Source organism: Neltuma alba, unplaced genomic scaffold (genome assembly GCF_004799145.2).
Source record: "Neltuma alba isolate B1F8T4 unplaced genomic scaffold, ASM479914v2 tig00000507_pilon, whole genome shotgun sequence".
Lineage (NCBI taxonomy): Eukaryota > Viridiplantae > Streptophyta > Magnoliopsida > Fabales > Fabaceae > Neltuma > Neltuma alba.
Window position 1 is genome coordinate 1 of NW_021632077.1, and position 65,102 is coordinate 65,102.

Genomic DNA, 65,102 nt, shown 5'->3' on the forward strand with positions numbered 1-65,102 from the left:
TTTTTTGGTACTTAAATTTTCTCATTGGGACCTCATGACAACTCTCCCCTATGCTTAATGTTCAATAAATACATCTTATTTGGTGTAGAAACTTAATAATCAATTTACATTATTAAAAAATTATTTTGGTTGACTTAGTTATTTTAAAACATATCTTTAAATTTTTTTCATTTAAAGCTGCTCTTTAATATATTTGCAATTAATGAAAATAATTTAAAAAAGTTAAAATTTTGGAAATAAAGTAGATTGATACCTTAAATGCACGTAACTAAATAATAGTGTAGTATCAATTTTAGATGGAATGGTCATGACTAATGATTTGATAAAGTATTAATGACTATGACTGAAAAAATTATTAGGATTTAATTTTAAAAAGTCTATGGCAATTCAATTCCAAATCAAGTCAAACTAAAAAAAAAAAAAAGGGAATTTTTAATAGATCCAAATGCTTACCTAATGGAATTGTAAGGCTTGGCCCAGTTGGGCTGCAGCCTGAGCCTGGTTCAGTTTCGTTGCGGCCATTGCCCTTTTGTCCATGCGGACAGGAGCAGGTGTAGCCCCCAAGGGTGTTGCGACAACGATCCTCATGCAAGCAATTATTTAAGTTGATGTCCTGGCACTCATCCACATCTGAAATTCCGTACACTCATACAACAATTAATCATGTGAAAAAAAAAATCTTATAGCACTGGTTAATTTCTTCTCAAATCAATATTTCTGGTTAAAACGAACTTTTGAAATGTTTGTGCTTTTACAATATTGTTAACTATTTACTTTAAAAAAGCAAAAGCAAAGAAAACACCGTCACTATCGTTGTTCTAGAGCTTATTATGATTCTTTCAAGAAATAAAAAACCAGACCGACTATTAAACAAGTGGAGGTAGTGGTTAAAAGATCAGTTGGTCAGATCGGGATTACCTTGGAGTCCAACCGGTCATATTAAAATGATATAATTTAATTGAAAATAACAAAAGTATAACAACATTAATAATCACTAATAACAAAATATAAGAAAATATAACAATAGTTTGATTGTAATAATAACAAAGTATAACAATATTGAAAATTTTGATTTTTATGGTTCTTCACTAACTAAAATTCATAATCATTAATGCCAAAATTATCATTAAAATTCATTTAAATATATAGGGGCTAAGATATTATGAGTTGGATGAAAAAAAAATAAGACCAATAACAATACAATCATCCAAACCGGTTTATTACTGGTTCATGTTGGTTTTCACCAGTTCATTTCGGTTTGACCGATTCGTTACCAATTCAACTCCCCTCGATTTAATATCCAAACAAAACCAGACCCACTGGCCGGTTTACTGGTTTTCCGGTTGAACTGGTCGGATTAGACTGGCTTTGTGTTCTCTGGATTTTTTTAGGCCAAGGCTGTGAAAATGGGATTTGTGCCCACCACCCGTTAGATCACAAAAGATTTGATTCATTTTAAAGACAAGAAGAAAAATATTTGAGAAGCCAAAAGAATTTACCGAAATCCATAGGGTATTAGAGGCTTAAAACTCCGCAAGTACTTAAGGAAATAGTTTCATATAAATCGAAATAAAACCCCCTCGTATAATTGCCCCGTCTTGTGTTCCACAAAATTACTTCTAAATAAAATAAAAGAAAAGAGGTTTAAAATGAGAGATCTATTTCAGCCCCAAGAAAATCATTAAAAAAAAATCAAAAAGTGTGGGGTTGAAACCTCAAAATTATCGTAATTACCTTTGCAGCCATCGGCGGTGTAGGGGTTGCCTTCGAACCCTGTTTTACATTTGCAGTAGTAATAGCCCCTGACACTTTCTGATTGTTTGCATTCCGCATTATGACTTTTGCAGGCTCCACCGCATGATCTTTTCTTATCAACTGCCCAATCGAGAATTACCGTAGATCTGTTACCTTCTCTTCCCTTCTTGAGGTCGCCGTCGTCGACGAGGGGGAAGTTGAAAGTCCCGTTCTGCTCAACAAATGCAGAACTGCAACGAGTAAAGTTCTCGGGCCCATTTTGCTCGCTACTACGGTAAAATACAACAGTAATGGTATAATTTGCAACGGCTTGCTCCAAATCACTCTTGCAGTGGCCACAGCCGCCGGCGCCGGAGCAGAATTTATTATTATCCGCCACTGAACTCCGGTTATCGCATCTCGCGTCGCAGCCGTTAAGGTTTTTTTCTTTCCGGTCATACAGGAAAGCATAGGTATTACACCCCACTACCCTGAATTTGTTCTTTGTATTGGATATGCCAAACTTGAGAGGCACCCAAAAACCACGCCTCCACATATTATAGCCATCTTGGGGATTGTAGCAAACATTATAAGCAGGCATAGAGACAAGAATCTCACTACTGTTCCCAGAGATGCTGAGAACCTGCACGGTGTCGTTTTCCCCTCTTGCTAGTTGTGGAATATGCTGTCCAGAGGAAGAGTTGCAGATTATTTCAAAATCAGGGTCTTTGAAGCAGTCCTTCGTCATGCCGAAGGGATAAGGGATGTCCACGTTCCCGCACTTTCTTTTGCAATCTGCCGCCGCCGTCACCGCCGCGGCCAGTGCGAAGGCCGATGATAATAATGCCAGGTTCAAAAGCAATGCATTACCCATCGTTTAATCACTACTTAGTATACGATGGTGATGATTCTGCGCAGTCTGATATGATCAGGAAAGCTAATATACAGACAAGGTAGTTATAATATGAACATATCTATTCTGTGTTCGGACAATTTAGTACCTAGGATTTGACTTTTATTACTTATGTTTTTAGTTGTATGATTCCAAGCAGGTGAGTCATTTCATGATTATAAGCATATATAATTTCTTTTTATATAAGTCAAGACAAAATAAAAAATTACATGTCAGTCATTTTAAACTGATTTAAAATTAGTTATTTATTTTTTTAATAATTTAAGATTTTATTAACAATTTTATGTCCCAGATACACTAATTAACTAAAATAAATTATTTCACCTAGTGCCGACAAGGGACATATGGGGCTACAAACGCTACACATTATAAGAGAAGACTTGGACAAATCAAAGTCTTGGGGATTTATATTCATCATCCTACATTAGAAGATATTTGCATCGCCCTAATATCTCCCTCGGTGGGGCCTGAATAGCTTGGACTATTATCACCACATAATAATTGTGAAATTAATTTGGATATTTTATAGTTATTTTAGACTCTTCAAAGCCTCCATTATTCACCTATTTGTTTTTTAAAATTTAACGGGTATTTTTTTGTTATTTTCCCTAAATTTTTCCCCATCCAGTATTATCTCTACTTACTTCGACTATTAAGAAGACATTAACGAAGATTTGGTTGCCCATGGCATGGCATCTCATTAAGCATCAAGAGCTAGCTTGAAGATAAAGCATATCTGCAATTATAAAAGAAGACTTTCTTTTTTTGACCAGGTATAAAAGAAGACCTGGACAAGTCAAAGTCTTCGGGACTATATCTCTATCTTCGACTTCTTAGGAGACATTGACGAAGACTTGGTTGCATGGCATGACACGGCAAGTCATTTAAGTTTCACAGGCACGGCAGAAGTGAGGGACACGTTGACCAATAGGTGTCATACTCGTTCATTAATTCCACTCCAGAATTAGGCAATGAATGCTCCCCAAATTGAAGTTTTAATCATGTTTTTCTTCAAACAGGAGAATGGGATGGCCAATACTAACTTGCATTCCAATTAGCTACCACAAGATTTTCATAAGTGACTAGAATAAGAAACTACAAAATACTACCTCCGGTCCTTATATAGAAGATCTGGTTGGTTAATTTGAGAAAATTAATGAAGTTACTAAACTAATTATTCTAAAGTATTTATATTTATCATTTTTCTCTTATAACTAATTGGTCTCACTTATAAATTAATATATAATCTAATAACACACATAAGTATTTTACAAAATTTATGTAACACATGCTATATTAAGTAGTTTAGTAACTTTTTGAATCTTTCCAAATTAATTAGTTAGATCTTATATTAAGGATTGGAGGTAGTATGATTTAGATCATATTTTCCAGTTTTTGGTGACTGGTCAGATTTTACTTCCGCGCATCTGTTTTCCAATGGCGGCATTACAGTTGTTTTCTACAAAATTTAGACTCAAACTTTAATCCTTCATGCATCTACATAAAATTTCAATCTAAGCTTACCTCCCCTATCAATCAGTCAATCCAGTTTTTAGTATACTGGAAAAACTAGAGATGAACATAAGATTAGGAAATTAAGAATTGAATGTTCATTGTTAGTTAACTACACTCTTGCGATTCTATTTATAAGGTAGAGAGAATATTTTTTTTTTTGTCCTATTTATAAGTCACATTATTAAATTTTTCACATGAATGCACACTTGCCTCCTTCATCTATTATTCATGGGAACAAGCTATTAAGGTATACTTTTATAGAAACCAGGAAAATCTTAAATCCTATTACTTCTGTCTTAAAATTTAATAACTTTTTAATTTTAATATTTATGTAAAAAATTTAATGATGTAACTTATAAGTAATACTCCCTTCGTTCCTTATTATAAGAGACATTTGATGCTTATAGCATGTTCTCATATATAAGAGACACTTAAAAGTTGTCTCTATTTTTTTGTATTGATTTTCTATTTTACCCCTATTTATTTTGTTTCCAACTTATACTCTCTCTCCCTCCAACTTCTCTTTCTTTTAATAATTTAATTGTTCTCTCTCATACTCTTTCTCCTTATTAATGGGGGCATTGTTGAAAAAATATTATATTTTTTACACATTAATTGTCCTCAACTAATTTTAACTATTTTTTTTATCAATGTAATTTGGTTATTTGTTTCTTATAATGAGGAACGGAGGGAGTATTAAAAATTCTTTTTTCCCCAACTTATAAAAAGGATTAGAGTAAAAATTACTAAATTTTAAGATGGATTTAACAAAGTTTAAGCTTTTTATTGATTCCGATAAAATATTAGAATTACATACCTTATCTCTAAGGCGAGATATGAAAAGTGCATGTGGAAATTGCAATTGTATTATGCAAATATGATTTGGACGTGCAAATGTTAAGCCGGGGATGCAAGTTGGGAGTTCCTCCTCCCTCCATAAAAAGATGACTACGTAGTGCTCCTCCTTTATTTGCATTTTTCTAAACTAAAAGTTTCACAGATACTGTCACAGCGAGAGACTGTGACCAAGTCTCCTTGTTCATTCCACAAATATATAAAATAATTAGGCAATGTACAATGTTCAGATTTCTTTTCTCTTTTTCTTTAAATATGAAAAATCGGGTGACCATCCACGGCCAATTACTACGTGTCCGGCTTCTCTTCCTGTGCTTGTCCTGCGTGCTTCATTGAGATTTGATTTGAACGTTCAACCATCAAGCGAAAGTAACCTTTTAAATTTGATATGTATAAAAAAGTAAAGTTCTACTAACTAGTGTTTATTAGTTTCGGTATTTAATATAAGAACTAGTTGAAGATTTGATTAGTTCTAAATATAAGAACTCAATCTACTTTATCTTTAATATTTATTTATTTTGCCTCCAAGTAATTCCTATAATGATCACTTATGTTAAGGAGTTTTCATCAAAAAATGATTAAAATGCACATGACTAATAGGGATATTTTAAGGAAGACAAAATCTATTTATTACAAATAATTACCTTGACTAATGTTTTTAATTTTTGTAAATTGATCATCTAACTCTTATATTTATAAAGAGCAGGGGTAGTATAATCGATGGATCCTTCAAAGAGATTTATTCAATCTACGTATCAAAAATAACACCTTAAGGTGTTTTCTAATAATGAACCGTCTAAACTAAATTATAACAATTTAAATTTAGAATTTAGTGTAGCTAGTGAGGGTAATATTAGAAATCACTTAAGTTTTATGACAAATTTAATACTTTTAATTGTTTTTATTGGTGCGTTTGAATGTTAGTAACCTCTTATAATAAATACCAGAGGGAGTACTAAATAGTATTCCCTCTGTTGTTTTTTTAATAAAAGACAATTGTTTAAATTATGTTGCTTGAAATATTGGTTGAAATTAGTTAAAGATAGTAAATATGTAAAAAAAAAAAAACCCTTTTACGCAAAATACCCTCATTTATGTGGAAGAAAGAATATATGGGAATTAAATGCAACTATAGGAGTAATATGAGTCATTAAATGAGGATAAAATAGGAAATTGACAAATAAAATTTGAGACAACCTTCAAATGTCCCTTATAAAGAAAAACATGCTCTGCTCCACAATTGTCTCTAATAAAAAGAAACGGAGGAAGTATTTCTATTATTGTATAATAAAAAGGAACGGAGGAAGTATTTCTATTATTGTATAACAAAAAGGAATGGAGGAAGTATTTCTATTATTGTACATATGCTTACGTCTGGATTGAGCACCCAAATTGATTCTGCTTATATCTCTATTATCTTTCGATCAATTATTAAAAAAGGCCATTAAGTATACAGGGCAGGGCATGACAGGCCATTAAGCATCAAGAGCTTGAAGATGAAGATGAAGTTTCACAAGTACAACAAAAGTGAGAGACACATTGACTAGTAAGTCTCCTTCTCGCTCATTCCCCGGCAGAATTGGCCAATAAATGCTCTTAACCATAACCCCCCCCCCCCCAAAAAAAAAAAACAAGAGAATTGGATGACCAAGACAAATTAACTTGCATTCCAAATATCACAACTTTTGTCATAAGATTAGTAAATGAAAAATTTGAACTGGATATTCATAGTTAGTTACCTTTATGAAAAGTACATGCGCGCATGGAAATTGGAATTGTATTATTCAAATATGATTTGGACAAATGTATATGTTAAGCCGTAGAATGGAAGTTTGGGGGTTCATCTTCTCCCCACAAACGGGGGCATATAAATTAATGAGTATTGAGCACTCCCGCGTTATCTGTATTTTTTAAATCAAAACTAATTGGTTTAGATTTAATTTAATTTGTATGTTTTTAATAATTGTTGCTTTTTTTTTATATAATGAGGTTGCTACTTGTTACTTTAATAAAAGTAAGCTTTAAAAAGTAAAGCTACCAATTAAAAAAATTGAATATGACTGTCACACTCCAGTTTAATTAGACAGCTCATATCTCACCTTGTAAAATCAGAGTTATATGGATATCACTATTAGCTGCCACTCCTTATATTAAAAGCACGTAATAATGGTTATTGGTTAATGTATAATAACTTTGAATTCATGTAAATTAACAAAATTACTAGTAAAAGTTAATTAAATTAGTAAAGAGCCAGTTTATAACTCACAAAGTCATGAGTTTGAATTCTGCCGCCAATGTGACAAGAACTTTATTGATAGGCGATCTGTAAGTACATCTAAAAATACTCTCTTAGCCTAAAAGCTTACCCTAGCCTTAAACTTTTTGTTATAAAAAGAGTAAAAGTTATTTATTTATTTTTAAATATCAAAATTACTCTTAATAAAAGTCATTAGTTAGGAGAATTTAGTTAATTAGTTAGAAAGTTTAAGGATTGGTTGGCAGGGGAAATGGAGAGGAGGGGAGGGATTTTACTAACACTACTCCAATATCCATCATTAGGACAATGGCACAATAAGCATTCTCTTTCTTCTACCATTATCATATCATTGTCCTTCTCTTGAAGGTGCTTTTCCATTTCCATTAGACCTTATAACTCCGTTAATACTTCCTTCATTGTTAGCCTTTCCTCTCCATTGACCCTAATGCATCTCTTTGCCAACAAGGCTACTTCGTTCATTTGTTTTGCATTCTTCTTATGGCCTAGCACTTGCTTATCAAAAATCTCCCCCAAGCATTCTTCTCTAATTGAAGACACAATGCTTAGCCAAAATATTGAATTTAAAAATTTATTCCCAATGAATAGCTCTACAAGCACAATTTCAAAACTATAAACATTGCTCTTATAATTCAATTGACATGTTTGAAGGCATTCAACATCCAAATATCCTGTTGTTGCTTGAACTACAGTGGCAACTTGAGTTTCATATAGATGGACAAGTCTACAAGCTTTGAAATCTGACACCTTTGCTCTATCATTGTGGTCTAATTAATAGTATGTTAGTAGATTAAGTATATCCATGGATAATCAGAATAAAAGTTGCAGAATGTAAACATAAAATGGCCTCAACAGTTTCTGTAACTATTTTTAATTGAGTCTCCCATGTGATAGAACGTTCGTTGTTTGATGTATCCAAGTGATTAAGAGGGTTTTTAGATGGAAACCAAACTATAGTTTTAAAAGTAATTTTACGGTATATGAAATAAATATCTAGAGGAATTTGTTTCAATTTGTGAAAAAGTACTTTTCAGAAATATTTTTGGTGTGTTCCAAACACCCTCTAAAATTCTGTAGAGATTAAAATTCTTAATTTTATTTTCTCAAATCAAAACACTTCTCAAAAGAGGTTGGTTCATTTTTCTTAACGTTGGTTTTGGCCTGTGAAATGAATTGAATATAGCTTGGAAATAGTATTAGATAAACTTCTATCAAAAAATCTATTAGATAAACTTTCTTAAGCTTCTAAATTACAAGCTTTATGATTATTAATATGAGATTTCAATATATATATATATATATATATATCAGTAGATGCGAGTCTCATAAATTATAGAATCTGCAAAATAATTTGTATTGCCCCTTGTTTAAGCATAACACAACTTGTTATAAATTTCATAGAATTATGGGTTTTGTATTATATGGATTAGATTAAAAAAATTTTGGCCAAAAACGAAAGATTAGATTAAAAAATAATAATGCAATGTGACCCTATATTTTATCCAAAACTTATCCTTTTCTATCGTTAACAGGGTATCAAATGGGGTGCCCTTATCAGTTTAATTATTATATCATGCATGATTTTTAACGTATAATATAACAAGATAAGAAGTGAGTGCGCGAGACACAAAATTAATTGGTAAAGATAAGTTAAATTAGTAATGATGGTCATGAGAAAATTAATGGAATTAAACACCAACCTTAATAATCTTTCTTATTTTGAAACCACCATATTAAACCTTGAATTTTTTATTATTCTTTTCTTCTGGGATCAAATTTTGATTTTTTTTTTATTTTGAAACGAAGTATATTTATGTGATATTAACAAAACTAAAAATTTAAAATCAAAACCCAGCTTAAAAAAATCTCAATAGTTAATAGGCCATGAAATATATAAATTATCTCTTGATAATGAGCATCGAATTTGTATTGCCCTCTCATTAATAACTTGTTAGTTAAAATGGTAAGTAGTCTTGCCCCTATAAGGAGGGGAATATTCACAAATTCAAATCTCTAAATTAAAACTGTTAAGAGGACTTTAACCTTATCGCTCCTTGCCCGATAGAGATTAATGTCAAACCTAAAAAGACTTGAAGATACTTTGAGTTATACTAAAAAAAACAAGAAGTATTCCCCTCTCGGTCTCTTATTTGGTATAGTCTCTGTTTTTTTTTCCCGTGAGAGGAATTGGAACCTTACTAAACCTGTTTTTGTGAATACGTAACTTGCTTGGTAAATAAAATACGTTGCCAAAAGTAATTGGCTACCACCTGAAGTAGTTGTCAGTTGGTTAAAAAAACCAAACAAAAAATAAAGTAAGAGATAAAGAGCCCATTGAGAATATTATTCGAAAGATTTTTTTTTTTAACCGAGCAATCTTAAGCAATCTTAAGTAAGAGATAAAATCCTTAGCACTAATTCTCTAATGAAAATTTCCCACTTTTCCATAAAATAAGTAATTATATCAGAAAGATAAGGTTCATCTTGTAGAAGAGTAAGATATCGTCATACCATAAAATACATGGAAAAGCTCAAAAGATACCAAATTACAAAGACCCTATCAAATCCTTGGGAAACCCATTTGTTTAACACTCAAGAGGAGCAATATACAACATTCTACCTAACAGATTTGATGGTGATGAGAAGCCCTGAGAAACAAGTATTCCTCTCAAACCAAACAAACCACAGAATCCCATAAACCGCACATTGCCAGTGTTTAGTTTTCTCTTTAACACATCTACAAACAAAAGTGAGGAACTATTCCAGAATACAACTTTGATCACATTACATAAGCTTACAAAACAAACAGAATAGGATTTTTTGCCACAAATTCCAATATAAAATTTTCAATGCTCTATGCATGATTCTAGCAAAATAAGACAGCATATATAACAAACCAAAATCAAATAAAGAAAAAAGGATTAATTAGACACTCAGTAATGCCAGGCTTTTAAAGCTCCAAAATCAGATCAGAACTATGATAGGCGATGTACCTGAGCAGGATCAAGTGTCAACATCCTCTCCAGCAATTCTAAAGCATGGCGATCAAAACTATAATCCAAGCGTGATGGAGAAAAGCTATTAAGATAATTAACAAGGAGACAGAATGCAGCAACATAGGATTATTGATGCTGTTACGGTGATACTCACTGCCTGAAGACTTCCCTCAGCCGTCTTTTCATTGGTCTTGTGGGTTTGAACTGATTATACCATGGACACTTAGAAACCCCAGGCCAGTTCACTTCATCTGGTGCTCCACAAAGCTCAAAAATTTTGTTTAGTTGTTCTGGCTACAATTTTTACAAAGTGAACAAGTATTACAATTTCAGCTATAAAAGAGATGATTAGAATTAATATATACACCAAAGGCCATATATTATACTCCTCTGATCCTCAATGTAAGAGTTATTTAACTAATTTGAGGAGATTAAGAAGTTAAATAAATTACTTAATTCTAACAAATGTAACACGATCTCCCCAAATAAATTACTCATAAGTTAGATAAATTCGTTCGGGAAAAAATGATACATATGAGAGTAAATGAATTAAGGTCTAACATTTAGGAACAAAACCAACTATCTAACTAGCTCCTATATATTTTCGGCCAAAAAAAGAAAACTAGCTCCTATATTTAAAACTAGAGGAGTAAAACAAGAAAAGGAATGCATGCAAGGCACAAATAAATTCTCAAATAAAGGATATATGAAAGTTGGATCCAGTATTCTAGCCAATTCTTGCCATTTGCATGCCATCTAACATCCTAACGAACGATATAAGCTTCATATTTTCCAGTAAACCACATTTACTGCAACTATTACAGGGTTGAATAACTACTTAGATCAATATGAAAATAAGAACCTGAATCTGAAGCCACTTGATTGAAGTGAAGAGGTAATTACAGTTACCAAGAGAAGAAGTTTACAATATGCATATAAAAAATGGTAGCAAGTACTTAGACGGAGAGAAATTAAAAAGAAAAACAAATATTTTCCCACAATAATTTGTGCCTTCATGGACAACATAAAGGAAAAACCTGCCGTACATACAGTATCACCTAACTTGCTAGTGCACTTCGTTCTCATGCACACTAATCAACCAAACACTTGAAAATTATAAAACCACAATAATTAGAGAAATATTAATGACCTCATCTTTTCCAGGGAAGATAGGCTTGCCATGGAGAAGCTCAGCAAAAATACATCCAACAGACCACATATCAACAGCAGGTCCATACTTTGTTGTTCCCAGCAGCAGCTCTGGGGGTCTGAATATATCAAGATCAAGACCAAATCCGTTAAGAGTACACACCACTTTCATAAATCCCCCTTTCTTAACCCAGATTAAACTGTCATAGAAAAATTAAAACAAAACTCATGCACCTAAAAAGTCACACTATTTACCTATACCATAATGTGATCACACGATTTGTAAGATTTGCATTGTGGTCATTAGAAAATGATCGTGCAAGTCCGAAATCTGCAAGCTTCAGATTGCCTTCATTGTCTATAAGAAGATTGGATCCTGCATCAGAACAAAATACATGAAATATGCATATCATATACAATAAAAAATTAAAATAAATAAGCCTCTAGGGATGAAATCCAGCTTTACACAAACCTTTTATATCACGATGAAGTACTTGATTCACATGGCAATAATGAAGACCCGTCAAAAGCTGTCTCATGTAACACTTAGGCCAGGAGAAGCAAGTCAGAAAATGTTTAAATGGATTACTACCACTAACATTTGATTTAAACAATATTTGCAGCAATACCTTGATTTGGGGAACTGTAAATCTCATCCCAGGTCGATCAGCAAGACCAGTCAAATCATGGTCCATGTATTCGAATACCATATAAATACCACCTTTATATTTGTTTCCATCTGTAGTATCCAGCACAAAGAAAAATGCAGACATGGTAAGATGCCAGATAACAAAGAAACTAAAGGAATTTGATAGTGAAATGATAAAGCAAATTAGGCACTGGTGTGCTAATTGTTAATGAGGTAATTAGATAATATTGAAAATGGAAACCTGGCTTCCCTTGCTCATCTTTCTCAGGGCCTGGGGATAAAAAGACCAGTCATTTTAATAGCAAAAGCAAAGTTTCATAACAATCCACATTTATATATTTAAAACCTTTACCTGGTGATGTCACTATCTCCTTCAACTTAATAACATTTTCATGGTGTAATTTTTTCAGAATTTTGATTTCACGAATAGCAGTAATAGGAAACTGCAGCAAAAGCAACAATTCAGGGAAGAACCACGTAATACAAAGTTAGCAGCAGAGGACCAATAATACTTTCTCAATTATTGAGGGTCACTTGGAGGTTCTCATTTATGCTCAGATCAGCTAGATCGTAAATAAAATTATCTAAAGCCCCCATAGTAGAGTAAATAACATTCAGCAAGGCGATCAAAGAGATACCCCCTCTCTCTCATTGTCCATTCTTATTTTCTTCAAAGCAACAATTTCACCTGTTCTGATTTCTCTAGCCATGTAAACTTGGCTGCAAGCACAAAGGTATGGATCAGTTCCTTCTTGCAGCATCAGCAATGAAGGATACACCCAGAAACAAGATTTTTTTTGGAACAGAAATAGGCTAACAACTCTACCAGCAGGCTATAACTCAAGCATATGTCTTAAAAGGGAAACTTAAGACAAGACATGTTCGCAAAGAAAGTTAAAAGTTTCTAGCAATTCAATTCAAGTATGTCGTGTAATGGGGAACTGAGTCCCACAAAAAAAAAAAAAGGATGCTGATTAGAATTCAGAAAAAAAGAAAATGGCCAAAAAAAATCTTTATAAAAACTGATTTGATGGCTGCAGATAACGGTATACATACCTATTAACTGCTAATAACCTCACAAAAGTGCTATTCTTATATTTGTAAAATTAGAATTTAAATTTTTAACCGTCGGCTGCTTATATTAATGACAAATGAAACTCAAGACTTCATTAATATCAGGGAACATCTGTCACAATGAACCCAATTTGCAATTCTTACACCTAAGTTGGCGTCTTCCAATTCCATGAATCATTGCAAAACTAAAACAGAAACAACAATCAACAAATATAGTCACACTGCAAGAAGGAAACAAAGAGAAAGAAGTTAAGACTAACCCATAAGTTCCCTCGCCAATCTGCTCCAACTTTTCGAAGCAATCAACACTTCTGGATCCCCATGAAGGGTACTCGTTAAGGTTCAGCTGCCCAGGGGCCGCAATAGCCATTGCTCCTCAACCCCAAATCAGTGTTCGAATTCAAAATCAAGAAAACCTAGCAGACAAAAAAGAATCAACCAATGGCCAATTAGGGTCTTTCACTACCAACACAGTCGGAGAAAAACAAAAAACAACATACCAGCAGTGCGACAGCGTCGGAATCAAATAAAGTCGGAGCCTTTCGAGAAAGGAAACGTAGGAGACAGCGGAGTGGTATGGAAGGAATGGGATGAAAGCTTTGAGAGCAAGCTTTGCTCGATCGTCCGGGGTTTAGGTTTTACGTCTCTCCGGAAGATTGTTGATCCTCCTGGGACCGTCGTTCCCACACTAGCTTTTCTGTTTCTTTCGGCGTTTCCTACTCCGGTTATCATCTTGAAGGGGCTTGGTTTTTAAGTAAGGGAAAATAGTAAACAGAGACTTCCTAATAATACGTGAAATTATGATTATATCTGAAATACTTTATGAAATATAATAAATTTATTTTAAAAAATAATATTTTCAGTAGACTAAATTATAACTTGATTGAAAGTATATTAAATAATAAGTTGACTATAAAACCAGATTTTTATTTGTTATTTTTTAAATTAAGAATTCCAAATCATAATTTCACATATTAGAGGGTTTGGTTTATTAGAATCCCCCAGTATTATTTCTTAAACGAAATAAATAGAATCACCCCCTTTGTTTAGAGAAATTTTTAGGTACTCTCAGAGTGCCAAATCATATCAATTCTGTCCAATGAGAACCCTCCACCTCATATAATACCAACCCACGAGTGATCCGACTTATACCCATTAACCCTCTTTCTTCTGCCTTCAGGAGACCCCAGGCTTTGTTTGGTTGGAGGATTATGAAGGGAGGATAAGGAAGGAGATAAGTGTGTTTGGTTGGAAAAAATAGAAGGGAGGGGAAGGAAGAAATTTGTTTTCTAGTGCTCCCCTCTTCTCCCTATGCTCCCTTCTAAATTTAGGATTTTTTAGAGGAAAAAAAAATTATATCTAACATTGATCAAACTACCCATACTAGCTTTTCAATATTTCAAGTTTGTCTATCTTATTAAAATTTTTTTTTCACTTCTTTTTTTTAACCACTAATAATAATAATATTTGATAATGATAATATAATATTATAATTATATAATATATACATATCATATATATTAATATATAAATATCATTACATATGTGTATTATAATTATATATCATAGTGTGTGTATTATAATCTCAGATAACATGCATATATATTAATATATACATATCATATATATTAATAGATATATTTATAAAATTAATGATATAGAATGTTAAATTTTTTTATCATATTTTCTAATTATTTTTAGTTTTATCATGTTTTTATCACATGTAAGTGGGGGAATTGTTTTTATTTAAATTGATAAATTAAAAAATAATAATTTTGGTATAAATATTGTAATAAAAAAAATAAATTAGTCTAAATATAGAGATGACATATTTGTTAATTTATAATTATCTCCTCTCCCCTCCTCTTATGAATCAAATAAGAAATATTTGCTCCCTTTCCCTCTCCAACAACCAAACAAAATCATGACTTCTTTTCTCTTTCCCTCCCCTTCTTTTGATTAACCTACCCTCTCCTCCTTCCGTTGAACCAAACAAAGCCTCAAACTCTCTTTTTCCTTCGGCCCTAGCACCATATCCAGATTCGTAGCACAACATCAAGTGTGGAGGAGAAGGCACAACATGTTGGGCAAATTATTAGAATACTCTCGGACTGTGTTGTTCGCTTCTTCCTCAACCATGGTAACAAGAACATTATATAACTTTTGTTGGCAAAATGGTCTCCTTCATCTCTATTATCAAAATCCTCATCCCCCTATTCATTCTCTTCAGAGTCGGCATTGCTATTACCTACGAACTCACCGGCACCACGCGGCGCCATGGAGGGGGTAAAGTTCCGATTAGCCAACTTGATCCCTCTCGATGAAGCATTCTGGCTAAGTCAGAGCATTTCGTAAGAGCGCGGCGGCCGTGGATATATGCCCATTGTCGATCGATGGCCAAAAAATGGAAAAGAGATATGAGATAGATGAAGAGAGAAGAAAGAAGCGGAGAAAGAGGAAACTGGGGCAAAAGAGGAAAATTAATTTTTATTATTGTAATTGTAAAACAACAAATTGATGTGTATGAGTTGATGACGTGGGTTAAAATTATATGAGGTGGAGGGTTCTTAATCGACAGAGTTAATATGATTTGGTATTCTGGGAGTAGCTAAAAATTTCTCTTTTTTTTATATATTTACTTCTTTAAAATAAGAGGGCAACAAAGGGGGCTTTTCTTTTTCTTTTTTTCTTTTCCTTGACCTTAAAACCTGCAAAATGGCATAATTTATATTTAAACTAAGTGCTAAAAATAATGCGACAAGATCTAAGAAGGCTTGTTGGATGATATAACCAGCGGAAGCTATCATTTTTCTTCTATATTGAATGAGTTGGCAGATGATTTTTTTCCCCTCAATATAAGATTTCAGTTAATTATACATATTGAAGGAGTTTTTCATCAAGAGAGTAAATTATAATACAAATAGCTAAAAGATATACTCTAAGAAAATCAACATGTCTTTTTTACACTTAACTAATGTTATTGATTTCTCTGCAGAATTAGTTATTTAACTCAAGGAGTAGATTATGAGACTAAAAAGACAAGTATCAAGAGCCACACACACATTATAAAATGTATGAAAATTAAATTTGCAACTTACAGGAACTAACTGCAAACAAATTACTAGGTAGGTTTTTATCACCTTCCGTTGTACTCTCACATTTCTTAAATCTCCCAGAAAAGTAGAAACAGAACACAATTAAGAATATAGTATAAGATCATCGCCCACCATCTATAATCTCAAATGCCACTTGCTTTTGTATGCTATCATGGCTAGCAACTGAGAAGCTAGCACTGGCACTCCCATATCCATCATTAGTGTAATGGCCCAATAAGTATTCACTTTCTTCTGCTTTCATCATATCCTTGTCCTTCTCTTGAAGATGCTTTTCCATTGCAATTAGACCCTCTAACTCCATTGCTACTTCTTTCATTGTTGGCCTTTCCTCTCCATTAACCCTAATGCATCTGCTTGCCAATAAGGCTACTTCTTTCAACTGTTTTGCGTTCTTCTTCTGGTCTAGTACTCGCCTATCAAGAATCTCCCACAGGCGATCTTCTCTCATTGAAGACACAAAATGGCTAGCCAATGTATTGAATTTAAAAGCCTTACTCCCAGTGAGTAACTCCAGCAGCACAATTCCAAAACTATAGACATCACTCTTCTCATTCAACTGACCCGTTTGAAGGTACTCAGGATCCAGATATCCTATTGTTCCTTGAACCACAGTGGCAACTTGAGCTTCACCAAGATGGACAAGTCTTGAAGCTCCAAAATCAGATACCTTTGCTCTATCATTATGGTCTAAAAGTATATTGGCAGACTTGATATCTCTATGGATAATTGGAATAGAAGCTGCAGAATGTAAATAGGAAATGGCCTCAGCAGTTTCTGTAGCTATTCTTAATCGAGTCTCCCATGTGATAGAACATTCATTTTTTGATGGGTCTAGGTGGTCAAGAAGGCTTCCATTCTCTACAAACTCATACACTAACAAAGGCACTTCAGTTTCAAGACAACATCCCAAAAGTTTGACCACATGCCTGTGGTTGATCTGGGAAAGCACAAACACTTCATTGATAAAACTTTTAATATTTTGGGGATCCCCACCAACTCTGGACTTCTTAATTGCAACAATTGTGTTGTCTGGCAATATACCTTTATAAACCGTGCCTTGTCCTCCACGACCAAGAATTCTGCTTTCATCAAAGTTGTTTGTGGCATTCTTAAGCTCAACTTTTGTAAATATTCTGGTTCTGTCAGTATATCTTTGTTGTTGTGAAAGTTGTTGTAGAAGCAAGTTTCCTCCATTTTGCTCAAAATTTCTCTGTCTGAGTTGCATCAGACTCCTTTGCTTGTGTGCCCAACATAATGTGGAGACAAGTGTGAAGGCACCCAACAAAGCTAAAGTAACAACTACACGTATAGAGTTCAAGATGTGAGTTTTTCTTGAAAGAAGTTTCGAAATGTGATTTCAAAAGTGTGAAGACGCCAGTCCTATGCGCATGTCTAATCATTTTTTCCAGCACAAAATGCTAAATAAACTGCAAAGAAATAAACTATGGTTTGAACTTTAAAGTTGGCAGTACAGATTTTGTCCAATTGAATATAGTTAAAGCAAACTGTTATCCCATTACGTTTACAAAATATTTGAAATTTTTAGAAAATAGTTTATTTTTAAAATTAGAAACTAAATTATATTTGGTATCATTTTTTTTGGTTATTTTTTTCACTTTAATTTGAGAAAAACACACAATTTGTTCAATGTGGATGGGGGGAAAACTTTCAAGTTTAGTATCTACTTGTCCTAAAAAATAAAAATATTGATATATATATTTATATAGATGCACACATTTGAGGGAGAATTAATTACTATAAAATCTATTGATAATTGAAGATTATGTAATGATAAATTTTATGACAAGAAATGACAACAGGTTCATGTTAATTACTTGTTATTGTAATTTTTTGATAATTAAATTTTCTCACTAGGACATCATGATAATTCTCCCTATACTTAATGTTTAATAAATACATTTATTTAATGTAGAAACTTAATAATTAATTTACAGATATTAAAAAATTATTTTGGTTGACTTAGTTATTTTAAAACATATTTTAAAGATTTTCACATTCAAAGCTGCCCTTTAATATATTTGCAATTAATGAAAATAATTTTAAAAAGTTAAAATTTTGGAAATAAAGTAGCTTGATACCTTAAAATACACACGTAACTAAACAATAGTGTAGCATCAATTTTAGATGGAATTGCCATGACTAATGATTTAATAAAGTATTAATGACTATGACTGAAAAAATGATTAGGATTTAATTTTAAAAATATATATAGCAATTCAATTCCAAATCAAGTCAAACTAAAAAAAGAAAGGAATTTTTAATAGATCTAAATGCTTACCTACTGGAATTACAAGGTTAGGCCCATCAGGAGGGCTGCAGCGTGAGCCTGGCTCAGTGCCATTGCGGCCGTTGCCTTTTTGTCCATCTGGACAAGAACATGTGTGGTTACCAAGGGTATTGTGACAACGCTCCTTATGCCAGCAATCATTTAAGGTGATGTCCTGGCACTCATCCACATCTGAAATTACGTACACATCATACCACAATTAATCCTGTGAAAAAAAATAATCCTATTGCACTGGTTAATAAATAAATATTTAAAATTGTGGTATTGTCAGCTATTTACTTTAAGAAAGCAAAAGCAAAGAAAACACCGTCACCATCGTTGTGCCAGAGCTTACTATGATTTTGTTCAAGGAATAAAAAATCGAATCGGGTATTAAACCGGTTAAAGTAATAGTTAAAAGGTCAGTTGGTCAAATCAGGATCCAACCAGTCATATTAAAATAATATAATTTAATTAAAAATAATTAAAATATAACAATATTAATAATCACTAATAACAAAATATAAAGAAATGTAATAATAGCTTGATTATAATAATAACAAAACATAACAATATTAAGATTTTTTATCTTTATAATTCATTATTAACTAAAATTAATAATCACCGATACCAAAATCGTCATTAAAATTCATTTAAATCTATAGGGACTAATATATTAGGAGTTGGATGAGAAAAAATAAGACTAATAATAATATAATCATTCAAACTGATTCATTAATGGTTTACACAGGTTCACTTCAATTTGACCAACTAGTTCAATCCTCTGGGTTTAACATCCAAACCAAATTGGATCCACTAGCCGGTTCATTGGTTTCTTAGTTGAATTAGTCAGTCAGTCTAATTTTTTTATTTTGGGATTTTTTCAGCAAACACTTCAAATCCATAGGGTATTAGAGGCTTCAAACTCCGTAAGTACTTAAGGAAATGGTTTCATATAAATTGGAATAAAACTCTCTCATATATTTGTCCCGTGTTTGGCAAAATTACTTCTAAATAAAAGAAAAGAAAAGAGGTTTAAAACGAGAGAGGGTGCTGTTGTATTTTACCCCCAAGAAAATCATTAAAAAAAAAACTGTGGGGTTAAAACCTCAAAATTTTCATAATTACCTTTGCAGCCACCCGCGGTGTAGGGGTTGCCTTTGAACCCCGTTTTACATTTACAGTAGTAATAGCCACTGACACTTTCTGATTCTTCGCATTCCGCATGATCACTTTTGCAGGCTCCGCGGCATGATGATCTGTTCTGATCAACTGCCCAATCGAGAATTACCTTAGATCTGTTACTTTCTCTTCGCTCCTTGAGGTCGCTGTCGACGACGGGGAAGTTAAGAGTTTCGTTCTTCTCAACAAATGCATAACTGCAACGAGCATAGTCATCAGACGTATCACTACTGTAAAATACCATATTAATGGTATAACTTCCAACGGCTTGCTCCAAAGCACTCTGGCACTCACCGGCCACTGAACTCCGGTTATCGCATCCCGCGTTGCAGCCGTGAAGGCTTTTTCCTTTCCAGTCATAGAGGAAAGCGTAGGTATTACACCCCTTTACCTTGAATTTGTTCTTTCTACTGGATATGCCAAACTTGAGAGGCACCCAAAAACGACGCCACCACCTAGATGCATCTTGGCTGGGATAATAGCAAACATCAAGAACAGGCATAGAGACAAGAATCTCACTATTATCCCCGGAGATGTTGAGAACCTGCACGGTGTGGTCTTCCTCACTACTTGCTAAGTATGGAATATGCTGCCCGGAGGAAGAATTGCTGCATTTTATTTGAAAATCAGGGTCTTTGAAGCAGTCCTTCGTCATGCCGAAGGGATAAGAGATGTCCACGTTCCCGCACTTTCTATTGCAACCCGCCGTCGCCGCCGCGGCCAGTGCGAAGGCAGATAATAATAATGCCAGTTTCAAAAGCAATGCCTTACCCATCGTTTAATCACTACTTGGTATATGATGGTGATGATTCTGCGCATTCTGATATGATCAGCAAAGCTAATATATAGATAAAGTATTTATAACATGAACATATGTATGCTGTCTTCCATGGATATGACTTTTATTACTTATGTTTTTAGCTGTATGATTCCAAGCGTGTGCGCGACGACAAAATTGGATTATTTTAGAATCATGATTATGAGCATTAATAATAACGTATTATGTAAATCGAGATAAAACCTCTCTCACATATTTATCTCGTATTCCATAAGTCATGATTGGAAAGCTGCGTATGAGTAATTTTAAACAGATTTAAAATTAGTTATTTATTTCTTAATAATTTAAATTTTATTAACAATTTTATGTTGCAGATGCACTAATTAACTAAAATAAATTTTTCCATCCAGTGCTGACAAGGGATATATGGGGCTACAGACGCTACACATTATAAGAGAAGACTTGGGCAAATCAAAGTCTTGGGGATTTATACTCATTATCCTACACTAGAAGATATTTGCATCACCCTAATATCTCTCTTGGTGGGGCTTGAAGAGGGTTGGACTATCATCACCACATAATAATTGTGAAATTAACGCAGATATTTTATAGTTATTTTGGACTCTTAAAAGCCTTTATTACAAAAATAGCCAGTGTGACTTATTGTCCTCTTAAAATTTAACGGGTTTTTTTTTTGGGTGATTTTTCTTAAATTTTTCCCCATCCAGTATAATCTCTACTTACTTCGACTATTAAGAGAAGACATTGACGAAGACTTGGTTGCCCACGGCATAACACGGCATCTCATTAAGCATGAAGAGCTAGCTCGAAGATAAAGGATATCCACAATTATAAAAGAAGGCTACTTTTTTTTTTTTTGGGACCAGATATAAAAGAAGACTTGGACAATTCAAAATCTTTGGAATTATATCTCTATATATCTTTGACTTCTTAGAAGACTCTGACGAAGACTCGTTTGCATGGCATGACAGAGCAGGTCATTATTATAAGCATTTAATAGATTAAAGATTAAGTTTCACAAGCACAACAAAAGTGAGAGACTCATTGACCAGTAAGTCTCATACTCGATCATTAATTCCACTCCAGAATTAGGCAATGAATGCTCTTCAAAGTTTTAAGCATGTTTTCCTTCAAACAAGAGAATGGGTTGACCGATGCTAACTTGCATTCCAATTAACTACCACAAGATTTTCAAAAATAACTAGAAAAAGAAACTACGAAGTAGTACCTCCGGTCCTTATATAGAAGACGTAGTTGATTAATTTGGGAAGAATAATGAATTTACTAAACTAATTATTTTAAAGTATTTATATTTATCATTTTTCTCTCCCAAATAATTGGCCCCACTTATAAATTAATATATAATCTAATCACAAACAAAAGTATTTTAGAGAAATTACATAACATATGTTATAATTAAGTAATTTAACTTTTTTCACCTCTCCAAATTAGTTACTTAGATCTTATATTAAAGATTGGGGGTTGTATAATTTAGTTCATATTTTCCAGTTTTTGGTGACTAGCTAGATTTAATCTTCTGTGCATCTGCTTTCCAATGGCAGCATTACAGTTGTTTTCTACAAAATTTAGACTCAAACTTTAATCCTTCATGCGTCTACGTAAAATTTCAATCTGGGCTTACCTCTCCGATTAACCAGTCAATCCAGTTTTTAGTATGGTGGAAAAACTGGAGATGAACATAAGATTAGGGAATTGAGAATTGAATGTTCATAGTTAGTTAGCTACACTTTTGGGGCCCTATTTATAAAGCAGAGAGAATATGTATTTTTTTTTGTCCTATTTATAAGTTATATTGTTAGATTTTTCACATGAATGCGCACTTGCCTCCTTCATTTAGTTTTCATGGGAACAAGCTATTAAAGTATACTTTTATAGAAACCAAGAGAATCTTAAATCCCATTAATCATGTTTTAAAATTTAGGCTAAAGTATACTTTTAGTCCTTTAACTTTACACAAGGTTTTATTTTGGTTCCTTAACTTGAAAAAGTAAACCCTTAGTTCTCTAACCCTAAAACTGTTAACAAAAAATGATGATATTGAGCTTTTGAATACTGATAAAACATTACTAAATGCTAACATAGTAAGTTTAATATTTAAAACAAACATGATTGTTATAAAAAATCATCATTTAATACTAACAATATTGGGGTTAAAAAACTAAAAGTATGATTTTTAAAATTAAAGGACCAAAATAAAACTTTACATAAAGTTAAAGGACCAAATGTATACTTTAGCATAAAATTTAATAACTTTTTAATTTTAATATTTATGTAAAAAGAATTTAAGTGCTCCTCCTTTATTTGTATTTTCTAAAGTAAAAGGTGCACACATACTATCACAAAGAGAGACTTTGACCAAGTCTCCTTGTTCATTCCACAAATATAACAGAATTAGGCAATGAATAATGCTCAGATTTCTTTTTTCTTTTTCTTCAAATATGAAAAATCGGGTGACCATCCAAGGCCAACTTACGTGTCTGGCTTCTCTTCCTGTGCTTGTCTTCTGTCCTTCATTGCGAAGTGATTGGAACGTTCAACCATCAAGTGAAAATAACCTTTTAAATTTGAGATGTACACAAAAAAAGATAAAGTTCCGCTAGCTAGTGTTTATTACTTTCGGTGTTTAATATAAGAACTAGTTAGATATTTAATTTGGTTCTGAATATAAGAACTCAATCTACTTTATCTTCAATATTTATTAATTTTGCCTCTAAGTAATTCTCATAATGATTGCACATATTGAAGGATTTTTCATCAAAAGATGATTCTAATGCACATGACTAATAGAAGTATTTGAAATTTATTATAAATGATTAAATTAAATAATTTTTTAAATTTTTATAAATTGGTTATCTAATTCTTATATTTATAAGGATGAGAGGTAGTATAATCGATGGCTCCTTCAAGGAGATTTATTCAATCTAGGTATCCTGAAATAACACCTTAAGGTGTTTTCTAATAATGAACCGTCGACAATTTAAATTTAGAATTTAGTGTAGTTAATGGTGATAATATTAGAAATCACTTAAGTTTTATGAAAAATTTAATACGACTTTTAATTATTTTTATTGGTACATTTGAATTAGCTAGTAACCTCTTCTAATAAATAAATACAAGAGGGAGTACTAAATAGTTTTCCCTCTATTCTTTTTTGCAAGAGACAATGGCTCAAATTACGTTGCTTGAAATGCTGGTTAAAATTAGTTAAATATAGTAAATATGTTTAAAAAAAACAAATTTTTTCATAAAAAATACCCTCATTTATGTGGAAGAAAGAATATATGGGAATTAACTGCAACTATAGGAGTAATATAAGTCATTAAATAGGAGTAAAATAGGAAGTTAACAAACAAAATTTAAGACAACATTTAAATATCCCTCATAAAGAGAAACATGCTCTACTCCACAATTGTCTCTTATAAAAAGTAAGGGAGGAAGTATTTCTATTATTGTACATATGTTTATATCTGGATTGAGCACCCAAATTGATTGTGATTATATCTCTATCTTTCGTTCAGTTATTAAGAAAGACCGTTAAGCATACATATGGCAGGGCATGACAGGCCGTTAAGCATCAAGAGCTTGAAGATGAAGATGAAGATGAAGTTTCACAAATACAACAAAAGTGAGAGACACGCACATTGACTACTAAGTCTCCTACTCGTTCATTCCACGGCAGAATTGGCCAATGAATGCTCTTAGCCATATTTTTTCCCCCTCCAAACAAGAGAATTGGATGACCAAGACAAATTAACTTGATTCCAAATATCACAACTTTTTTATAAGATTAGTAAATGAAAATTTTGGATTGGATGCACGCATGGAAATTTGAATTGTATTAATCAAATATGATTTGGACAAATGCATATGTTAAGCCGTAGAATGCATGTTTGGGAGTTCATCTTCTCCCCACAAATGGTGCATATAAATTAATGATTATGGAGCACTCCTCCGTTATCTGTATTTTCTACATTAAAACTAATTAGTTTCGATTTAATTTAATTTGTATGTTTTTAATAATTGTTGCTTTAATAAAAGTAAAATTTAAAGAGTAAAGTTACCAATTAAAAAATTGAATATGAATGTCACACTCTAGTTTAATTAGACAGCTCATATCTCACCTCGTAAAATCAGAACTATATGGATATCATTATAAGCACCTAATAATGGTTATTGGTTAATGTATAATAACTTTGAATTCACGTAAATTAACGAAATTAGTAAAAGTTAGTTATGTCAATAAGAGTTAGCTTAGTTAGTAAAGAGTCTGCTTATAACTTACAAGGTCGTGAGTTTAAATTCCTCCACCGATGTGATGGGAATCTTGTTGATGGGTGATCTGTAAGTACCTTTATAAACACTTTTTGAACTTAAAAGTTTGTCCTAGCCTTAAAATTTTTGTTATAAAAAAGACTAGAAGTTAGTTATTTTTTTAAAATATCAAGATTACTCTTAATAAAAGTCATTAGTTAGGAGAATTTAGTTAGTTATTTAGAAAGTTTAAGGATTGCTTGGAAGGGGGAAATGGAAGCAAGGGGAGGGATTTTACTAGCACTACTCCCAAATATTTTGTTAATGAGCATCGAATTTATATTCCCCTTTCACCAACAAGTTGTATGTTGAGATGGTAAGCGGTCTTGCTCTTGTAAGGAGGAGAACACAAATTCGAATATGTAGGAAAATGAGCTAGTCCACTCTAGGTGGATTAGACCCAAACTCATTTATATTGGGACTCTAATGCAAATAATAGGAAATTTGGGTCCTCAGTTGTGAATTTTACCATTGTACATAAATTGCACAAAAAGAGGGAGGGAACGGTTAAAGAATAATCGTGTGTGAAGGTAGTTTCTTTTTTTCAAAACTTGGTGGAATTAAGAAACAACCGGAGGCTTCAGTTTTGATATATCATCAGTTTCAACTCCTCCCTCTAATTCTCTCTTCTTCCTCCTCCACCAGAGTGCGTTTGCTGTGTCTCCAGATCCGAGTTCAATACCTTAACCGGACATTCACATGGCTATCTGTGATTGTAATATATTTCAGGTATGCCTGAAACCCTTCAGAATCTTAGGAAGCGTCCTTGTTGATAAGGCTTCAATCTCTAAGGCTCCAGGCCCGACATAGATTAATCTCAAACCCAAAAAGACTTGAGGATATTCTGAGCTATACCCACAAAAAAAAAAAAGTATTCCCCTCTATCTCTTATTTGTTATAGTCTCTATTTTTTAATCGTGAGGGGAATTGAAACCCACCTAAACTTGTTCTTGTGAATACGTAACTTGCTTGGTAAATAAAATACGTTACCAAAAGTAATTGGCTACCACCTCAAGTAGTTGTCAAACCAAACAAAAAATAAAGTAAGAGATAAAGAGCCTATTGAGAATATTATTCGAGAGATTTTTTTTTCATTGTGCAATCTCAAGTAAAATCCTTAGATTTTCGCTTGAGTTTGGTTACATTCTTAAGATTTGAGAGTTAACCTCAGACTACCGAGAGAGATATTCATATTTAGGGTGTGTTTGGATAATTGGTTTGGGCAAAAAATTTCCCAAACACTCGTATGAAATCAAAAATCATGGTTTTGGGCCAAAACTATAATTTGAGTTTTGAATCTGTTTTTGGGAAGAAAATTGAAGAGTGTCAGATGGTTTTTTTTTAATGCCAACGGGTATGAGGATTTGTTTTTTTTTGACCAAACACATATACCCCTCAATCTTCCGCCTTCGGTCCTTCGTTGTTCAGAGGTAGTGTGCTGTTTTTTTTTTTACCAGAAAAGAGGTAGTACGTTGTTAAATTCTCTTCCACCTTCAGTACTTTTTTTCATTCATTTCTTTTCTGTTTACAAAAAATTATTCATCTTTTTCAAAAATATTTTTAATCTTATATTTTATAAATGTTTTTACACACATAGTAACAATTACTTAATTATATTAAAGATGAGAGGTAGTATGTTGTTATAAAAACTAGTTGTGAAAAAATGTTATAGAATTTCATGTTTAAAATCTTTAAAGCAAATTAATATTTTTCTGTTAGAAAAAATAATCATTTTTCTATAAACATATTTAATCTTATAATTTATAAATATATAGACACATATTAATTATTTATTAATTATATTATCTTATATATTATTAATTATGTTAGTAAAAATTATTTTATTAACAATTTTATTTCTTCAAATTAAAATATATTATAAAATCTATCTTTTATGTAATTATCATATTAACTTATACTCTTTTTAGTAATTTACACATATAAAAAATGTTTCCGACAACAACTATTTAACTCTCACTTTATTAGAATCACTTTTTCTCAAAATTTATTCTCTCCAAAATTTATTCTCCAAACCATGGTTTGGTTTCATCCAAACATCCCCTTAGAATATAATAGTGTTTCAAATAAGCTTTTGATAGAAAGATACATGTGTTAATAAAAATAATTAATACAAAAAAGGTTCTACGCCACTGAGCCAAAGCAAGATCATATATACAAACAGATCAGAAAGAAAGTAATACCAATAATATCGATTAGGTTGCTATTAATAGGTAAGTAGCGGACCAGTTGAGGTTTAAACTAATTAAATTTCAAATACAAGAGTGATTTTGTTTTTGTTTTCAACACTTGACCTTTAAGATATGTATAAAGCACACATTTGTTTTAAATCATTCACTTCAGATCTGGGCAGTTTAATGTAAAAGCTTTGCTAATTTTGTCAGTAGTTTTATAGTTTAGCAGTATGAAAGCTTTTTAAGTAAGAAGTTGAGAATTTGATCCCTTCTTATAATTTTAAACCGTTAGTACTTGTTCTTCTAAGTTAAAAAAATTATTACTTCTTTTATTGTCTGAATATTTTTATTGAAGAATGTGAATTGCTTATATTTATTATGAATGGTATATATGTTGAGAGAGTTACTCTTAATTAATTTCGACAATTTCCAAATTTGATAATCATAGTAAAAATGAAATGCAAAATAAAAGAAGAAATGTGTAGGAGATTCGAGATTTAAAAAAAAAAAGATAGTGCGTACTTTTAAAGTATGTGATAAGGAAAGCATAAATGATAATTAGGAGAATTAAGATTACATTAAATAATTAAAAAATTATATGAAATCAAGAAGACAGGGAGAGAGAGAGATATAGAGTTCATATCTATTACGGGTCTCATAAGTGAATCTTACTTTTCAACATCCTTATTATATTCACCATCTATCTAGATGTGTCTCTAATTATTATTTATTTTGTTGTTCACAGGAGGAGTTCTTGGAACATCTCTTTATTTCATATCCATGCTCTAAAGCTCTTTGATTTGGATGCTTTCTAATTAGGCTCCCATAAACTAACTTCTCATCAGACTTTAAAGTTTGGTTATATAGATAGAACTCTGTTTCAACTGCATTAGAAGATGGTCTTATCCATCTTGCTCGCAATATCATCTGTCCGATTACCACTATTATTTCCCATGAATGCTCTACATCCCAACTAGTTTGCTGGGAAAGAAAGACAATGGATATATATGTATCCTTGTGTCTTCCTGCTTTGGAACTGCTCTGTTAGATTCACAAATAATCTCATATTCTCACACCTTTAGTTTTTTTTTAATCAATAGAGTCACATACAAACATGTCAATGATGTGCTCCAATCGAATCCTCATAAATTTGTGGCAGATGGCATTCTTACTAAGACAACTAGCCATTTCCTAGGAACCCCTTGTATCCCAAAAAAGTTTAGTCAACTATACATAATCAAATTATGTCTATTTCTAAGGCAGTCCTTTAAGATATCTTTACTTTGCTTCATCCTTTCTTGGCGCCTTCTATCTCAATTGCTTCACCCTCCTTTTTTTCATATAGATTTTTTAAATTATCCTATAGGTTGTATGGTACAGACTGTTATGTAACTGACGTTGATTGTATTAATTAAGATTAGTTAATGTTTTTAAATTTGTTGTTGCAATTGGGAAGGCAGCTTTGGCACATAAGGGTGTGAGCTCGATGGAGCAAGATGGAAGACAACCACCCCTTCTAGCCACTTTTATAATGGGATTCTCTTCACAGAAATTGAGTCACTGGAGTCTGGAGGCGCTAAGCTTGAAGCAGAATTTTTTTTGCTTAATTGTTTTGGTTTTTCTGTATCCCCTTGGTTATGTTCCAGTGGATGGCCCATGGTTTTTCAGTTCTTTTTGTTGTGGCTGAATTTTCGGATGCTTTGGTTTAACCAAGAATATGAATTTCTTCTTACCAAAAAAACAATAATTTCAGAACTATCATCGACGAAGTTATTAAATGTAAAGATTTAATTTATGTTTTAGAAAACATCAATACTAAGAATGGTCGAAGGAAAAGATAATTATAGTACCTCAAAAAAATTATAGACGATGATCTTATAATAATTAATGGTAATTTATAAAATCTTATAATTAGTAAGGTTCATAGGGAGTATTTCTTTCTCTCATCTAACCTGGTTGAAATAATTAATTTGGTGCCATCAATGTCACATAATATTCAATTGAGAGTCATGACTCATGATTCAACTTTAACAAAAAAAAATCAATATTTATTGGATATAATATGATATTTCCTTGTTTATTATTAATAACACAAACAAAAACAAAATTAGTTATTGCCATATATCATTCTCATCCAAAGTTGACTTCATTTGACTTTCCTAATCCGATTAGTAGACAAGTACTGCTGGTTGTACCACTATTCCTAAAACATTCAATCATTCATAAACTAAGATAATGGGAAGGAATATTGATTTTATTATTCACTCTCTCTCATCTTATATATTATCATTTTTATTTAATGCTTTAACTTTTAAGGTGTATTAAATATTTTTTCATATACACTACTTTAAGTTCAAAATATAAAATTTAGTTTAAGGTATAATTAGATTTTATATATAGGACTAGAAGTATTACTATATTTAACAAGGATACTGAGAGAGAGAGTAGAATTAATTGTGGTTTAATGCAATTAATGAAGGTATCATATCAAAAAAAATTTAGATTTTATGAAAAATTTAATACTTTTAATTATTTTTTATTAATACACATGAAATAGCTAGAAATAACTTATATTTTGGATCAGAGGAATCGCAAATTAATTAATTAAAGCCAATGGTAGTGGGGTGGCCATTAGTGCACCATGAATGTTCTAGTGTGTGGCCTTCACCTGTAAAGTACACAATCAAAGAAGAAGATAATATAAAATAATAATGAAAGTGTTAATTAAATGAGGATTCGAAAGTCACTCCAGCGTCTTGGCTTCTCTTGTGTGCTTCCCTCATAATGGATAAAATTGGCCATAAAGAGTTAAGGTGGATATGATTAAATCTAATTCATAGGCCTGCAATAATTAAATGGAACCAATTATATAGATATTTAGGAACTAATGAACAGCCTATCAATTTTCGTTCCATCTTTTTATTCAAGCTTTATTAGATAAGTTGAATTTTAAAACCTCATCATAACATCATGTATAACTAAAAAATCTCCTATAAAAAAAACCCTTACAAATTGCTTATTAATTTAAGCATTATAGAGTATATATGAGTAGTACTTTTTAATTAAAGGGACTAAATTCTATTAGTTTAGTCCAACTATTTTATAGATTTTATCTGTAACTGCTTCCTAAGAAATCTCTAATTGTGGTTAATGAAGGTTTCCCACTCCTTTTATCTTTTCAAAAATATTTTTTGGTTGAGCAATTGAGTAACAGGACAACAAAAAAGCCAAATTTCAGCTGGTCAACCAATTTATGCGTTTATAAGCTTTATCCCTATCAGTTTATTCATAAGGTAAAAAGATAATTTTATTTTCTAGTTCTTAATGTAAGTCAACTTACTATATTTATTATATAATTATCTAAATTTACCTCCAATTTTATTTTTCTATTACTTCTGTGTAGTATTACTTTTTTTTAAAAGTATGTATGTTAACTATTAAAAATTTAAAAAGTTAAAGAGAAAGATGGAGAACAAAGGCGAGAGAAGGTCAGGCGACGGTGACGGTGGAAGGGGTACGGGATATTGTGATCAGGGGGAGGTAGAGAGTGTGATAAACCTCTGGACCAAGGCATGATTCCTATGGACTTTGTCTTTGGGAAAGGAGGAGGGGGACAAGAGGCTAAACCTATGGAGGTTCCGAATCGGAGACCCATCCCTTTGTCTTGTAAAGACAAACTTTTATCATTAGGATGTGGTGGCTACTTGGTGAAGCACAATGAGACTGAAGACATTGTGAGTGGAGGGAAGTCCTTCTTTGCGAAGAAGAAGATGGGTGAGGAGCCCTCGTTGGACAAAGAAGGATCGGATAGTGAGGACATGGAAGGGACAACGATTAAAACTAAGTACCCTGTGCTTAAGGTTACAAATGAACAATATATAGCTTGGCGTCAACTGTGGATGAATTTGCTGATAATCAAACTAATGGGACTTCAAGTCCCTAGACACGTCCTTATTGATCGAATTCAAAGAATGTGGAAGCCTAAAGACCTAATGAAGGTGACTCCATTAAGTAATGATTATTACATCATCTCCTTTAGTAACAGGGAGGACAGGGATTTTGCTTTTTAGGAGGGACCTTGGATGATAGATGATCACTATTTGATAGTTCAATGCTGGCGTCCAAACTTCAGCCCATGGAAAACAGATAAGTAGAGAAGGATTGTGGCCTGGATTCGTATACCAGATCTCCTAATGGAATTCTATAATGTTGAGTCTCTTGGTCTCATTGGAGATATGGTAGGAAAAACAATTAAAGTAGATTGGTCAACCTCAATATATGATAAAGGTGGTTTCGCTCGAATATGTGTTGAGATAGATCTTCAACAACCCTTGCTTACTACTTTTATAGCCTTCGGTGAGGATAGACAGATCATTTACGAAGGTTTACATCAAGTTTGTTTTCATTGTGGAAGGTATCGACATGAATGACATGAATGCCCATTGATAACTGTTAGCCCCACGAAGAATGGTGGGAATGTTGCCAGCGAAAAGACCAACTCGAACCCGATACCGACCGGTGCGACGGAGATGGTCGATAACCACCTAGGCCCACAGATGCTTGGTTAGTCAAGATTTTTTCTGGATTAATGGGAGCACAGAAAAGGTAGGATCGAGCAGTAATAGTAGGGGGCAGAGAAGAAGAGATCTGATAGCGATCACACAAGGGCAGAATAAAAGGAAACTAGGAACATGAATGAGCCTAAGAATCAGCTGAGGATCAGGCACAAGGATACAACCAAAGGGGTATATCGGCCAGTAGGAGGACAAAAGGATACAAATGAGGGGAATTCGGGGGTTAGCGTGAAAGACTGGATCTTTGGCAATGAATTATCTAATAACAACATGTGGGTCACTATTGGCTCTAAAAGGAAAATTATCGACAAATCTAGACCACGTGGCAAGGAAAATGTTTTGACCAAGGGCAAAATAAAAAGCAAAGAAGGGGCAGCTTTTCTGTCAGGGACCATATCAGACTACAACCCCTTTGCTTCTCTCCAGGTTGGGCCTTTTGAAGGAGAGTCTAGTAGACAATAGCAAGGGCTAGGTAAGGGTGCTAATGGGCTAGAAGCCGTGGAAATGGGCCTCTTCCATGCGACCGAGCCGAATTCAGAGTCTGTGGATATTATGCACTTGAATAACGATGTTCTTCATGCTGCGGTTATGCATGGCAAGCATCAGGTGGCAGATATGGATATTGGTCAGGTGAGGGACACCCATGCCTCACAAAACCTTGATATTGTTTTCCTATGAATTACATGATATGAAATTCTAGAGGAAGAGGCTCGAAGACATTTCCCAACTTGATACAAGAAATCAAAAAACACCACCACCTGGATTTTCTTGCATTAGTCAAGACTCGTGCAGATAACCAAAAAAGGAGAAAAGCATCCACACTCTTGGGTTCCAGGATTACACTTACATCGGTGTTGAAGGCTATAGCGGAGGTATATGTTGCCTTTGGAATGCAGGTGTTCGAGATGTGATGGTTCTAGAGAGACATCGTCAGTTTATTCATTTAAAAGTTGAAAACAGTAAACATGAACAGTGGTTTATGACTGTCATTTATGCTAGCCCCCATCTAGTGGCTCGGCGAATGCTGTGGAACAAACTCACCTGTATAGGCAGTGACCTTCAAGCACCTTGGATACTTGGGAGGGATTTCAACACGACACTTTTCAGTACTGAATGATGCTCTTTTACCCCTAGCCGTCTTTCTTCGGATCGTGATTTCTTTCAATGGTTTGAGGGCTTGAATATAGTATTCCTTGGCACTGCAGGACCTAAGCTCACTTGGAAGAGGGGTGGCACTAAAGCCTTACTTGATTGCTTCTTTGCTAATGAGGCTTGGTGCCAGAAATTCCCTAATGCTCAGGTCTTTCACCTCCCCTTTTGTAAGTCAGATCATAGGCCTATTTTATTGCAACTGAATCATGGCATTGACAAACCCCAACGACCTTTTAGGTTCATTGCCTCTTGTGTCCTTCACGATAGCTTTGACGTGTTTGTGCAAGAGCAGTGGAAAGAAGGACTCGAATAGACACATAACTTAGGACAATTCAGCGACGCTTGCTATACCTGGAACAAGAAAGTCTTCGGCAATATTGAAGGCAGGAAAAAGAAGCTTATGCGTTGGCTTGATGGTATAAATAAAGCTATTGCAAGAGGATGGAATATAGCTTACTATGAAGAAATTCAAGCTAAGATTTGGACCGAACTAGAAAATGTGTTGTCCCAAGAAGCTCTGCTAGGGACTCAAAAAGCAAGGTTGAATTAGAGTGTCTATGGGGACCGAAACACAAGACTATTCCACTCACATGCAAATGGACGTCGGAAAGCAAATAGAGTTGATGCTTTTTGATTAGATGATGATAATTGGTGCTATGATACTGAAATAATTAAACTTGAAGCTACTTCCTTTTTCTCAAATCTCTTCACCGAAGATGTTACCGTGCATGAGGTGATGAAGTGTGATGTCAGTTTTCCTACAATTGACAAGATATATTTAAGATGTTGCAGCATAAATGTTGATGAAGCTGAGATTAGAGAAGCTATCTTTAATATGAGACCGTTGATATCTCCAGGACTGGATGGTTTTAATGCCCTTTTTAGCCAAAATCAGTGGAAAACTGTGGGAAGATCACTTGTCCTCCTTATCAAGCACCTCTTTGCTAACCCCCATGAAATTAAGGCAGTTAATGGCACCTTGATTGTTTTGATTCCTAAGAAAGAACATCCAGAGAGCTTTAGGGATCTAAGGCCTATTAGTTTATGCAATGTTGTCTACAAAGTGGTGATGAAAATTATGGCCAATAGAATGAAAATCTTGATGCCAAGTATTATCTCTCCAAACCAATGTAGTTTTGTTCTTGGATGGCATAGCTCAGATAACATTATTGCAGCACAGGAAGTGATCCACTCTATGCGCACTATGAGGGGTAAGAAGGGTTTTATGGCCATTAAAATAGACCTTGAGAAAGCCTATGATAGAGTTAATTGGGATTTCTTAATTGACTGCCTGCAAGAGCTAAAATTTCCATCACACTTTATTGAAATCATATCCTGTTGCATTAGTACTGCTGAATTTCAACTCCTATGGAATGGCAACAAGGTTGATTTGTTCAAGTCTTCTAGAAGGGTTTGTCAAGGGGATCCAGTCTCTCCCTATTTATTTGTTATCTGCATGAAAAAACTAGTTCATCTTATTCAGGAGAAAATGCAAATGAAGGAATGGAGGCCAATTCGGTTAACCAAGAATTGTCCTCCCATTTCTCATCTATTTTTTACACACGATATTATCTTATTTTTAGAGGCTTTATTAGAACGAGCGGGTCTGATCAAAAATTGTCTTGACGCCTTTTGTCACTGGTCTGGGCTTAAGGTAAATTTTTCTATGAGCCGTGTATTCTTTTCTACTAACATGAATCACAACAGGTGCTCAGAAATTAGTAACTCGCTGGGGTTTACTCAATCAGCTGACTTGGGTAAATATCTTGGGGTATAGCTGCATTATAAGCGTGTTAGTCATGATTCCTTCAAAGATGTTATTGATAGAGTGAAGACTCGACTGATGGATTGGAAAACGAGTTCACTCTCTCTTGCAGGACTCTCTACACTGATCACTTCAGTCACTTCAGCCATTCTATGCTACTCAATGCATACTTCTCTTCTCTCGGTGAATACTCGTGAGACTCTTGACAAGTTTAACAGGCGTTTTCTTTGGAAAGGTACAGAGGCTGCCCAAAAGATTTCTCTAGTGGCATGGGATTTGGTGTGTAAACCAAAGACTAGATGAGGACTGGGGTTACGACATGCTAAGCTGCAGAGCCGAGCCCATCTTATGAAACTAGGATGGAAGCTTGTCACGCGTCGAGATGACTTCTGGGTCCGTGTGGTTCGAGATAAATACAGGTGTGGGAATGATTTACTTCCAATCATTGATACTGAGAGAGGTGGTTCCAATGTCTGGGCTGGAATTAAAACTACTTGGAAGAAAGTGGAAGAGGGAATAGACCGTTTTCAGGACGATAATACTGTAAGATGGAAGCATGATAGAAGTGGGAAGTTCTCTGTGAAGTCTGCCTATACCCTGCTCACTCATTCGAAGGTGAGCACAGAACCATCTTGGGAGAAGATTTGGAAAATGTGAGTGCCCAAACGGTGTAGAACTTTGATGTGGCTTGCAGCAAGAAAGAGCTTATTAACTAATGTAACGTGCTGTCATAGAGGTTTAAGTAATGATGAATGTTGCCCCATATGTAAAAGAGCAGTTGAAGATGCGATCCATGTGTTTCGAGACTGCCATGAGACTAAACGTTTGTGGAGGAAGCTGGTTCCAGCAAAGGTATGGCACAAGTTCTGCACCCTTAATTTTGACGAGTGGTTTCGCTGGAATGTTATTACAACGAGTGGGGACAACAGAGAATGGAATGCTCTGTTCGCGGTGATCTGCTGGTGGCTATGGAAACGGAGGAACCTAGCAATCTTTGAAGGCAAACAGGTGAGCAATGAGTCTATCATTGCTAAGGCCCAGGCTCTTATTAGCAATTTGCATAAGGTTCAAAAACACCTTGGTGGCCCCCCTCCAAGGATTACGACCTTTAGTTGCTGTGGATAAATGGCAGCTGCCGAAACATGAATGGCTCAAACTTAATGTGGATAGTGCTTTCTCGGCCATCACCAACTCATGTGCTTGGGGAGGACTGATTCGAGATATGACTGGTGATTTCCTCAGTGGATTCATTGGTAAACTTGAAGGAGGAGATGCAATGTCTGCCAAACTATGGGCCTACTGGTACGGTCTCAAGATCGCTTGGACTGCTGGGCATCGCAATATCATCCTTGAATCTGACGCATCAAATGTCATCGAACTGATTAGCGTTGACCCTGATGAATGCCATGAAGATTACAACACCCTGGTAGAAATAAGAGAACTTCTCAACCGGAACTGGAACGTGAGAGTTGAATATACCACTAGGGAGTGCAACAAGGCTGCAGACCTTCTCGCAAAAAAGGGACTCAATGCCCCCCGGGGTTTTCATATTATTACTGATGTTCCAAGGGAGTTAGACTTAATTTTGGCTCTAGATCGCGGAAATATTGATAGCGATCTTGTGGAAGCTTAATGAAGTCTCTTTTGTTATCCAAAAAAAAAAATTTAGAAAGTTATTAAATTTTAAGATAGAGTTAATGATATTTAATTTTTTATTAATAAAATATATTAAAAATATCTTATGAATAGAATAAGAAAAATATATGAGATAGTAAGAATAAAATTAAAGAAGGTTGGTTTTTCCAGATTTTTCAAGACCTCGGTGGCATTCAATGAAGACAACAAATCAACAATAATTAAATATGGTAGCGTGATCTGTAATGTTTCATTTAATTTTTTTTTAAATAAAAGCTAGTGTGTTGATGTGATGACCATGATAATGATTAGCATTTAATTTTATAAGTTGAGGTGACATTAGTGTATGCTTAACAAAGAATTAAGAAAGAGAAAACAATATTTTAGCGAATCAAACAATGGTCAATTAGGGTTTTTCACTACCAACACAGTCGGAGAAAAACAACATACCAGCAGTGCGATAGCGTCGGAATCAAACAAAGTCGGAGCCTTTCGAGAAAGGCAACGTAGGAGATAGCGGACTGGTGTGGAAGGAATGGGATGAAAGCTTAGAGAGGAACAATGGTATCGAGATCAATGGAGAAGGGAAATTGGCAACAACGAAGAGTTCAAGAAAATGATGTCAGGGGTATGTTGAGTCAGATGAGAGCAATTGTTGACTTCGTGAATCCTCTCTGCCCTCTGGATAACAATTCGAACACCTCAATGCAGGCTATAACGATTATGTCCTTCGTACAAGCAACGTAGTGGCCGGTAAGCTTTGGTCGATCGTCCGGGGTTTAGGTTTTACGTCTCTCCAGCCTCTTACGATTTTGGAGGATGCCGCTACTCGGGGACTCGATTATGATTGATGATTCTCCTGGGACAGTCGTTCCCACGCTAATCCTTTCTATTTCTTTGGGCGTTTCCTACTCTGTTTATTATCTTGAAGGGACTTGGTTGTGAACATCTAACCTTTTTTTTCCCCTCATAAAAGAAAAGTGAAAGCCATATTTATCATTTATATTGATGCGGAAGTAAAGACATATACTATCCCTCCTAATTATAAGATATTATTTATAAACTACTAGTATCAAAATTCAAAATCTAATCAGATTGGTTTTTAAGTAATGTTTAGTTTATTAGAATCCCCCAAGTGTTATTTCTCAAATAAAATAAATAGAATCGCCCCTTATTTATATATTTATTTCTTTTTCTTTTTTGACCAGAGGGCCTTTTTTCTTTTCCTTGACCTTAAAACCTGCATAATGGCATAATTTATATTTAAACTAATTGCTAAAAATAATGCGAAAAGATCTAAGAAGGCTTGCTGGATGATGATCACCAGCGGAAGCTATCATTTTTCTTCTATTTTGAACTTTTTTTCTCAATATAAAATTTCAGTCTTCTTTTCTTTAAACTTGTAATTTTTTTAAACTCTTTCAATTAATTATACATATTGAAGGAGTTTTTCATCCAGAGCATAAATTATAATACAAATAAGTAAAAGATATACTTTAAGAAAATCAACATATATTTTTTACACTTAATTAACTTAAGTAATGTTATTGATTTCTCTACAAATTAGTTATTTAACTTAAAGAGTAGATTATGAGACTAAAAAGACAAGTATCAAGAGCCACACACACATAAAATATATGAAAATTAAATTTGCAACTTATAGGAACTAATTGCATACAAATTACTAGGTAGGTTCTTATCACCTTCTATTGTACGACTCCCACAACTTTTAAATCCCCTAGAAAAGTAGAAACAGAACACAGTTAAGAATACAGTATAAGATCATCGCCCACCATCTATAATCTCAAATGCTACTTGCTTTTGTATGCTATCATGGCTAGCAACTGAGAAGCCAGCACCGGCACTCTCATATCCATCATTAGGGCGATGGCCCAATAAGTATTCACTTTCTTCTGCTTTCATCATATCCTTGTCCTTCTCTTGAAGATGCTTTTCCATTGCCATTAGACCTTGTAACTCCATTGCTACTTCTTTCATTGTTGGCCTTTCCTCTCTATTAACCCTAACGCATCTGCTTGCCAATAAGGCTACTTCTTTCAACTGTTTTGCATTCTTCTTCTGGTCGACTACTTGCCTATCAAGAATCTCCCATAGGCGATCTTCTCTCATTGAAGACACAAAATGACTAGCCAATGTATTGAATTCAAAAGCCTTATGTCTAGTGAGTAACTCCATAAGCACAATTCCAAAACTATAAACATCACTCTTCTCATTCAACTGACCTGTTTGAAGATACTCAGGATCCAAGTATCCTATTGTTTCTTGAACCACAGTGGCAACTTGAGCTCCAAAATCAGATACCTTTGCTCTATCATTATGATCTAAAAGTATATTGGCAGACTTGATATCTCTATGGATAATTGGAATAGAAGCTGCAGAATGTAAATACGAAATGGCCTCAGCAGTTTCTGTGGCTATTCTTAATCGAGTCTCCCATGTGATAGAGCGTTCATTTTTTGATGGGGCTAGGTGATCAAGAAGGCTTCCATTGTCTACAAACTCATACACTAACAAAGGCACTTCAGTTTCAAGACAACATCCCAAAAGTTTGACCACATGCCTGTGGTTGATTTGGGAAAGCACAAACACTTCATTGATAAAACTTTTAATATTTTGGGGATCCCCTCCAACTCTGGACTTCTTAATTGCAACAATTGTGTTGTCTGGCAATATACCTTTATAAACTGTGCCTTGTCCTCCACGACCAAGAATTCTGCTTTCATCAAAGTTGTTTGTGGCATTCTTAAGCTCAACTTCTGTAAATATTCTGGTTCTGTCAGTGTATCCTTGTTGTTGTGAAAGTTGTTGTAGAAGCAAGTTTCCTCCATTTTGCTCAAAATTTCTCCGTCTGAGTTGCATCAGATTCCTTTGCTTGTGTGCCCAGCATAATGTGGAGACAAGTGTGAAGACGCCCAGCAAAGCTAAAGTAACAACTACAAGTATAGAGTTCAAGATGTGAGTTTTTCTTGAAAGAAGTTTCGAAATTTGATTTGAAAAGTGTGAAGATGCTAGTCCTATGCGCATGTCTAATCATTTTCTCCAGCACAAAATGCTAAATAAACTGCAAAGAAATAAACAATGGTTTGACCTTTGAAGTTGGCAGCACAGATTTTGTCCAATTGAATATAGTTAAAACAAACTGTTATCCCATTACTTTTACAAAATATTTGAAATTTTTTGAAAATAGTTTATTTTTAAAATTAGAAACTAAATTATATTTGGTATATTTTTATTTTTTTGGTTATTTTTTCAATTTAATTTGAGAAAAACACCCAATTTGTTCAATTTGGATGAGGGGGAAAACTTTCAAGTTTAGTATCTACATGTCCTAAAAAATAAAAATATTGACTTATATATATACACACTTAAGGGAGAATTGCAATCAGGTTCTAAAAAAGAGATTTAATTACCCTAACATCTATTGATAATTGAAGAGTATGTAATGATAAGCTCTATGGCAAAAAATGACAACATGTTCATGTTTATCACTTGTTATTACAATTTTTGGTGATGAAATTTTCTCATTGAGACATCATGATAATTCTCCCTATACTTAATGTTCAATACATACATTTTTGTTTAATGTTGAAACTTAATAATTAATTTACAGATATTAAAAAATTGTTTTGGTTGACTTAGTTATTTTAAAACATATTTTTAAATTATTTACATTCAAAGCTGCTCTTTAATATATTTGCAATTGATGAAAGTAATTTAAAAAAAAGGTTATAAATTTTAGCAATCAAGTAGATTGATACCTTAAATACGTGTTACTAAATAAGAGTGCAATATCAATTTTAGATGGAATTGTCATGAATAATGATTTGCTAAAGTATTAATATAACTATAACTGAAAAAATTATTAGGATTTAATTTTAAAAATATATAGCAATTCAATTCCAAATCAAGTCAAATTAAAAAAAACCGTTTTTAATAGATCTAAATGCTTACCTAATGGAATTATAAGGCTAGGCCCAGTAGTGCTGCAGCCTGAGCCTGGTTCAGTTTCATTACGGCGGCCATTGCCTTTTTGTCCATGTGGACAAGAACATGTGTAGCCACCAGGGGTATTGTGACATCGATCCTTATGCAAACAATTATTTAGGTTGATGTGCTGGCACTCATCCACATCTGAAATTACGTACACATCATACCACAATTAACCCTGTGAAAAAATAACCTTATAGCACTGGCTTAATTAAAGGAAAAAAGATAAATAAATATTATTTAAAATTCTGAATTTTAAAATATCAAATCAACACTTTTGGTTAAAACGAACTTTTGAAATGTGTGCGCTTTAACAATGTTGTTAGCTATTTACTTTTGAAAAGCAAAAGCAAAGAAAACACCGCCACTATCGTTGTGCCGAAGCTTATTATGATTTTTTTAAAGAACAAAAAATTGGATCGGATATTAAACCAGTTGAGATAATGATTCAAGAGTCAGTTAGTCTAATCAGGGTTCAATAGGTGATATTAAAATAATATAATTGACTTGAAAATAACAAAATATAATAACATTAATAATCACTAATAATAACATATAAGGAAATATAATAATAGTTTGATTATAATAATAATAAAGTATAACAATATTGAGAATTTTGATCTTTATAGTTCATCGTTAACTAAAATTAATAATTATTGATATCAAAATTATATTAAAACTCATTTAAATCTATAAGAGGCTAAGATATTAGGAGCTAAATGAGGAAAAAAATAGGACCAATAACAATATAATTATCCAAACTGGTTCATTATTGGTTCACACCAATTTTTACCAGTTCACTACTGGTTCAACTCCTTTCCGGTTCAACATCCAAACCAAACCGGATCACTAATTGGTTCAGCAGTTTCCCAGTTAAATCATACAGTTTGGTCTGATTTTTTGTTCTCTAGATTTTTTCAGACCAATGAGGTAAAAATGGGATTTGTGCCCACCACCAGTTAGATTACAAAAGATTTGATTCATTTGTTAATATAATACAACATAAACTACTCCCTCCGTTTCTTATTATAAGAGACATTTGATGCTTATGGCATGTTCCTATATATAAGAGACACTTAAAAGTTGTCTCTACTTTTTTGTGTTAATTTTCTATTTTACCCATATTTATTGTCTCCAACTCACACACTCTCTCTCTCCCACTTCTCTTTCTTTTAATAATTTAATTGTTCTCTCTCATGCTCTCTCTCCTTATTAATGAGGGCAGTTTTGGAAAAAAAATTATACTTTTTACACATTGATTGTTCTTAACTAATTTTAACTGTTTTTTTGATCAACGTAAATTAGTTATTCGTCTCTTATAATAAGGAACGGAGGGAGTATATAATAACTATCAAAGTAAGAGGGCTATTTGAACGGAATCACTTTCAGTACTCATTGCAATAATAAGTGCCATGCTACTGTATAATGAATGCCATGCTATTCATCGCTACAATGAAACAACACTTCCCCATGCTACTATATAATGAATGCCATGCTACTCATCGCTACAATGAAACAACACTTCCTCAAACTCTTCAAACGATAACATGATCCTCTTGCTCGCTTTTCTTCAAACAGTTATTAGAAAAGCAGGAAATATAGAGCACAAAAAAAAAGGTGGAGTGTTGGATTTGGGGTTTCTAATGCCCCTTACATTTTTTTTTTACTTGCCAAATGCTTTTTTTTCCTTCTAATTATTAGATTTTACATGAAATCAGTGACATTTTGATATGTCATAAAAAATAGTGCAATTTTCATTTTTTATGATTTTTCAAAAAATTTGCATCTAAATTAAAAAAAACTACATTAATTTTAGAATATCTTCTTTGAAAAATCATAAATTTTTTTGAAAATTGTACCTTTTTTTTTTTTTGGCTCATGACATATCAAATCTAGCGATCAAAGAAAACAAGAAAAATATTTGAGAAGTGAAGAAAATTTAGGAGCCCTAAAGAAGGTGCGGCAAACACTCCAAATCCGTAGGGCATTAGAGGCTTCAAACTCCGTAAGTACTTAAGGAAATTGTTTCATATAGATCGAAATAAAACTTCCTCATATACTGGCCTCGTGTTCCACAAAATTACTTCTAAATAAAATAAAAGAAAAGAGGTTTAAAAAAAGAGAGGGTACTATTCTATTTTAGCCCCAAGAAAATCATTTAAAAAAAATCAAAAAGTGTTGGGTTAAAACCTCAAAATTTTCATAATTACCTTTGCAGCCACCCGCGGTGTAGGGGTTGCCTTTGAACCCCGTTTCACATTTACAGTAGTAATAGCCACTGACACTTTCTGATTCTTCGCATTCCGCATTATCACTTTTGCAGGCTCCACGGCATGATGATTTGTTCTGATCAACTGCCCAATCGAGAATTACCTTAGATCTGTTACTTTCTCTTCGCTCCTTGAGGTTGCCGTCGACGACGGGGTTGAGAGTTTCGTTCTTCTCAACAAATGCAGAACTGCAACGAGCATAGTCATCAGACGCATTAGTACTGTAAAATACCATATTAATGGTATAATTTCCAACGGCTTGCTCCAAAGCACTCTGGCACTCATCGGCCACTGAACTCCGGTTATCGCATCTCGTGTTGCAGCCGTGAAGGCTTTTTCCTTTCCGGTCATAGAGGAAAGCGTAGGTATTACACCCCTCTACCTTGAATTTGTTCTTTGTATTGGATATAACAAACTTGAGAGGCAACTCAAAACCCCACAGAAACTTATTATAGATTTCTTTGGGATCATAGCAAACATCAAGAACAGGCATAGAGACAAGAATCTCACTATTATCCCCAGAGATGTTGAGAACCTGCACGGTGTCGTCTTCCCCACTTGCTAGGTATGGAATAGGCTGTCCGGAGGAAGAAGAGCTGCAGATTATTTGAAAATCAGGGTCTTTGAAGCAGTCCTTCGTCATGCCGAAGGGATAAGAGATGTCCACGTTCCCGCACTTTCTATTGCAATCTGCCGCCGCGGTCACCGCCGCCGCCACCGCCAGAGCGAAGGCAGATAATAATAATGCCAGTTTCAAAAGAAATGCATTACCCATCGTTTAAGCACTACGTATTATATGATGGTGATAATTGATATGATCAGCAAAGCTAATATATAGATAAAGTATTTATAACATGAACATATGTATGCTGTCTTCCAACAATTTGGTACTTGGGATTTGACTTTTATTACTTACGTCTTTAGTTGTATGATTCCAAGCGTGTGTGCGATGACGAAATTGGATTTGTTTAGAATCACGATTACAAGCATTTATAATCACGTATTATTCAAGTCGAGATAAAACTTCTCTCACATGCTTATTTTGTATTCTGTAAGTCATGATTGAAAAGCTGTGTATAAGTCATTTTAAACGGATTTAAAATTAGTTACTTATTTTTTAATAATTTAAATTTTATTAACAATTTTATGTTGCAGATGCACTAATTAAGTGGAATAAATTATTCCATCCAGTGCTGACAAGGGATATATGGGGCTACAGACGCCACACATTATAAGAGAAGACTTGGACAAATCAAAGTCTTGGGGATATATAATAATAATGTTTCAAAAGGAAAGCATTACCCATCAAGTCACTACTTACCATATGATGGTGATAATTCTGTGCATTCTGATATGATCAGGAAAGCTAATATATAGACAAGGGATTTATAATATGAACTTATATATGCTAAGTTCCAACAATTTAGTAATTGAGATTTGGCTTTTATTACTTATGTTTTTAGTTCTATGATTCCAAGCGTGTGCGTAATGACAAATTCGGTTTTGATTAGAATCACGATCATAAGCATTCATAATCACGTGGTGTCATAAGTTGAGACAAAACTTCTTTCATATATTTATCTCTTACATATAAGCCAAAATTAGCTATTTATTTTCTAATAATTTAAGATTTTATTAATAATTTTATGTTGCAGATGCACTAATTAACTAAAATAAATTATTTCACCTAGTACTGACAAGGGATATATGAGGGCTATTAACGCTACACATTATAAGAGAAGACTTGGACAAATCAAAGTCTTGGGGATTTATACTCATTATCCTGCACTAGAAGATATTTGCATCACCCCAATATCTCTCTTGGTGGGGCTTGAATAGGGTTGGACCATCATCACCACATAATAATTGTGAATTTAACTTAGATATTTTATAGTTATTTTGGACTCTTAAAAGCCTTTATTACAAAAATATTCAGTATGACTTATTTGTCCATTTAAAATTTAACAGGTGTTTTTTTTTTTGGGGATCTTCAAATACCCCTTCCAGTATAATTTCTACTTACCTCGACTATTAAGAAAAGACATTGACGAAGACTTGGTTGCCCACGGCATGACACGGCATCTTATTAAGCCTCAAGAGCTAGCTCGAAGACAAAGGATATCTACAATTATTAAAAAAGACTTTTTTTTCGTGGACCACGTATAACAGAAGACTTGGACAATTCAAAGTCTTCGGAATTATATCTCTATCTTCGACTTCTTAGAAGACTTTGACGAAGACTCGTTTGCATGGCATGACAGAGCAGGTCATTATTATAAGCATTTAAGAGATTAAAGATTAAGTTTCACAAGCACAACAAAAGTGAGAGACTCATTGACCAGTAAGTCTCATACTCGATCATTAATTCCACTCCAGAATTAGGCAATGAATGCTCCTCAAAGTTTTAATCATGTTTTCCTTCAAACAAGAGAATCGGATGGCCAATACTAACTTGCATTCCAATTAACTACCACAAGATTTTCAAAAGTAACTAGAATAAGAAACTACCAAATAGTACCTCCGGTCCTTATATGGAAGATCTAGTTGATTAATTTGAGAAGATTAATGAAGTTACTAAACTAATTATTTTAAAGTATTTATATTTATCGTTTTTCTCTACCAACTGATTGGCCTCACTTATAAATTAATATATAATCTAATCACACACATAAGTATTTTAGAGAAATTATATAATATGTTATAAATAAGTAATCTAGTAACTTTTTTCATCTATCCAAATTTGTTAGTTATGTCTTATATTAAGCATTGGGGGTAATATAATTTAGTTCATGTTTTCCAGTTTTTGGTGACTAGCTAGATTTAATCTTCTGTGCATCTGTTTTCCAATGGCGGCATTACAGTTGTTTTCTACAAAATTTAGACTCAAACTTTAATCCTTCATGCATCTACATACAATTTCAATCTGAGTTTACCTCTCTGATTAACCAATCAATCCAGTTTTTAGTATGGTGGAAAAACTGTGGTGAATGGACTAAAAGTATGCTTTTTAAAGTTAAGGGACCAAAGTGAAACTTTATATAAAGTTAAAAAACCAAATGTATACTTTAGCATAAAATTTAATAACTTTTTGACTTTAATATTTACATACAAAAATTTAAGTGCTCCTCCTTTACTTGTATTTTCTAAACTAAAAGGTACACAGATACTATCACAACGAGAGACTTTGACCAAGTCTCCTTGTTCATTCCACAAATATAACAGAATTAGGCAATGAATAATGCTCACATTTCTTTTTTCTTTTTCTTCAAATATGAAAAATCGGGTGACCATCCACGGCCAACTTACGTGTCTGGCTTCTCTTCCTGTGCTTGTCTTCTATCCTTCATTGAGAAGTGATTGGAACGTTCAACCATCAAGTGAAAATAACCTTTTAAATTTGAGATGTATAAAAAAAGTAAAGTTCTGCTGGTTAGTGTTTACTACTTCCAGTATTTAATATAAGAGCTAGTTAGATATTTAATTTAGTTCTGAATATAAGAACTCAATGCACTTTATCTTCAATATTTATTTATTTTGTCTCTAATTAATCCTCATAATGATTGCACATGTTCAAAGATTTTTCATCAAAAGATGATTCTAATGCACATGACTAATAGAAGTATTTTAAATTTATCATAAATAATTAAATTAAATATTTTTTTAATTTTTTTAAATTAGTTATCTAATTCTTATATTTATAAGTATGAGAGGTAGTATAATTGATGGCTCCTTCAAGGAGATTTATTCAATCTAGGTATCTTGAAATAACACCTTAAGGTGTTTTCTAATAATGAACCATCGACAATTTAAATTTGGAATTTAGTGTAGTTAATGGTGTTAATATTAGAAATAACTTAAGTTTTATGACAAATTTAATACTACTTTTAATTATTTTTATTAGTACGGTTGAATTAGCTAGTAACCTCTTATAATAAATACCGAAGGGAGTACTAAATAGTTTTCCTTCTGTTCTTTTTTATAAGAGACAATTGCTCAAATTACGTTGCTTGAAATATTAGTTAAAATTAAATTAGTTAAATACAATAAATATGTAAAAACAATTTTTTTAATTAAAAAATACCCTCATTTATGTGAAAGAAAGAATATATGGGAATGAATTGCAACTATATGACTAATATAAGTCGAAGTAAAATAGGAAATTAACAAACAAAATTTAAGACAACCTTTAAATGTTCCTCATAAAGAGAAACATGCTCTACTCCACAATTGTCTCTTATAAAAAGTAAAGGAGGAAATATTTCTATTATTGTTCATATGTTTATATCTGGATTGAGCACCCAAATTGATTTTGCTCATATCTCTATCTTTCCTTTCGATCAGTTATTAAAAAAGACCATTAAGCATACATGGCACCGCATGGGATCCGCATTCCGTGCTCAGCACTCAAAACATGGACGTTTTGAGTGCTGAGCAGTGCCTTTATTTTTTAAAAAAAATTTTCAGTACAAAAAAAATATGTATTAGAATTATTTTTAGTTAAGATTTATCTAGTACTCTGAAATATTTTTTAGATATATTTAATGCTTTAAAGTATTTTATGATATCCTGAAATATTTTCTCATGTGTATTTAGTGTTTTAAAGTATTTTATGACAACGCATTTGAAAAAATGTTTAAGAATTCAGTATTTTAAAGTATTTTGCGGTCCATTTAATACTCTAAACATTTTTTCATATGCGTTCATCATTCTAAAATACTTTGTGACTGGGCCTACCTAAAAAATATTTCAGCGTGTAGTATTTTAGAGTCATTTATGATTTATCTAGTATTCTGAAATATTTTTCAGCATTCTAAAGTATTTGTGATACAATATCACAAAATAGAAATTTTTAAGACATTAAATGCACTTGAAAAAATATATTTTAAGGTACTAAATAAACCATAAAATACTTTAAGATATTGAAAACACTTTAAAAAAATATTTTAAAGTACTAGAAAAATGTTAACCCAAAATATTTTTAATACATACTTCTTCTACTCTTTAATATAAAAGTTAGTTTGACTGATTTAAGTATATTAAAAAATTATCTAAATTAGTTATTTGTAATAAATAGGGAATGTTTTCTGTAAAATACCTTTTACTAATCATTTGTGTTAATTAGAACCACCAATTGATTTAATCTTTAACATGTCTAATTATTACAAGAACTATCTTAAAAAAAATAAATATATATAAGAGACAAAGGAGATTAAGATATTATATTTAAGATTAAATTGAATATCAAACTATTTTTCATATTAAGAATTTGAGGTAGCATACATTTTTTTTAGTAAAAGAAAAGCAAAAATAAAGTCAAAAAAAAAAAGCGCTCAGCACTCAAAACACGCGGCGTTTTGAGTGGTGAGCACGGAATGCGAATGCCAAGGCATGACAGGCCATTAAGCATCAAGAGCTTGAAGATGAAGATGAAAATAAAGTTTCCCAAATACAACAAAAGTGAGAGACACGCACATTGACTAGTAAGTCTCCTACTCGTTCATTCGACGGCAGAATTGGCCAATGAATGCTCTTAGCCATATTTTTTTCCCCTCCAAACAAGGGAATTGGATGACCAAGACAAATTAACTTGATTCCAAATATCACAACTTTTTTGTAAGATTAGTCAATGAAAATTTTGGATTGGATGCACGCGTGGAAATTTGAATTGTATTATTCAAATACGATTTGGACAAATGTATACGTTAAGCTGTAGAATGCATGTTTGGGAGTTCATCTTCTCCCCACAAATGGTGCATATAAATTAATGATTATTGAGTACTCCTCCGTTATCTGTACTTTCTAAATTAAAACTAATTAGTTTCGATTTAATTTAATTTGTATGTTTTTAATAATTGTTACTTTAATAAAAGTAAAGTTTAAAGAGTAAAGTTACCAGTTAAAAAATTGAATATGAATCTCACACTCTACTTCAATTAGACAGCTCATATCTCACCTAATAAAATCAGAACTATATGGATATTACTATTAGCTGCTGCTCCTTATTATAAGCACCTAATACTGGTTATTGGTTAATGTATAATAACTTTGAATTCAGGGTAAACTAACGAAATAAGTAAAAGTTAGTTATGTCAACAAGAGTTAACTTAGTTAGTAAGGAGTTTGCCTGTAACTTATAAGGTCGTGAGTTTAGATTCTACCATCAGTGTGATGGAGATCTTGTTGATGGCTGATCTGTAAGTACTTTTATAAATACTCTTTGAATCTAGAAGTTTGTCCTAGCTTTAAAATTTTTGTTATAAAAAAGACTAAAAGTTAGTTATTTTTTTAAATATCAATATTACTCTTAATAAAAGTCATTAGAAGGAGAATTTAGTTAGTTATTTAGAAAGTTTGGTAGGGGCAAATGGAAAGGAGGGGAGGGATTTTACTAGGACTACTCCCATATCCAACAGTAGGACAATGGCCCAATAAGTATTCTCTTTCTTCTACCGTTATCGTATTCTTCTACCGTTATCGTATCATTGTCCCTCTCTTGAAGATGCTTTTCCATTTCCATTAGACCTTATAACTCCGTTGCTACTTCCTTTATTGTTGGCCTTTCCTCTCCGTTAACCCTAATGCATCTTTTTGCCAATAAGGCTACTTCCTCCAACTGTTTTGCATTCTTCTTATGGTCTAGCACTTGCTTCTCAAAACTCTCCCACAAGCATTCTTCTCTCATTGAAGACACAAAGCTTAGCCAATATGTTGAATTCAAAAATTTTATTCCCAATGAATAGCTCTACAAACATAATTCCAAAACTATAAACATCACTCTTATAATTCAATTGACATGTTTGAAGGTATTCAGGATCCAAATATCCTATTATTCTTTGAACCACAGTGGCAACTTGAGCTTCATCAAGATGGACAAGTCTTGAAACTTTGAAATCAGACATCTTTGCTCTATCATTGTGGTTTAATAGTATGTTTGTAGATTTAATACGTCTATAGATAATTGGAACAAAAGCTGCAGAATGTAAATATGAAATGGCATCAACAGTTTCTGTAACTATTCTTCATCGAGTCTCTCGGTAGAACATCTATTGTTTGATGTATCCAAGTGATTAAAAGCCTGTAGAGATTAAAAATTCTTAACTTTATTATCTCAAATCAAAACACTTGTTAAAAGAATTTGGTTCATTTTCTTAACGTCGTTTTTGGCCTGTGAAAATGAATCGAATATAGCATAAAAATAGTATTAGATAAACTTCTACCAAAAAAAGTATTAGATACACTTTCTTAAGCTCTTACTTACAAGCTTCATGATTATTAATATGAGATTTCAATATATATCAGTAGATGCGAGTCTCATAAATTATAGAATCTGCGAAATAATTTGTATTGTTCCTTGTTTAAGCATAACACAACTTGTTATAAATTTCATATTATTATAGATTTTGTATTATATGGATTAGACTAAAAAAATTTGGGCAAAAAAAATAGATTAAAAAAATAATAATGCAATGTGACCCTATATTTTATCCAAAACTTATCCTTTTCTATCATCAACAGGGTATCAAATGGGGTGCCCCTTATCAGTTTAATTATTATATCATGCATGATTTTTAACGTATAATATAACAAGATAAGAAGTGAGTGCGCGCGACACACTAAGTTAAATTAGCAATGATGGTCATGAGAAAATTAATCGAATTAAATACCAAGCTTAATAATCTTTCTTATCTTGAAACCACCCATATTAAACCTTGAAGTTTTGATTTTTCTTTTCTTCTGGGATCTAATTTTGATTCCTTTTTCATTTTGAAACGACGTATATCTATACGAAGTTAAAGTAATTAATAATTTTATCAACAAAACTAAAAATTTAAGGTCAAAACCATCTAAAAAAATCTCAATAGTGTATAGACCATGAGATATATAAATTATCTCTTGATAATAATGAGCATCAAATTTGTATTCCCTTTTCACCAACAAGTTATACATTGAGATGGTAAGCGATTTTGCTCTTATAAGGAGGAGAACACAAATTTAAATCTTAAAAAGCACACCTGTTGATAGGGCTTTAATCTCTAACGCTCCTGGCCTGACAGAGATTAATCTCAAGTCTAAAAAGACTTGAGGATATTTTGAGCTATACCCGAAAAAAAAAAAGTATATTCCCCGCTATCTCTTATTTGTTATAGTCTCTGTTTTTTAATCGTAAGAGGAATTGAAACCCACCTAAACTTGTTCTTGTGAATACGTAACTTGCTTGGTAAATAAAATACGTTACCAAAAGTAATTGGCTACCACCTCAAGTAGTTGTCAAACCAAACAAAAAATAAAGTATAAAGAGCCCATTGAGAATATTATTCGAGAGATTTTTTTTTTCATTATGCAATCTCAAGCAAAATCCTTAGATTTTCGCTTGAGTTTGGTTACATTCTTAAGATTCGCGAGTTAACCTCAGACTACCGAGAGAGATATTCATATTTAGGGTGTGTTTGTGGGCAAAAAATTTCCCAAACACCCATAAGAAATCAAAAACCATGGTTTGCAGAGAAGCATTTTGAATATGCTTTTGGGGAGAAAATTGGAGAGTGTCAGATGGTTTTTTTTAATGCCAACAGGTATGAGAATTTTTTTTGACCAGACACATATACCCCTCAATCTTCCGCCTTCGGTCCTTCGCTGTTCAGAGGTAGTGTGTTGTTTCCTTTTTTGAACAGAAAAGAGGTAGTACGTTATTACATTCTCTTCCGCCTTCGGTACCTTCTTTTTATTTATTTCTTTTCTGTTTACAAAAAATTATTCATCTTTTCCAAAAATATTTTTAATTGTATATTTTATAAATGTTTTCACACATGTAATAACAATTAATTAATTATATTAAAGATGAGAGGTAGTATGTTGTTATAAAAACTAGTTGTGAAAAAATGTTATAAAATTTCATGTTTAAAATCTTTAAAGCAAATTAATATTTTTCTGTTAGAAAAACATAATCATTTTTCTATAAACATATTTAATCTTATAATTTATAAATGTATAGACATATATTAATTATTTATTAATTATATTATCTTATATATTATTAATTATGTTAGTAAAAATTATTTTATTAACAATTTTATTTCTTCAAATTAAAATATGTTATGAAATCTATCCTTTATGTAATTATCATATTAACTTATGCTCTTTTTAGTAATTTGCACATATAAAAAGTGCTTCTCATAACAACTATCTAAACACTCTCACTTTATTAGAATCACTTTTTCATAAAATCTATTCTTTTCAAAATTTATTCTCCAGAAGTTATTCTACACACTATAGTTTGGTTTCATGCAAACACCCTCTTAGAATATAACAGTGTTTCGAATAAGGTTTTGATAGAAAGATACATGTGTTAATAAAAATAATTAATACAAAAAAGGTTCTACGCAACTGAGCCAAAGCAAGATCATATAGACAAACCGATCAGAAAGAAAGTAATACCAATAATATCGATTAGGCTGCTATTAATAGTTAAGTAGCGGATCGGACCAGTTGAGGTTTAAACTAATTAAATTTCAAATACAAGAGTGATTTTGTTTTTATTTTCAACACTTGACCTTTAAGATATGTATGAAGCACATATTTGTTTTAAATCATTCACTTCAGATCTGGGCAGTTTTTAATTTAAAAGGTTTGCTAATTTTGTCAATAGTTTTATAGTCTCGCAGTATGAAAGCTTTTTAAGTCAGAAGTTGAGAGTTTGATCTCTTCTTATAATTTTAAACCGTTAATTAGTACTTACTCTTCTAAATTAAAAAAACTATTACTTCTTTTATTATCTGAATATTTTTATCGAAGAGTTTGAATTGCTTATATTTAGTATAAATGGTATATATGTTGAGAGAGTTACTCTTAATTAGTTTCGACAATTTCCAAATTTTGATAATTATACTAAAAATACAATACAAAATAAGAGTAGAAATGTGTAGGAGATTCGAGATTAAAAAAAAGAAAGATAGTGCGTACTTTTAAAGTATGTGATAAGGAAAGCATAAACGATAATTAGGAGAATTAAGATTGCATTAATAATTAAAAAATTATATGAAATCAAGAAGACAGAGAGAGAGAGATATATAGAGTTCATATCTATCCTTACAGGTCTCATAAGTGAATCTTACTTTTCAACATCCTTATTATATTCACCATCTATCTAGATGTGTCTCTAATTATTATTTATTTTGTTGTTCACAGGAAGAGTTCTTGGAACATCTCTTTATTTCATATCCCTGCTCTAAAGCTCTTTGATTTGGATGCTTTCTAATTAGGCTCCCATAAACTAATTTCTCATCAGACTTTAAAGTCTGGTTATATGGATAGAACTCTGTTTCAACTGCATTAGAAGATGGTGTTATCCATCTTGCTCGCAACATCATCTGTCCGATTAACACTATTATTTCCCATGAAGGCTCTACATCCCAACTAGTTTGCTGGAAAAGAAAGACAATGGATACATATGTATCCTTGTGTCTTCCTGCTTTGGAACTGCTCTGTTAGATTCACAAATAATCTCATATTCTCACACCTTTAGTTTTTTTTTTAATCAATAGAGTCACATCAACATGTCAACGATGTGCTCCAACCAAATCCTCATAAATTTGTGGCAGATGGCATTGTTACTAAGACAACTAGCCGTTTCCTAGGAATCCCTTCTATCCCAAAAAAGTTTAGTCAACTATACATAATCAAATTATGTCTATTTCTAAGGCAGTCCTTTAAGATATCTTTACTTTGCTTCATCTTTTCTTGTGCCTTCTATCTCAATTGCTTCACCCTCCTTTTTTTCATATAGATTTTTTAAATTATCCTATAGGTTGTATGGTACAGACTGTTATGTAACTGATGTTGATTGTATTAATTAAGATTAGTTAATGTTTTTAAATTTGTTGCTGCAATTGGAAAGGCAGCTTTGGCACATAAGGGTGTGAGCTCGATGGAGCAAGTTGGAAGACAACCACCCCTTCTAGCCCCTTTCATGATGGGATTCTCTTCACAGAAATTGAGTCACTGTAGTCTGGAGGCATTAAGCTTGAAGCAGAATTTCTTTTGCTTAATTGTTTTGGTTTTTCTGTATCCTCTTGGTTATGTTCCAGTGGATGGCCTATGGTTTTTTAGTTCTTTTTGTTGTGGCTGAATTTTCGGATGCTTTGGTTTAATCAATAACATGAATTTCTTCTGACAAAAAAAAATAATTTCAGAACTATCATCGACGAAGTTATTAAATGTAAAGATTTAATTTATGTTTTAGAAACCATCAATACTAAGAATGGTCGGAGGAAAAGATAATTATAGTACCTCAAAATAATTATAGACGACGATCTTATAATAATTAATGGTAATTGATAAAATCTTATAATTAGTAAGGTTCATAGGGAGCATTTCTTTCTCTCATCTAACCCGGTTGAAATAATTAATTTGGTGCCATCAATGTCACATAATAATTCAATTGAGAGTCATGACTCATTATTCAACTTTCACAAAAAAAAAAATCAATATTTATTGGATATAATATGATATTTCCTTGTTTATTATAATAACATACAAAAACAAAATTAGTTATTGCCATATATCATTCTCATCCAAAGTTGACTTCATTTGACTTTCGTAATCCGATTAGTCGACAAGTACTGCTGGTTGTACCACTATTCCTAAAACATTCAAGCATTCATAAACTAAGATAATGGGAAGGAATATTGATTTTATTATTCACTCTCTCTCATCTTATATATTATCATTTTTATTTAATGCCTTAACTTTTAAGATGTATTAAATATTTTTTCATATACAATACTTTAAGTTCTAAATATAAAATTTAGTTTAAGGTATAATTAGATTTCATATATAGGACTAGAAGTATTACTATATTTAACAAGGATACTGAGAGAGATTAGAATTAATTGTGGTTTAATGCAATTAATGAAGGTATCACATCAAAATTTTCTTAGATTTTATGAAAAATTTAATACTTTTAATTATTTTTATTAATACACATAAATTAGTTGGAAACAACTTATATTTTGGATCAGAGGAATGGCAAATTAATTAATTAAAGCCAATGGTAGTGGGGTGGTCATTAGTGCACCATGAATGTTCTAGTGTGGGGCCTTCACCTGTAAAGTACACAATCAAAGAAGAAGATAATATAAATAATAATGAAAGTGTTAATTAAATGAGGATTCGAAAGTCGCTTCCCTGTCTTAGCTTCTCTTGTGCGTTTCCCTCATAATGGATAAAATTGACCATGAAGAGTTAAGGTGGATATGATTAAATCTAATTTATAGGCCTGCAACAATTAAATGGAACCAATTATATAGATATTTAGGAACTAATGAACAACCTAATCAATTTTCGTTCCATCTTTTTATACAAGTTTTATTAGATAAGTTGAATTTTAAAACCTCATCATAACATGATGTATAACTCAAAAATCTCTCATAAAAAAATACTCACAAATTGCTTATTAATTTAAGTATTATAGAGTATATATGAGCAGTACTTTTTAATTAAGAGACTAAATTCTATTAGTTTAGTCCAACTATTTTATAGATTTTATCTGTCATTAATTCCTCAGAAATCTCTAACTGTGCTTTATAAAGGGGTCCCACTCCTCTTATCTTTTCAAAAATATTTTTTGGTTGAGCAATAGAAGCCAAAATTTCAGTTGGTCAGCCAATTTATGCCCCCATGTTAATTTTCTTTATAAGCTTTTATCCCTATCAGTTTATTCATAAGGCAGAAAGATGATTTTATTTTCTAGTTCTTAACATAAGTCGACTTACTATATTTTTTATATAAATATATAAATTTACCTCTAATTTTATTTTTCTGTTACTTCTGCGTGCTTTTTTTTTTTAATGTATGTATATTAAATATGGAAAATTTCAAAAATTTTTAAATTTTAAGGTAGAATTGATGATATTTAATTTTTTATTAATAAAATATATTGAAAATATCTTGTAAATAGAATAAGAAAAATATATGAGATAGTAAGAATAAAGTTAAAGGAGGTTGGTTTTTCAAGATTTTTCAAGACTTCGTTTGGGAGCATTCAATGAAGACAACAAATCAACAATAATTATTTCATTTTTTTTAAAATAAAATAAAAGCTAGTGCGTTGATGTGATGACCATGATAATGATTAGCATTTAATTTACAAGTTGAGGTGACATTAGTGTATGCTTAACAAAGAATAATGAAGAAAAAATAATCTTTTAACACCTTAATTATAAAAGCAATAATTATACCACTCTGGTCCTTCTTATTTGTTACTTATAAGAGTTTCTTAAATATTAAAGAGAACACTAAATGAATGAAATCTTTCATTTTTGTTCTTATTAAAAAAAATCAGTATATTTTCTCCCACTCATTCCTTCTCGATCAAGCTTTACTATAATTAATAGGGACACAATTGAAAATAAAACATTAAAAGAAGTACAAATGATAAATAAAAAGAATCAAAATTTCTCTTTATAAGTGACAAATAATAAGGACCATAATGATACTTTTTTCTGCTTCTAGTCAATATTATAATACATTAATTTAGTTTTTCATAAACTAAGAAATGTTAATTAAGTCGGTAAATTAAATTAATAAAATTTACTTATTTTATTCTCATTAAAAAAATGTGATTGTAAAATATTCTCTATAAACAACGAGTAAAAGTAAAAAAAATATCATTAATTCAATCTCTTAAATTTTAGATCAACATCTTTTCAGGGGAAAATTGGTAAAAAAAAAATCACTGATTGAAAATTTAATTGGCTAAAAGGATCTAAATTTGAGCAAGTGCAATTATGATCCATGAGTACAACATATCTTCCGTTGTGTGCAACATATTATCAATAATGTACAATAATTATTAATACGAAAGTTATTTGCATACAACGAAAGATATGTTACACATAGTAGAAAATATATAGCACTCATGGATCATACTTGTATGTGCTTAAATTTAACTCTTTTTAGCTAATTAAATTTTCAAATAGAAATTTTTTGCTAATTTTTCCTTTTTTCAGGGTACTTTTTATATTATGGATCAGACGAAGTAGCGAGAGAGATTTCAAAACACTATAGAATAGAATGAACTAAGAAAAAATATCGGCAAGATGAAAGGGCACTTTCTCCCTCTTTTCTTAAGCTTTCTTCTCTCCTTTCCTCTGCACCGATTGAAAACAACTACCACTATAAAAAAAAGTAATTTTTTTTTTTTGGAAAAAATCTTTTTCACCTATTGAAAAAACGTTAAATATTGTTCTAAATTTATAACTACTGATTGAAGGTTATGTTGGAAATTCACAACCCACTTAGAACATATATGCCACTTGGAAATGAACTTAATTTCTTAAGCCTTGATCTCAATTATTGTTTAGAATTGAGTTTATGATGCACTACTAAAAGCTAGAATATAGGTTGGAAATATTTGTAACTTCAAAATACAAGTTGAATTACTTAAATTTTAATTTTATTGAAAGACTTAATTATTTTTATTGATTAAAAAAAGAAAACTTTGATTATTGTTCTGATTTGAATTAACGATTAATGGTGATGGTGATGTACTCACTCCAGCGTCATCAGGAGGGTGAGAACGAAAAGTATTATGTGGTGCTGTTAAAATTTTTGACAATCTAAAATTTCAGGGTTCTGAACTGTAATTATTGCTCTTGCAGGGCGTTGAACTGTCACTTTTCAAATAGAAAGAAATAGCCAAGACTAGATATTTGTCATTGCATAAGATTTAATAAAGTCTTTCGTTTTCAATTCAGATTTGAAAATTTGAGCTTTTCAACATGCTTTTCTAAAGAACCCAAAGTGTTTATTTTAAATAAATATTTTTTAGGTCGAGTGGAAATTAAAGTTGTTTAATGTTTACTCCTTTTTTAATTGCTGTCCACCGTTGTGTCTATTCATAAATCTTTTTATTGTTAGTAGCTCATATTATATATATTATATATATATAAATTGAGGTCAATATGTATATTAGAAAATAATAAATAATTAACCATCTAAATCTAATATATAAGTAATTTGAAAGAGAGATGCAAACCGTGCTTACATCCCTAAAGATGCACATCCAATCTAAATTCTTAAGTGTGTTAATTGATTGCTCCTGTCCAATTTTTATAAATATCATAATCATATTATTTATAAATTAATAATATTATGAATCGTCTCAATTTCCGTGTGAATATAAGCCCTCAGTTTAGTTAGACAAAAGTGTAATATTTCTGCCCTTCTAACTTTATATAAAATTTTAATTTAATATATTGTACAAAATATTTTTTTCATCCATCTTTGAATCCCAACACTCTCAACCAAGGTTGTCAAACTCACGAGTTTAAACAAACTCGTGATAATGATGTAAACTCGATGTAAACTCGAATCGTAAACTCATAAGAGTTTACTTTTATTAATAAACTGACATTAAAAGTATATAATCAAATAATTAATATATAAAAAATGAGAACAATTTCATTTAAATATATTTTAAATTTAAATAATTGAAATTATATCTATCAATATTCATAATTTATCATATTTAACAAAAAAATTTCTATAAAAATCATATATAAAGTCACTAAACATAATCAAATTCAAAAATTTAACACGAGTTTAAGAGCGAGTTGACACGATTTAGTAAGCTAAAAATGTAAAAACGATAAACTCGGTAAATGAACTCATAAGTTTAACCGAGTTTACAATTATCAAGAGTTTAAGAACAAGTCGACACAATTTTGTTAGCTGAAAACGTAAAAACGTTAAATTCGAAGAGTCAACTCGTGAGTTTGACAACAGTGCTCTCAACTAATGATTTTAATCAATAAAGTTAATAGTGTCAAGATTAGAGAATTAAAAAAACAACTTATAAAATTAAGGGAGTAAATTGAACTGAAAAAGTTAATATATGTGTACATACAGTTAAATTTTTTTGGCCCACCAATAAGGTCATTATATTAGCAGTAGAATTTGAACTTATGACTTTATGCATTATGAGCTGATTTCTTATCAATTAGATCAACTCTTGTTAGCACATAAAATTAAATGTTTAGTAAGCCACAATATTCATTAGTGGTTTTAGAACCTTTTTGGACAAGTTTTAAAAAAAAGAAAAGAAAAGCTTTCTCCATCGACTCTTATTAATATTAATAAGTTATCAATAGTATAATTTACTCTAAAATTTCATATAAATTTAGATTACCCAAGATACATTTAAAATGAAAGAGACTGAACCACAATTTCCTACATTTAATTAGCAGCATGAAAAAAAAAATGATTCTGAAAATTGAATTGAAAAGAACAGTAAAGATGAAATCATTAATATTGGCAAAACCTTTGGCATGTCTTACGAATTTTCTTCTTCTTTTTTAGCTGTAAAATATATTCTTGTGTTATTGTTTTATAGAAGCAGACAAACCTAGGAAAGTAATAAATACAATTGGGAGGGATTCTTTTAGTGGAGAAAATAGCAATAATGTCATGCCACCCACATAGGTCTCCATCAAACTTTGGTACCATACTAACTAGTATTGATTCTCCCACTCAATCTTAGCTACGGCCTAGATTTGTTGGGCAACCTACAAAAAACTTTGAATCTGTTTTTTTTTTACCTTTTATTTTAACTTTTTGTAATTAAATTTATAATAAAATATACAAGGACATTGATTCTTTCTTTCTTTCACCTGAAGATAATTAATTAATTTTGATCATCCAATCAATTTCATTAGGCTAAATTTAAATTTTCAATTTGCTCCAGAAAATTCTCAAGCATATACAAAGATTAGTTTATGTAACTTTAACTTAATAATTAAAAAGCTGTTTGTGGTTTATAGAACTATGCAATACTTTTCTTAGTTGATCCCCAAATAGTGTTTCCTGCATGATACTATAGCACTATATTAAGTAGGTATCAAAGCCCACTTTTCATCAAAACTTTTTTTAAAAATAAAAATATTTAGACCATATCTAATATGTCTTAATTAATTACGAGAGCAAATTTTATTCAAAATAATATTTCATTCCCTCTAAAACAAAATTCTCTGATATCTATTGGCTAGTTAGTATTCCCTATATATAAAGTAAGAAGTCTTGGATTGGCCATCATAACGAAAACATGTTTAAATTGATCTTAAATAAAAAATAACAATAAAATTTTTTAAAACAATTGAAATGAACAAAGATAAGAAGTTTAGTATAGTATTGGAAATCTAATGAACATTTTATAATTTTAAAAATCAAAATAAAATAATTCTGAGATAATATATCACATTATCTCTCATCTACATAACACGCACATGCGTACATGCATATTTCTTGTCCATTAGTCTTCCTTACCCAATATACTTCTTAGGTGAATATATGCATAATTTAAAAATTAATTAGAAATTAACATGGTTTAAATTTAAGTAAAAACCAAAATTTTGAAATAAAACTGACCTGTTTATTTGAACCACCACTATGTTATCAATTTTGACCTATTGGCGAGCACTTTGGCTCCTTCTTCTTTGGGTGATTACCACTTTTATTTAAATCAAACTAGTAACTGATTCATTTAGTTTTACGATTAGACCAACCGATGAGTCTATTTTTTTTAATACAATTTAAGCGTACATACACATAAACATGCAAATGTAAGATTGGAACCTAAGATATTGTTTAAGCATAGTGGGTGCTATCGCTAAAGCAATTTGTGGTTGACACCAAATCTAATTTTTGCCACCATATGCTACATATCAATTGCATTCTGTGGTAAATCCACAAGTACTTTCCCTTTCTACTATTTATAGTATCAAAACTCACTTCCCACCAAACTAAAATAATTATATAGTCTGAATCAATTAAAATGATCAGTTTTCATAAATAATAATCTTTTTTATGTTGTGACAATACAAGCTAAACCAAATTCTTCATACACCCACATGCAATGTCTGAATAAAGATGGATGGATGATCTCAAGATTATGATTCTGTGATGAAATTACTAATCAAATTGATCAATCAGTCACCCAAATAGGGTTTGAGTGACTCATAATAGTCTGATCACATCTGAATCTTTGCTTTTTTGCCTTGACCTTCTTCTTGTGTTTGGGACCCTCAACTCTGGACCCTTATGAACTGTAAAGTTGGCACTTGCGAAAAAATTCCAACTTGCTTTTGATCAAATCAGACAACTCAGAAAACTAATTCAGGGGGGAAAAGTTAAGGAACTATGCAATTTTTTTATATCGATAGTAACTAAATGCTTTAATTAAAGTAAGTTCTCATCGGTACTTCTTAAAGTTACAACTTGTTTACTTTAAGGCTAAACTTTAATCTTCCTAATCTTATAAAGATTGTTACTTTAGATTTCTCACAGAACACTAAGTTGTAATTTTAAGAAACATAAATAATATGCTCTCTTTGGTACTAAATGTAGGAGTATGCATGTTAAAAGAGGTTTTTGTTAAAGGGAAAATTTTGATGTAAATAAATAAAAGGTATTGTTGGCAAATTAGGATACTTTTTTTTTTTTACGAATAATTAACTCAACAAATATTTTAATCTGTATAAATTACTTATTTTTTTATATTTAAGATAAGAGAGCATAATTAATTTTTTTAATATTGATTGCACTATATTTCGCTTTTTAAAGTCTTTAATTGACATTAACAATGCGGAGAAAAAGGATGAAAGTGAAGGAAAAGTTGAGATACCATGCCGTTATAATAATCACTCAACATCTGTTGTCTCATGTAATTATTTTGTTTAAAGTAAGGACCCAAAAGGTGGCCCCAAAAAAGGCACAAAAGATATTGAGAAAATGACAAAAAATGACCCATTAAATTTTAAAATAATAAATAAGTGATTTTGACATATTCTAACTCATCAAAATCATTATAAGAGTATCTTTTTAAAATTCTAAAGGTTGTTTCTATGTATTTCTCTGAAGATATTTTCGTTTTTAAAATCATTTTTATTTATTTTCATTTTCATTTTTTGTGTACCAACCAAGCCCACACATCAAACTCAACTACTCAGTATTACTTCATCTCAATTGTTTATGACTTATATTAGACGTATGATAAATTCTGCAAACTACCGAAATTTTACGTGAAGAAGACACTTTGCAAATTAATTATGTTAATTAAGATTCGATTTTTTTTATCCATGTCATATCGGTCTGTCCTATATCTTGTTTAATTTTCTGAGATCAGAATCTACATTTACAAATTTATCCGATTTTTGTTCCAATGTCTTATATATAAAACGACAAAAAATGAACTCAAAATTTTTCAAAAATGGAGATGAAGCTGAGTCTTTCCTACGGTGGATAAAGCACTTGTCGGCAAGTTGGGATGATTATAGACCCCATACCCTCTATATCTATCTATTGAAAGAATAAAAAGAATAATAAGATGCTACAAACTGTGTGTGCGCGCGCGTGTGTTAGTGTTAGTACCTATATTGTCTCTATATATATTATATATATCAAATTAAAAATACCAAAATCATAGAATATTTATTTTGAAGTCCTATTGCCATTTTAATATTTTTAAAAGCACTAGTTTAAAAAAAATGAATTTTTAACATCCTAACAAGAATTTTTTTAAACTTCTAATGAACTAAGTCGGCAAAGTGTCAGTCTGTCTTGAAGTGGTTTTTCTTAACTCTTGTCTTACTTATAACTTACTGGCTGGCCTGTATTTTCAACTCTAAACATTGACAATTAAGATTAAAGAAAGAAGAGAGAGGGTACTGAAAGTTTGGCAATTTTGTCATTTGACATGTCTGATAAATAACACTTGAAGTCTATAATAATGAATTAGTAAGATTTTATTGACATAATTTCCTTAATCAGGACAAACATGTCATTTTCCTTTTGATTTTGTTTTTCTATATCTTTAAGTTTTGGTCTTGAGGGACTTTTGAGTAATTAATTAAAATATTTATCTTAAATAAAAAAGTAAAATATTCATGAGACCTTCAAGGCAAATGTTCCTTTGTTTTGGCCCTCTTGTGTGATATTCTCAATATTTTTTTTATGTGTCCCTTAAAAAACTATAAAGCAGCCATTAAGCTTTTGTGATAAACACAAGCACTCACCAGCAGAAAAGTACAGCAACACCACCACCCCCCATTGAAGAAACCATTATTAAAACCTCCTTCAACCTCTTCTTTCTTCATCAGAACACAAAACTCACAAATTAACCAGTTTCTTTTTGAACTGCTCCTTAGCTTGGCTTCCTTCCAAAGCAGAAAGATCATCAGATAAAAAGATACATACATATATATAGTCGTCAAAGGATATCCATGTGGCGTCTTGTAGCAACCATGGCAAGGAACTTGGAGAACATGAAGAAAAGCTCTAGGGTTGCAGATGAGAACATGTTTGCAGGGGGGGTGACGAGAGAAGCAGCAGCAGGAGGAAGAAAAGAAGAAGAAGATCACAAGGATGGTCTCTGATACATAGTATTCTTCTTGCACCTATGTCTGTAATCTTATGTGTTTCTTCTTCTGATAATAACAATGATTATGGAGCTAATGGAGTAGGGTAGTAGGGTTTATAATGATGGTTTCTGGGGATCTGGGGATTATGAACATTTCTCTGATATGAATCAGATGATTGTGAGCGATAGTATGAGGTTTGCAATTTTGATGTAGAAAAAAAAAAGCAAAATATATATATATATATGAGAATAATTGCTTAGAGAAATTGTTAAGAAAGTATGTACAGGGAGTTTATTTATTTCGCACAAGGTTGTTGATTAAGTAGTATAAAGTTAATCACATGTACAAAGTTTAGTTATGTTTGTTTATGTTTGTTTCTTGATTCCGATCTTTGAAATTGGATCATTTTAAACATAATCCTTCATCAACTCCCAAGAAAAGAATAATTTTCTATGTCAAAAATTTTAAAAAAATAAAAGAAAAATATGAATTTTCAAAATTAATATGAATAATTAGATCTGATAATTGAGTGATTAAGAATCCCATCAATTGAAAGCATTCAAATTGTTCCCATCATCCTTTTGTGGATTATCCCTTAGAATGGAGCAACCCTCTCTCTCTCTCTCCCTACTTTTCTTTTGCGAATTTAAAATATAGATGGTATTTGGATGGAAATTTATGTTCAAAAGAATTATTAATAAATAAAATTCGAAGTAAAACAAGCCATACTATTCATAAACCATTAATAACATAGCTTATTTCTCAAATTCTGTACGAGACTAAAAAAAAAATATAATTTTTTATGTATATTTGAAGTGTAATTAGTGGAACTAGAGAGGCATCCATATTCAGATATGAGTGCACTTATCAATCAAGTTCAAGTTTCTCTTTATCTCCACTTTTACCTTTTTCTCACTTTCCTTTTGTGCTTTCTTTTCGGGCCATCATGTGCACTATGCTTATAAGAGACTAGTTTATACACACACACACATATATGTATGTATGTATACACAAATAAAATAGAAATTTGCAGTAACTGTTTCTTATATCTCTATAGAAACATAATACATATTTAATTTAAAGTTTTAAGTAGTTGATACATTTAAATGCTCTCAACTTACTTTGGGGGGGGAGAAGATGATCAAATTTGATGTAGACAACTGAGACCAAATATGCACCAACGTAAAGAGAACCAAAGATGTAGTTTTTATACATGCCTAGTTTATGGCCAAGTGAGTATATAACAATAACAAGACTTATCTCACTAGGTGGGGTCGGTATATAAATCACACGACGCATCGTATTCTGTCAACAACCCAGTCGGCCAAGTGAGTATAAGATCAGAAAAATATAGAGGCTGCAGATTTCGGTTGTTGATGTGTTTTATGAATAACTAATGCATACTGACAGAAGAATCAATGGGTCAGTCTGAGTAAAATCAATAAATGATTCCTTTCTAATATTTGACTTCGCTGACTCAGCTTTAACCGCATCAACCATGCAAGTAATGAGGTCAGGAAATATAACAGTAAAAGAAAAATATCAGATCCAAAAATATTGTTCTGACTCATAAATAGTGCAATTTCTTGCTTCTCATGTTTTACATTAATATTGTCCTGACACACTCAACGAAAGTCCATCATTTTCTTCCCCTGCATGGGGAACTCTTAGCTTCATCATATTTCCCAGATTCAAGAGCAATATATTCCATTGCCACACAAAATCAAAAGCTAAAAACACACATATGTATAATTCATATATAGCTGATTCAAAAGCCATATATCTCCACTGCCACACAAAAATCAAAGCTAAACAACACACACACACACACACTATATAATATAAATCATATATATAGCTGACCAAGAGAGATAGGTTGTATTAAGGAATCATTTTTTTTATTACTCATAAATATCTTTTTATTTGGAAGTAATTTTATTCAAAATACTATAAGAAACATTGATTTGACATCTTATGATAAATTAACCCCTTCCTCAGCCTCATTGGTCAAGAGAAACCAGCAGAAAGGCTGGTACAAATATAGCCATACGTGCGTGTTTTCCTAACTGAACGCGTCAGTTAGACATTAATCTTTCCCGGGAAGCTAAAATACTTGTGTCTCTCTTTTCATTTTTAGGAAGGTAAAAAGGTAAAATTCATTACACAAAACTAGTATAACAAGATGAACACGAGACAGTACCAACCACACACACAACAGT

The 65,102-nt window shown here is 32.0% G+C and overlaps 3 protein-coding genes and 1 pseudogene across 6 annotated transcripts; 1 reads left to right on the forward strand and 3 right to left on the reverse strand.

Annotated features, from left to right (window-relative positions):
- Nucleotides 1-1,970: 1,970 nt before the first annotated feature.
- Nucleotides 1,971-2,608, reverse strand: LOC114739998 (wall-associated receptor kinase-like 8). Its single transcript, XM_028928116.1, has 2 exons — nucleotides 2,063-2,608; nucleotides 1,971-1,985 (listed from the first exon to the last, which is right to left on the reverse strand). The coding sequence occupies exons 1-2, from the start codon at nucleotides 2,606-2,608 to the stop codon at nucleotides 1,971-1,973; spliced, it is 561 nt and encodes a 186-aa protein (XP_028783949.1).
- A 7,630-nt stretch (nucleotides 2,609-10,238) lies between these two features.
- On the reverse strand, nucleotides 10,239-36,736 carry LOC114739981 (cyclin-dependent kinase C-2). Of its 3 annotated transcripts, none has more exons than XM_028928106.1 (11): nucleotides 36,645-36,736; nucleotides 13,421-13,580; nucleotides 12,725-12,806; nucleotides 12,439-12,529; nucleotides 12,328-12,357; nucleotides 12,067-12,176; nucleotides 11,910-11,982; nucleotides 11,693-11,813; nucleotides 11,439-11,556; nucleotides 10,443-10,582; nucleotides 10,239-10,343 (listed from the first exon to the last, which is right to left on the reverse strand). In XM_028928106.1, exons 2-11 carry the CDS (start codon nucleotides 13,528-13,530, stop codon nucleotides 10,268-10,270), a joined length of 951 nt encoding a protein of 316 aa, XP_028783939.1. In that variant the 5' UTR covers nucleotides 13,531-13,580; nucleotides 36,645-36,736; the 3' UTR covers nucleotides 10,239-10,267. The 3 variants fall into 3 exon arrangements, 2 of the variants coding, with proteins under 2 accessions (XP_028783939.1, XP_028783930.1); XM_028928097.1 differs by lacking the exon at nucleotides 36,645-36,736 and adding an exon at nucleotides 13,661-13,746 and having other exon boundaries at nucleotides 13,421-13,576; XR_003739660.1 differs by lacking the exon at nucleotides 36,645-36,736 and adding an exon at nucleotides 13,661-13,747 and having other exon boundaries at nucleotides 10,327-10,343; nucleotides 10,443-10,578; nucleotides 13,421-13,576.
- On the reverse strand, nucleotides 16,227-42,884 carry LOC114739970 (wall-associated receptor kinase 3-like). Of its 2 annotated transcripts, none has more exons than XM_028928087.1 (3): nucleotides 42,413-42,884; nucleotides 40,212-40,346; nucleotides 16,227-17,575 (listed from the first exon to the last, which is right to left on the reverse strand). In XM_028928087.1, exons 1-3 carry the CDS (start codon nucleotides 42,705-42,707, stop codon nucleotides 16,377-16,379), a joined length of 1,629 nt encoding a protein of 542 aa, XP_028783920.1. In that variant the 5' UTR covers nucleotides 42,708-42,884; the 3' UTR covers nucleotides 16,227-16,376. The 2 variants fall into 2 exon arrangements, with proteins under 2 accessions (XP_028783920.1, XP_028783911.1); XM_028928078.1 differs by having other exon boundaries at nucleotides 40,167-40,346.
- Nucleotides 42,885-62,659: 19,775 nt separating this feature from the next.
- Nucleotides 62,660-63,241, forward strand: LOC114739962 (uncharacterized; annotated as a pseudogene).
- The last annotated feature ends 1,861 nt before the right edge of the window (nucleotides 63,242-65,102 follow it).

Coding starts and splice junctions, on each gene's coding strand:
- LOC114739970 (XM_028928078.1), bottom strand. CDS start 42,707: ATGGTATTTTACAGTACTAATGCGTCTGATGACTATGCTCGTTGCAGT. Junction 40,347..42,412: donor CACCGCGGGTGGCTGCAAAG/GTAATTATGAAA, acceptor ACGTAATTTCAG/ATGTGGATGAGTGCCAGCAC. Junction 17,576..40,166: donor TAGCCTTATAATTCCATTAG/GTAAGCATTTAG, acceptor CTATACGTGTAG/TTGTTACTTTAGCTTTGTTG.
- LOC114739998 (XM_028928116.1), bottom strand. CDS start 2,608: ATGGGTAATGCATTGCTTTTGAACCTGGCATTATTATCATCGGCCTTC.
- LOC114739981 (XM_028928106.1), bottom strand. CDS start 13,530: ATGGCTATTGCGGCCCCTGGGCAGCTGAACCTTAACGAGTACCCTTCA. Junction 11,983..12,066: donor TTACAGTTCCCCAAATCAAG/GTATTGCTGCAA, acceptor TCCTGGCCTAAG/TGTTACATGAGACAGCTTTT. Junction 10,344..10,442: donor CTGAGGGAAGTCTTCAGGCA/GTGAGTATCACC, acceptor CTTGGATTATAG/TTTTGATCGCCATGCTTTAG.